This window comes from Lathamus discolor, chromosome 5, assembly GCF_037157495.1.
Source record: "Lathamus discolor isolate bLatDis1 chromosome 5, bLatDis1.hap1, whole genome shotgun sequence".
NCBI classification, from domain to species: Eukaryota; Metazoa; Chordata; class Aves; order Psittaciformes; family Psittacidae; genus Lathamus; species Lathamus discolor.
This window is the reverse complement of record NC_088888.1, coordinates 50,639,887-50,709,373: the sequence shown is the minus strand read 5'-3', so window position 1 is coordinate 50,709,373 and position 69,487 is coordinate 50,639,887. Positions and strand designations below refer to the sequence as shown.

At 41.7% G+C, this 69,487-nt stretch overlaps 1 protein-coding gene across 6 annotated transcripts; it reads left to right on the top strand.

Annotated features, from left to right (window-relative positions):
- The first annotated feature begins 35,644 nt into the window (after positions 1-35,644).
- Positions 35,645-63,704, top strand: MYB (MYB proto-oncogene, transcription factor). 6 transcript variants are annotated; one of them, XM_065680819.1, is made up of 16 exons: positions 35,645-35,932; positions 39,587-39,704; positions 41,298-41,369; positions 41,956-42,048; positions 42,456-42,676; positions 44,188-44,422; positions 45,234-45,314; positions 45,712-45,816; positions 47,150-47,407; positions 48,450-48,815; positions 50,402-50,544; positions 50,924-51,038; positions 51,124-51,249; positions 51,935-52,045; positions 52,658-52,765; positions 62,248-63,704. In XM_065680819.1, exons 1-16 carry the CDS (start codon positions 35,910-35,912, stop codon positions 62,362-62,364), a joined length of 2,292 nt encoding a protein of 763 aa, XP_065536891.1. In that variant the 5' UTR covers positions 35,645-35,909; the 3' UTR covers positions 62,365-63,704. The 6 variants fall into 6 exon arrangements, with proteins under 6 accessions (XP_065536891.1, XP_065536894.1, XP_065536893.1 ...); XM_065680817.1 differs by lacking the exon at positions 35,645-35,932 and adding an exon at positions 35,993-36,332; XM_065680818.1 differs by lacking the exon at positions 35,645-35,932 and adding an exon at positions 35,996-36,332 and having other exon boundaries at positions 48,660-48,815.
- The last annotated feature ends 5,783 nt before the right edge of the window (positions 63,705-69,487 follow it).

The following is a 69,487-nucleotide window of genomic DNA, read 5'->3' as shown; positions in this document are numbered from 1 at the left end:
AATCAAAAAAAAAGTATAAATCAGCTATATGCAAGAACCCTTTTTTTTTCATTGTTTGATTCATGGACGTGAGAATTCACGTAGCAATATTTCTCAAAGAGTGTCCCCATTCATTAGTGTGAATTTGTTCTACTGAGCACCCAGTGGTTGATTGTGCAATTTTAGTGTGACAATTCCTGGGGGATTTGTACATCATCAACAATAAGGGCTCTGTGCTCATCAAATACATGGCCTGTAGATGATCAGAGAATATGTTTCAGCCCTCACCTCAGACTATCTTGCTAAACTTGTCTGGGCTGAGGAAACTTGTTTTTGCTCTTCCCTATGGGGCCCCCCACTAAGAAACAAAAATGAGATTATTTCAGTATTTCCATCTCTGCTCTCACAACCCACCTAATTCTGAAAAAGCAAAATGTGTGTCCTCAAAAAATCACAAAATGAAAAACAGTGATCTCCACAAAAGCAGGAAAACAGCAACAAAAATATTAATGAAACCTCTGGTCTGTGTGCAAAAGACAAAAAGTAATCTATCAAGAATATGTGTGATTTGTTTAACTAAGAATGCCACACTTCATTATGCTTTATTCAACAGCCACTGAAGTCTGTGAGGCTTTTCCTGGTAATGCCAATGAGAGCTGGAAGACAATACTTTGGATTCATTTGTGACCCACACACAGGTTCCTGCTGATTTTCTACTTAGCTCCCACACTGGGTATAAATGGAAGTACCTTTAACCTTGAGGCAGCTATCATCTTCAAGCAAATTAAACTTTCCTGTACATGGTTACTCTGCAAGTTTGCTTTTCCTTTCTGACAAACTTTCTTTTCTGTCTTGTCCAGGAATACTGATCATTTTACGGATTATAAATCAAGAAGAGGTTAATGTTACCACATAATCTGGCCTCCTACATAAGATACCTGAATCGGTTCCCATTTGAATTGTTGCATAGTTTTTAGATGTATTGTTTTATCCTGATCTCATGGGTGAATGCTTCAAAGCCAGAAATTAAAAAAGTTGGGATCTGCATCCAAATGTTGCTGACCACTCTGTTCTGCCCCCCTTTCTGCAACAGGTCTTTTGAACTACATTTATATTCTGAAGTAAAACAGACTGGAGACTGTGCTTTGGCCCAGAAAACACGACACAGCTTGAAACTAGGTCAAAAAGTCCCCACCTCCCATCCCAAATAGATTAATTTTATCCAGATCTCCTAGTGGGAAAGCTTTATGTAACATGCTGACCATGACATATTTTCTAGGGTAGTAGTACTAATGGGCAAGAATCAAAGTAATGCTTGGAAGTGTGCTAAAACTGTAGAAGTATCAGCATCTGCAGAAGGGTGCATGAGTATGAGCTCTGACCCTGTTGTATTTGCAAGTGTAAGAAAAGCTCAGTGACCTTTATCTATGCTTGCAGTCATTCTGTTAGGTTTCTCCATCTGCAATTTACTTCCATGTCATTTATGCAGCACTGCCTGTGTACGTACTCCACTCCTTCTATTTGTCTACTATGTGTCTAATGAACTTATCTAGTACACCCCAGTGTAGTCTGGGGGCCACAGGATCTCCGAGATGTATGGTCTTGCAGTTTCAACCTGCATCCCAGTTCTCACATGGTTTGTTTCCCGTTTGTTTCCCCAAATATGTGATGTGGTAGCTATCCTACAGCTAGCTGAGCCGACAGTATGTGCTGAGGAAACGGTCAGGTGTTGTCCACCCTGATTGATGGTAGGTTGGTTTTACTCCAAATGAAAACAATGTGTGAGGGAAGAGGAACAGCTTTGGTGCCTACAATTGTGAGATTGTGGAAAATGTAACAACATGACAAAGTAGCATTTTGAGAATTGAAAATCCTGAGCATTTACAGGAAGGTGAATGATTCTCAAGGAGACAAACTGCTCACAATTCTATACAGTTGTCTTCTGAAGCTGCCTTTAAATAAAACTTATTTGTGAACTGTGGGGGGAGGAAATCAAGATTTACTATGAAGATGGCCTTTCAGTATGAACTTGAGTATAGTGTTAACTTTTATGACACTGAATTTTCTCCACAGGTTCAGGTGGGCAGAGGGCACCATCCACCATTCTCATTCATGCTGGGGGCATATTAGAAAGTGTTGAAGTATTTATTTTGCCATCAGAGCTTCTTTTCATTTTTCTCAATATTTCTCATGGTTTAGGGGTCTTTTTGGCAGTACCTTTCTTTCAAAAAGCATCATATCCTCTAGTAAAAAGCAGTGATGTGAGAAGTTCTAACCATTCAAGCTGAGGTATTTGAACATTGAGAGACACCTACTGATACCATCCTAGTTTTATTGATACCATCCTAGTTCTATTTTTTTTTAACAGAAGGAGTGAGTTCCTGGCTGTTGCTGCCTAACTGTAATTCTGTCATGATAGTGGTGAGTTTTATTTTTAAGTAGGCAGGAGATGTCGCTTTCTTCTTCGCTAATCACTCTGAAGGCAGGAATGAAGTCTTAGGAAAGAAGCTATTCACAGTAGTTGAATGAGGGGCAGCTCCAAGCAAAACGACCTTCTGTGGATACAGCTGCTGCAGGGATCCCACAGTAGCATGGGAACGTGGTGCAGAATTTGGGGCTGTAGTTTTTGGCATGTAAGGATATGTCTAGGACCTCAAATTACCTTAATGCAGGTAATTGACTTCAGTGCTTAAAATGTATTCCTTTTTGCTATCTAGTGACTAACTTCTTTAAAGCCAGATAATTTTCTTTTCAAGGTGCTACACTGGACCTCTGACACTCACACAAAGTCAGACATGATTCACATTATGTTTGAGACTACTTCAAACATAGATGCAGGTGGCATCATGATAGTCACCCTCTGCAAGATGTGCCTTTCTCAAAACCACAGTCTGCCTTTGTGGTTGTTGTTTTAGAAGAAGTCCTTCAGCTGGTATTATCACATGATGACACAAAGTGTGGGAAATGAGACAGTCAACAGGTGCTAAAAGACCTTCAATACTAGAAGCAAGAAAAAAGAAAAAAAAGAAACACCAAAGTTAAGCCAAGGAAATACAAAAGCACCCAAAGTTTTCAAAATTATTTTAAAGGAAAAAAGAACCCAAGCCAACAGAATTATAGGTCATTCTGGCTAGACCAGAGGAAACCCTATGCAAGAACAATGTATTTATATCCCATATCTTCATGTGGTTGTAAGATTTCCCTACTCTAGTACATCAGGCTTTTTCTTGAACTAAGTAGAAAAAAACCTTTATTTACTGCTCTTTACTTGGAACGCTCTGTTTGCCTTGCAAGCCATGCTGCACTTTGTCGTTTCAGTTGTTGCTTTTTCAGTGAAAATTTAGCTTCAAGACATGGGTTCCAGGGCAACCATAGGGTCTGGGGCAAACTCAGTCCCAGAGTTGTTGAAAAGTTAGGGTAGATAAGTGTCATGGTTTAAGTCATATGTCAAATGTCATAAATTTTCTCTTTATTTTTTACCTTGATTTCCTAAGGAAAGGAGGATTTGATTGAGCTATCTGTCCAGAGGTCTGTCTGTCTCTTCTCTTCTGTGTCTCCTGCCCCATGCCTTCTGATTTCACTGGCCAGTTTGTATAAATTTCAAAGTGTGGCAAGTATCTCAATGATAATCATGATTCTAAGTGTTTCTTGCAATTCAGCTCCTAGGTGGAATACCATCCCACATTAATACTGTAGTACAGTAAAAGGAAGGAGTTAGAAAAAATACATGCTTTATTGGCCAGTGAACCTGCGCATAGCATCTGGCCACCAAGCACATCAAGATCTCCAGGTCAACCATGTTATCAACACCTCCTTCACCTGAAAATGTTGAAGGAATTATTGTTGAGCAGGGGCTATTGTGATGGAAATGGTTGAGGGACAAAGGATTCAAATCTGTGGAGCCAGCAATTTTTGTGCTTATGGAAGCACCTGTTCATTACACATACAAAAGCACTCTGCAATCAGAAATATTCAGCATGCAGTAGGCTATTCAATAAGCATATGCATGAAGAAGTACCCCAAATGCATTTTTAAATGCAATTAATTATGTGTACAAAAATAGCTAAGGAATATGTTGATATGTTTATGCATCAATTCTAAACATTCAAATACTTACTTGCATATACAAATACAATGTACAATTACAGGACTTGTAATATAAGCACCCAGAAAATTCAATTATCCTTTCGGTTTGATTAGCATTATCAATTTTCTCCAGACTACTGACAAAAATCTCAAGTCCAGTTAAAAAAGAATAACTGTCTTAGAAATATTTTAATACATGGTATGTATGTATATATATTTACTAAAGTAAGACTTTCAAAGTTAGTTAAAGACCAAAATTGAACATAATTAATTGTAAGAATATATGTTTCAAAGCAAAGACTGATAATGAAAGGTATCTTCTGAAGCAAAGGCTGAAACAAAATTTCAGTCCAAGACATTGTTTTTTCATTGCTATCACCAGTGGGGCACATGGTCCATTGTGGCTTCTCTGCCAGCTCTTTTTTGTATGAGTCAGCAGGATCAAGTCTGTCAAACGAGAGAAAAGAGATAACACATCCGTCGACCACACAGTTTCATACATGCCTCCACAGCCTGATTCTTACATGTCAGAAGAGGAGAATCAAAATGACTGCTTCCTCATGTCCAGCCACATGCCACTCTGTGCAAGCCTTGGTGAGTCACACAAAAGATTAGCATTAACAAGGGCAGTGGCAAGTCAACTTGGTCACTACTGCAGATTATCCCCTGCTCCTGGATGCTCTACCCAGCAGAGACATTGTAGTGCCCCAGGAGCTGTTCCCCAAGATGTACGTATTCCACCTACAGCAAACCTTGGATTTCACTTCAAGAATGGCAGGAGGGTGAAGTGTGGGGGCACTGCAATGCAAAACTGCATTACAGCTTTAATCTTACTGATTTTACATTGAACCTGCATAAAGGATCAGGCTGTCTGCGTCGAAGACCATATTGTACTGGTGGTGAATATGTCTCCTCAGATCAACAAATCAGAAATGAATTACTCTAAAATCATAGAATCATAGAATCAACTCGGTTGGAAAAGACCCTTAAGATCAAGTCCAGCCATTACTCCAGGACTGCCAAATCTATCACTAAACCATATCACTGAAGGCCTCATCTGCAGTTTTTGAACATTTCCAGGGACAGTGATTCCACCACTTGTCACTACCTTAAAACTAACCAGTAATTAATTGCTTTAAAAATACCTACAGCAACTTTTAAAAAAATGCTCTTTTAATATATTTTAATTTCCGGAAAAAATGTTCAAAGAAACTCTCTGTCCCTTTTGTTATATATGTTCACATCTTCCAGATGTGACTGCAGGTATAAGGAATAGTCTTGGCAGAGTACATTTATAAGGTGCAATTCTTCACTAATAGTTAAAATAATGAAAAATTCAAAAGATAAGCATGTCATGTACACTACAGAAAAGGAGAAGATTAGAAACCAAACCAAATGGAAAATCATCTTTAAAATCAGCAGTGAGACTCTTCACCAGATACTGAGTACAGTCAAAATAAAAATATCTACCAAATAATTAACAGGTGTTACTGAAAATGGGGTGGAGTGGTGTTAGGCTTATATCCTGAAGGAAGTAGCATGGTACCACGCTAAATCATGCATTACAGGAAAATGAAATCCTACCCACCTAGCTGCTGTTGAACCTCTAAGAACTGCCACTGCAGTGTGGTTAATAAGGAGAAGCTAAGAAGGAAGTCTGGAGCACAACTGCATCCTTCTACTTAAAAGAACTTTAGCATTGCTCCAGCAGACAGCCAAAACCATCCTAGCAATGTTACAGGTGGTAATATCAACAAATAATATTGCTGCTACACTCTACATGAGAATCCAGATATAAAGCTCAGTGAAATCAAATGTGAGTGGCCTTCAGTAGGCACTGGATTACATTCAGGTTGCATAAGGCAGAGAAGCTGCACTCAGGGCCTGGAAAGTGAAGAAGCCTGCACAACCCATCCTATAGTGATCAGCCTGAGAGTGCTTCTTGTGTACCTACATACAGATTTTTCTTTCAGAACACTGTTATTCAAAGGTGTGTTCAGCTCTCTTTGTTTTACCTAATCAAAGTGTGTAATGGCTGAACTGAAAGGGGTATGGAACATAGTGCTGCATGGTCAGCTAGTCTGACAGGCTGAAACGTATGTACTTATAGTATGGACTATAGTATACTTATAGTATGGACTGCTGTAAAAGACTAAATACAAAGTAATATCCTGAATAACTGAAAATAAAAAGAAACACCATAAGGTATTCTTTGAGAAAAATACCTGCTTGACATATGAAAACTCTGACCACAGTCTGAGTCACTGCAAGTGACTTCAGATGATTCACTGCCATTTTTTAAACCTGTGATAACAATTTCTAGTTGTTTCCAAAAACTTTTTTTTCTTGCCTTTTTTTTTTTTTTTTTTTTCAAACAAATAACTTGGGCAGCTTTTCATATCAAAAGCCTGCAATCTAGTTTCTTTCTAAGCCTCTAAACAGCTGTATTAGTGGGCTGTAGCAGGTTAAGATTGCTTACATTTCTTGCTCCTCACATCTTGGAAGGCCATTTCTAATGCAGAGCATCAAGATCTTTACTCCTTCTCAGACTGTAAATTACTTGTAATTCTGGTGGTGGTCATCTCCCAGGAGCTGGACAACGAGAACAGAGCTCATGCTAGTAGACCACTGGAATGCCACATCTCTTGGTTACTCACATGGCCTCTGAGTAGTGACTCTTGCCTCTTGCCATTATGCAGGAATGATTAGTCACTTGCTTCTACCAGTATCATTGCTCAGATAAAAATAGTTCAGGGGACATTCTGTCAAGTATGAGAACGTTCCTCCCAGTCAAGCATGAATCCCTTTCCAAATGACAATGTAAACTGAAAAAAAAAGTTTTTTTCCATATCAGAAAGAGACAGTTGTGGGTTATTTGAGTCTAACAAAATCAAAGTAATTTGACACATTCAGCAGTGCCCATGTGGACAGAGTTTAGTGGTTGTAAGACCTGGCTCTATAATTACTAGTCCTCTTTGACAGTTCCCACGGTCTTTTGTCCTAAGCCTTTTCTTTCCTCACTTCATCTGAATTTAGGCATAGTAAAAAAATGTCCTAGCAGTCTCAAGGTATCCAGACAAATTTTGCAGGAAACACCTTTGAAAACTGATGTTATACAGTTTTAGAAAAGCTTTAAATAGTTTTAGAAAGTCATTCAAGTTTAATCTGCTTTGCAGATAAATTATTTGAATAAAATAAATTATACACTTCCTAGTGTAGACCACAGGAAGAATTTCTTCAGTCTGTTCATTCTGCATCTTATTACACATAGGTAATATGAAAATTTTGGATGGGAAACACCCAATAGTCGGGTAATTCTTCAGTAATTCTGCTCTGAATTTTTATTCTGCTCCAAGGCATACATCAGTGATTGCAACCACATGGGGGGAAAAAAAAAAAAAAAAGAAAAAGCTGGTCTTGAGTTATTTGTTGCTTGTATCATTGTAGATATTGAGAACATTCCTAGTCCATTTTCAGTGCAATATCGAAAACACTAACTACTAACTAAACTACTCTGAGCCTTGTTTGAGCTAATCCATTTGACTTCACAAAGGAAAGCCAAGAAGGCCAACAGCATCCTGGCCTGTATCATAAATAGTGTGGCCAGCAGGACCAGAGAAGTGATCATCCACCTGTACTCAGCAGTGCTGAGGCTGCACCTTGAATACCATGTTCAGTTTTGGGCCCCTCACTACGAGAGAGATACTGAGTTGCTGGAGTGGGCCCAGAGAAGGATGGTTTAGTCTGGAGAAGAGAAGGCTCAGGGGGGACCTTATTGCTTTCTACAGCTACCTGAAAGGAGGATAGAACAAGGAGGTGGTTGGTCTGTTCTCCCAAGTAATGAGTGATAGGACAAGAGGAAATGCCTCAAACTGCACCAGGGGAGGTTTAGACTGGATATTAGGGAAAAATTTTTCACTGAAACGGTGATCAGGCATTGGAACAGGCTGCACAGACAAGTGGTGGGATCACTGTCCCTGGAAGTGGTCAAAGGATGTGTAGATGAGGCCCTTAGTGGTATGGTTTAGTGGTGCACTTGGCAGTGCTGGCATAACGGTTGGGCTTGATGATCCTAAAGGTCATTTCCAACCTAGTTAATTCTATGATTCTGTGATATTTTGTTACCAAGTCTCAGCTGGAAATCACAGCTAAGAGTAAATTTTTCTGAAGTTATTTGTTAGAAAAATGTGTCATAAATACAAACAGGCCATACAAATACAGGAGTAGACTGTAAAAGTATTCATATTGGGTCAGGTTTAAGACTGATCTAGCTCAGTATTTGGTATCTGCATTGACCACTAGCAAAAATGCTAAGGCACAGACTTAAAGAACAAGGCCAGGTGCCGAGTGATGCTGGTATGTATCAGCAGTTTAGGGGGTCTCTCAATCTGAAACCTCCTGATGGACCCTTCCTATCTTGATTTGAATGATCTCTTTGAATTAATCTGTATTTTGATCTTATTATTATCCTATGGCACTGGTTTTGCCACACTACACTTGGGCATCACATGGAAAAACCATTCTCCTTCTCTTAAGCCTGCCATCTAGTCATGTTACGGAGTGACTCAACTCCTTATGTTGTAAGAAGCAGAAGACAAGAAAAGCTTTTACTAAATGTAGAACTAGTTTATTATGTCCTATTTAATGCATTAGGAATTGTTGACTTATAAATCAGTGTAACTCTGCAAGTCCTTACTGAATTTTCCATTTGTTTTTAATGCATGTAAACATGTCAGTTTATGCCATTTCGGTTATAGTACACAGATCAACGCTCTTCTGATTCTTATGGGGACATCTGTTCATTAGCACACAGGGTGGCCAATATCGCTTTAGGTAAAGATCAGCTAGTTCCTCTGTTCTACACACTTGGGAAGAATAGCATTGCTTATAAAATGTAACAAATGTTTCCTGGACTCTAGCCAATGTATTTTTGATCCTTTTTTGATCTTCATTTTCACTAATCCTTTTCTTTTTGTATTCTTGCCTTTTGCTGACATGCCAAAATTCTGTCAGCCTTGTTTCCCCTTTTAAAAATGTATTTTTGTTAAGTTGAATTAAGCATTCTACCCTGTTGCCAAGAGCAAATTAAGTTCCCCACACACTGAAATCAAATTTCATAAAGTGTCCGGGCAATTAGCTCTAATACGTGGTTGCTGTAACTCTTAATTTTCCCTTTTCAAGGGTTTTATTTTTTTTCTGTCTTTGTTTCTGAACAGAAGATGTGAGATTTCTTCTCTTCCTCTGGTTGTGGCCTTTTAGTTCCCCAGCATCCAGAAACCATCCACTGATACTTAGCCAAACCTCACTTTTAATCCATAACCCAAAGGTATCTGAAGTAACAAATTGTTCATTCTTCAGAAAGCTGATCTGGTGGACCAGCCTGCTGGAACTGGAATAAAACTTGAAGAACAGACTTCTGAAGAGCTCTCCTAATCACCACATTTAAGCGTATCATACGCACACTAAGAGATTTCCCATGACGACTGAAAACTGGCACAGCTCACCCACATAACTCAATAATAGAAGTCTTTTAGAGCAGAAGTTATCTTCTGTGTATTTTCTGCCAGGGGTTTGATTCCAACAGGTTCAATAGGACAAAATATAAGAACAAAATTAATCCTAAGTAGATGAGAAAGGAAAGGCCTAATTTCAGAAAAATTGTGACAAAACCCTGCCTGATGTTGCATGGTGGAATAGCCCAGCCGTAGCTTAGCTTTCAAGCGATGCTTTAACATTCTCACATCTACATCAGTCTACTCTAGCCTTTCCTCTCCAGGCTGCCTTCAACAAAGAAATTTTTCTTATCTTCTTCCCCAAACCCTTTGTATTGGTGCACAGACAGGATGCGTAAGTCAAGGAATCAGACTTCTCTCTGCTAGCCATACCAAGCACTCTGTGGTGAGGAAGGATGTAATCAGAGCCAGGGAAGCAGTTGTCTCAGTTCCAATAAAAAGTCATCTTATATAAAAACAAAAAAAAAAAAAAAGAAACCAAAAAAACCCAAAACAAACAAAGAAAGAAAACAACCAAAAAAAACAACCAAGCCAAACAAACCAAAACTGGACGGTTTCCCAATGTCAACTAGATTAGGATCAGCTAATTTGTTCGTAAGGAATTTGACAGTTTGAACATTACTCAGTCAGCCACCGTCCCTCTCTTTCCTTTACATCCCCATTTATTTTGGCAGCTTTAAGTGGTGCACATGATAAAGCTGTGTTACAGTAACAGCCTTTGTTCTATTTCAAACATAACACTTGAAGTTTGTGAAAAGCTCCAGAGGATATCTATATATATCTACAAATTGACCAGTCACACTGCACATGCTCTAATGAAGCAGCAATTGATTTTAACATGAAATCTACAATTTCATGGAATACCCTTTTGTTTAAAAAAACTACTTTCATCCACAGATGCATACAGAAGTGTTTTCTATTGCTGACTATCAATCCCTACTCCTTTAAACCCAAGATGTGGGTAAGTTTTGCTGTTCCTGTCCTGCCCCTTTCTATTCCTACTCACCCCTGCAATACTCCTTAGTCTTCCTCTTCCCCAGTTACATTTTCTAGCTCAGGTCTAGCTAGAGTCAGGTATCTAGTTCTCACCGACATGCACTAGAGACTAGGCACTAACTGCCCTTCAGTGTTTTAAAAATTTCCTCATGAATAGTAAAATGCTAATAACACTATTTTGAGTTAGTGTGGCCACGTCAGCATCCAGAAATTCATAACTAGACTTTGACCTGGCTTGTATGATACCTGTCTATTACAACCAATTGTCCTGCTCCTTCAGGCCATGTAAAATAATCTGCATGTGGCCAAGGGCAAGAAGCTCAGTACCTATGTCCAGAGAACAGGCAGAGGGATCCTGGGGGAGTATGTGGAGACAGGTGGGAGGTGAAGCATTTTTACTTTCAGCTGTCCCACTGCTGCCCCATGGAATGGGCGGGAAAGCGCTTGGAGGTAGGTCGTGAGACAGCCCACATCTGAACCTCCTCTCCTTTTTACTCTAGGCATCCTGGAGTACTTAGCAATTCAAACCCCAGCACAGACTCCGAGCATGTGATCTCACCATAGCAGCCACATGTGGCTGCTCCCAATTTCATGCAGTACAGTAATAACATTAGCCACCTTTCTCTATTGCAATCAGTACCAGAACTACACTACATATAGTGCCTCTAAGAAAAGGCTGGGATGTTTGAAGACAAATCTGGTAGCTCTTGAATTCCTACAAAGCCTGAAGTTTCACAGTAACACCCTGCTCCTTAATTTCATCCTCTTCCTCTATTTCATGACCATCCCTTACTCCTCTCCCTTCATCTTTTCATTTTCCATCTGGCAGACCTGATTCGTACGCTGTTCTATCTCACATGCTTCAGCTTCTTAATCCTCCTTGATCCTCACCCCTGATAAGACTGACTTCTTCATTATTATTATTATTATCAAAAGGATGAGTTAAAATTAATGTAAGACATGTAATACAGCTGCATTGTTGAAGTGAGAAGTCAAGCCAGTCAAAACAGCAAATGAAATATGCTCAAAGGCATATCACAGCAGCTTTTAAAAGAAAACACAGCCTCTTTAGAAAAGCCTAGACTTCTAAACAGAAGACAGAAAGATTCATGATCATAAAAGGGACAATAAGTATTCATGGAAGCAATTTGTGAAGTACATGATACTTTTCAAATATTTCAGGTCAGTTACGTGATCAGCACAACTCACATCAAGATAGAGCTACATTATTCCTATGTTGACATAGGAATAGAAAAAACTTTCTATTTTATATGTAATTCTATGCAGGAAAAAAATAATACATAGAAAAAGTAGCTTTTCTATTGAAAAAATAATATGTTTTAATATTGTAATCTTAACATTATTTTCCTAATAACATCAGTCACTATTTTTTATATGATTTCCTTATATTAAAACTCAAAGGCTAAAAATAGGAGTATTTTATCCAATATCTCTGAGTTAGTTTATAATGACATATAACATACAGCTACTGGTTTTCAGCTTTGAGTGAGATGAAGAGGTCAGTTTATTTTTGAACAATGATTGCAGTTGGTTTCCATTCGCTTTAATCCTCACTGCTTTTGAAACTTTATTTTGTAAGTAAGTTAGGTAGTGCTTAAACTTGTATTTCCGGCCCTTTAGGTTAGGATTTCCACTGCTACACTCTTGAAAGGCATATTATTTTATAAACTTTATTTTCAAGCATGACCGAGTGGTGAAAAATCAGAAAACCTCAGGTGGAAAATAGATTTAAATAATCATGAGGCATAAAAGCAAGAAAAAAGTAGCTATGAATGTATTAGGAAGAGGAAAACCATTTATAGATCTATTGCATAGTGGAGGAAACAAGCAAGCATGGCTTCACACACACACAAACATGAAAGATAAATTGTAGTCAACCACTTGGAAGAAAATATATTTTAACAAGGACAGAAGAGTACCAGATAAAGCACAGAAAAAGCAGGTTAAATAACATATTTAGCTAAGTGAGTGATGTTCTAGCTGGCAGAGCTACATGAAAATTACTCTAGACAAAACTAGCAAAATTTAGAAAGAGCCAAACTAGCTGATTTTTGGAACTAATCAAGATATTTTCCCAAATATTAGTGATAGCCTGTGGGAACCTAGGGAGGACAAAGGAGGCTTCAGAAAACAAGAAAAGGCGGAAGCCTTATAAAGAAGGAGAAAGGAAGATGTAAAGATGCCGAGTGTCATAAACTAATCAGTCTATAAAAAATGCTGGAACAAATTACTGAACAATCCATGTCAAGTGCCTATAAGATAATAAAGTGATAAAAGCAAGCAACAAGGGTGTGTCGAGAACAGCTCACTTCAAACTAATTTATTTCTTTGATAGGTAATAGACGTAGCACAGAAGGAAGAAACAGAAGATAAGTATGTAACTGCAGTAAAGCTTTGTCATTGTCCAAATGGAGTTTTCAGAAGGAAACAGAACCTTGATATATTCACCATCAGGTAGGTAAGGTTGGTTGAAAAAAATGGTTTCAAACCTACTTACCCATGATTCTCCACCCAACAAAGAAAGTATCTCAAGTGGATGTGATGATGGCCTCCCTGTCTGTGCTGATACTATGGGCCCCCAAAAGTATCTTAGTCACATCCACGTTGCATACTAGTTGTACTCTGCTTCTCAACCCTCTTGCAAACCCTGGAAGTCATCCTGGTTCTCCTGTTAAATAAGAGGTTGAAGGATATTGCTTGTGCTGTGGAGTTTTAAAGATGCGTATTGTACAGTGAAGTCAATAAATGGATCTATGGATCTGACTGAAAGACTAAGTTAATACAAGTGATAACGGTATGCAGATGGGTAAAGTCAGATTCTGGAAGTCTTTACTCACTTCCCTAGCAGAGTGACTGAAGTATTTAAAGAACAAGTTGGACAATAATCTGACAATTATATTTGTTACTACTTCAGTGGTGATAGTCTTTTGGGGATGGCTTCACACTTCCATCATTAATTGACACTCAAGTAATTTAAAAACAGTAGTCCAGATGCTCAGTGAGGGAAAACTGGCTATAGCTCTGCTTGGAAAAAGTAAATTTGCCTGATATATATGAGGTTGTAAATCTGGTCCCAACCATTCAAATGTTATTATGTCAGTCTGTGTTATGTGAATGGATTGATCCTGTTTTATTTGGGAGTATTTTTTAGATTTATAGCACTCTTAAAAAAATATATATACATTTCTGGTTTACATGGCATCTTTTATTAAAAAAAAAAAAAAAAAGAAAGAAAGAAAAACCCCAAACCCCCAAAACAACAAACCAAAAACAACAGAAAAACCCAAACAAACCTACAATTATTAATCTAGAATTATGTTTATTTTTGTTTTACCTTTTTACCAAACATTGGTACACATCACATACTTAGGCCTTTGATATCATAGGTCAACAGCCACTGAAGTCAAGCTTAGAGGCAGGACTTCCTTTAGTCAATATATTTTTTGTTAGCTTCAGAGTCAAGTCACCTTTAGCTGTCTATCTCTTTATTTTGCTGTCACAGACTACATAGAGAAAGGACTAGGCTTATTCACAGGCACCAAGGCACAAGAAGGTTTGATCAAACATAGAGAACTAAAATGGCAAGCACAAAGTTTCAGTATCAAAGACTCAAAAGCCTGCTCAGGCAAAACCTCAAAACCTCTAAGCTGAATACAAGAGGTTCCTAAACAGCAGGATACTGGCTTCAAGTACAAGGGCAGATCAACTGAATCACGTTATTTGGCCTAAAGCCTGGACAACTGAACAAAATAAGGGAACCTGCATTAACCTTCAGGTTAGCTGACTGGGTGTTGTGGGGACTCTGCCTCTGTGGACACCACTTCATAAAATGTCATTTTTTTTCATAGCAACCACAGCCGGTAGGTGCAAGAACAGGATAAAAGGGAGGAAAAAGAAAGCAGTATTTACAGTTGATCTTTTTTTCACTTAGCTCTTACACACAGGAGTGATTCATTTTTACCAATAGGGAAAGTAAGGGCATCCCTTTCATGAATCAGATTCATTTTTTCTTGTGGATTTCTGTTTTCAGTGTTTTGTTCCTTGATTTTGCTTTTCATTCCCTGTGACAGTTGTAAGCTTAGCAATAAAAAGGTGACCACCAAATGTGCTTTCTTCTCATCCTGTCTTCCTTAGTATTTTTGAACTAAGTTTCAATTCAGAACTTTTTTGAAGTGAGCAGTTCAGGTCAGTCTTAAGTGCCTAAAGTTATGGAAGCTGAAAAATATGCATAATATTCATCTTTGGTCAGGAGATACAAAACATCATCAAAGCAGGCTGTATTTAATGGACAGATAGGCAAGTAGATTAAGGACTAACCTTTAGTCCTTACAGTTTGAATATCATGAGCAGTTTCTCTGAAAAAAAACAACCAACCAAACAAAAAACCAAACAAGAAAACCAAAACAAACCCACAAAACAAACTACAAACCAAACCAAAGCAGAACAAAGCAACCTTAACAAATGTTATAGACAAAAGCTTAAATTTCACAATTTAGCCTTGATTTAACTCATCTGGGCCTCACAAATCACACCAGAACTTAATCAGCCATACAGAGGTAAGGCTGAAAGGGCTCAAAAGTATTCACTGACTTTGCATGCCTCTGTTTACGGTTGTCTGGCTTTAAACACTTACCAGCAGGTGTCTAAATTAGGCTGTCTATAAAAAGAAAAACCCAAATGTGTGGGACTTTTTAGAAAAGATTTCCCCAAGTGCCTTGTTCAAGGATTTTGAATGTGCGAATGCTCAATTCAGAAACGGCAAACAAGGGCCTGATCCAAAATTAACTGAAGGACACGCTCGACTTGTATGACTCTCATGTCTTTGGAAATGGCAATCACAACATACACTAGATTGGGTAGTATGATGCATACGTTACAGGGTTCTGAGGCAGAGAGGTGGTCATTTTCATATTGAAACTATATATTGCTTTTCTATGCACCTGGCTAGATACTTGCTATACAGGCCTTATGTTCTCTAAAAAGGAGAAGGGAAAAACAATATAAGTGAGGGCTGGTTTAATCCAGTTCATTCATGAAACCCAGAATAAAACAATCTTTAAGCTTTCTCAGCTAGTCAAAGAGTGCCCAAGGAACCTATTATAATAGTTTTGACTCATATTTAGAAAGCGTACCTAGCTTTCTGGAGTTTTCTTGGACTTTCTGAAGCTAAAAACAAATCTGAAAAGTCAGTGTCACTCAGATACCAGCCATTCAGGTATTCGCATTCTACCTCAGTTTTCATCATGCTCAAAGACTTATTGCATAAGATTCAAAAACCCAAAACATCTTAACTTTTTTATATTTACAGCTCTGTTAAAATCCTTAGCTCCCCCTCACTGTTTAATAGGGCTTAAAAACTCCAGTTGTCTTTATGTTCCTCAAGATTTTATCTAAGATTAATTAATATGGCTTGAAATGCATCCTTTTCTTAATAAAAGAAAGGCTGTGTTTGTTTTGGGTTTGTTGTTTGTTTCTTTGTTTTTTAAAATTATCACCAGGAGAGTCAGGATATGAAAATAAAAGATTTTAACAATACAAACAGAAAGACAGTTTTGGAGAAGTTTGACTAACCACATGACAGTGGCAGAATGCAGACAGAGATGAGAAAGTCAAATGTAGTTAAATACACCTGTGAGAAAGTAGGTGTGGAGAAGAGCTCACTTAAATAACAGGGAAAGATGAGCATCTGTAAGACACCGAAAAGAGATTGTTGAACTCCCATTGCTCCCCAGCTATCTTGTTGGAAAAAAACAAGACAGTTTTGGGCTAACATTTATCTTTGTAGGAGAAAATTTTCCTTTATTTATTTTTTTAAATGAAATTTTTACTCAAGCAAGATAATAGCTGACTTAACAACCACAGGGTGAAATCCGGTAACTACGCATAGGATGGGTAGAAGAGCACTGACATCCTTGTTTCTGGGTGGGGACCAGAGCTACAGAGCAATTGAAGATTAGGTACAAAAGGGACACAGTTGGGCATCTCCATGCTGAATTCCCACTGTTTCTACATTAGCAAGTAGACTAGCTCAACAGGCATGGATTTGCTGCATCATACTGTTGATGTTGAAGACCCCGTGTCCTCCTGCTGGGCATTTCAGGAGGTTTTAATTGTGAGTAGCTGTAGCCTGGCACCAGGTACTGAAAGCTGATTAGCACAGGAGGGCACCAAGTGTGTTCCTGCCATCCATTCCCAGCTTACTTCCATGAGAGAGACCATCCAGTCTGCGCACTACCCAGCTACCCTTCAACACTGACTGGAGCAGAACAAGTGGGGCAGAATGATCAGGGGGTTCACTTCAAAGGTGAGACCATAATCTACGGTGAACACACTGATTACTGCCTCACCTGGGACCTGGCTGGCTGGGCTGGCAGCAGCTGAGCCTGCCAGCCGGGTCTCATCCCTGGCAGGAGGCAGGTGAAGAAATGCCAAGGCTTTTTGGCCAGGCAAGCTCAGGCACTGAGCTGTTCGGTCATGTCCACACTGAAGCATTTCTTACACAGAGAGACAGAAAGGCTTAGGGGCCTGATGAATTTCAGGCTATGACCAGCAGTGGCTCCAGGACTGTGTTTTTTAAAGTATTATTTTGCTGCCTAAGTAACATTTTACTGACTTGCATAGCACTTTTAAGTAATTTGCCTAAAGCCACCACAGCCATTTGTGGCAGAGCAGGGAAAAGCACCTTCATCCCCAGAGGCTCTGGCTAACACCATAACCACACCAGCGTCCTTCCTCTTTTCTCCTTCCTCCTGACTGGTCAGAATCAGCTTAAATTCACATAACAGGAACGTATTCAGATCACAGAGATAGAGCCTTGGGAGGCATTGCAGTAAGACAGCTCTTTATGAAAGGGAAACACTTGATTACAAAAGAAAAGTCCATGTGGTATGTAACAAGCTGCACAGAGCCAACAGTGGTCTATCAAGTATGAAATGGCTGTGGCAACATGAAATGAGAGATGGTTGTGGTGATGCAATAGGAAAGTAGGTGATGAGGTAAAAGGAAAAGCTAAGAAAGATACATGTTTATTCAGAAGAGAATAAAGTTCCTAGCTATCATCCTGTTTCACTCAACAGCAAAATTGCCACTGACTTCAGCAAGACAAGTCACTCTAAAGACAGTGGCTGACAAGTCATGCTAAAGAAAGTGTTGTGCCACTGATGTGCAACTGCCACTCCCTGTGAGTCTCTGAGATGCCAACATCTTGTCTGATCCCAACCAGCAGGAAAATTCAAATATTAAAGATTTTTTTTTCAAATGGAAATATGCTGTATTTGTTTTGATTAAATCACAACATTCATATTAGGCCTTGATGTTTTAGTTAATGCTATGTTAGAAAAAGCAACAGTAATAAGTATAGAATGTCCTCCATATTTAGTACATCAATATATAGCATACAAAATTTGACATGATAGACTATTTTGGTAATTTCTTGCAAAAGTATTACAAAAATCAGTACATTCGTATGATTTTTTGCATGTGAAAACTATCCTCCTTTGATGAGGCCTTGAGCGACCTTGTCTAGTGGAAGGTGTCCCTCCCCGTGGCAGGGGACTTGGAACTAGATGATCTTTAAGATCCCTTCCAACCCAAATAATTCTGTGATTCTATTTTTTTTTTATTTAATTAAACAATTGCTTCCACCCAGCTTTCTGTTCATTACTTTTTAAAGTATTTGCATAAATAGGAATTTTAATCTCAAAACATAATACTTGACTTTTCAAAACAGAGGCAAGTTACAGTGCTCAAAATCTTGCGGCTCCTGATGGAGGAGCCTTGCCAATTACTTTTAATGAAACTGCAATAGCACTTATTACCTTTCACAATCTTTGGATCAGGCCTTTGGTGAGAAAATCTATAATTATGTCTTTCATCACAGTAAAAATCTAAAGAGATGGAAATTAATCAAATATAATTAATAGATTTTTTCTCAAAGCTTGTTCTAACTTGTTTAGTTCATTTTAGTCAAATATTTTACTTGTAATTATTTATTGGGTGTAAAAAACAGTGAAAAACAATAATGATTAAAAATACATTAAAATTAATGGAATATTTCTCTCTGTATTCATAATAAGCTCTTCAACAATTCACAAGGGTGTCAAAGGCATATGATGTCTGTTTTCAATACACATGCAGAAATAGTAATATATATGTGAATTGCTACCAAATAGTCTAATGTATACATTTTCTTGTGGTATGTTTGCAAAATTAATACAAGATCTCATTGAATTATTCATCTCCCACTCTGTCCTATATACTAATAAATCATGGGTGAAAAAAAAAAGTATCTTACAAAAATTATACGGAGTAAGATGTGATCCTATTTTTTTCCCAAATATCTGGGGTTTTTTATCAGGCTTACAGGGTCTGAGCTCCTAGAGGAAGGGAAAAATGTCTCAGCCTTAGTCCAGGTGGTTGGATGGGTGCACAGGGAAGAAGACTAGTGTTGGTTTATGGGAATAGCAGGATAAGACGAATGAAAATGAGACAAGAAGAATGTCTGATCTCATATGCACCTCATGAAAACTGAGAAGAGAACGGTGCTGATTATCAGCTTCATGCCAGATTAAGAAGAAATTGCATTCCCAAATTTGGGGTAAAGCATAAAAATATTTAGATTTGCTTTATAAAATGAATTCCAAAATGTTTCTGGAGAAACATGAAAACTATATCAAAACACCAAATATTGGAATGTCAGTTTAGCAATGCAAAGTGTTATTATCCTTTCTAACGTTAAACACAATACAGACATCATATTAGCACTAATGTAAAGATTTCAAAAAAATGAAAATATGAATCAAATAAAAAATAGCACAAGAAAGCCGAAATAACATATACAAGCTGATGTTGCCAGTAATATTCAGGCTATTTAAAAAATAAATAAAATATTGTAAAATATTTGTATTTTGACTGCAGAGTAGCATTTCCTGATAATTTTCCAATATTTTGAAGGAATCTGATAATGAAGATTGTAAGGGAATTTACATTTGGGTTGTGTTTGTCTTTTTTTTTTTTTTTTTGGCATTTTGGACAATAAAATGTGCAACTGGGATATGAGTATTAATTAGATAATTAGTTCTCTTAGTGTAATGGAGACAGGATATGACAGGATATGGTTTTAAAGACCTTTTTCCCTGTGAATCATGTTTATTGTGAAACAAAATAAAACAAATGCCCATCCCACTTACAGTCAGCACTTCCCTACTGTAACATGGTACATGATACCCTGTAACATGGTTCTTACTTTAAATCAAGTTTTCTTGAGAAGTATGGGAGAAAGTATTCAGAGGAAGACTAAGCCACTGCAAGCAGCTTAAGCTGGCCCCTGCTCTGCTAAATGTTTCCTCACACAGGGCTGCTGATGTCCCTTCAGAACCCCACTGCCAGTGATGCTGTGCAAGCTGATACGGTTTCATCCATGTGCTGCGACCTGCAGGGACTTAATTCCCATTGCCTCACTGTGGCTTGAAAAGCAGAAGAAAAGGACACCGAGTAGGAAGTTGCTTTCAATCATTCTGCTACATTTTATGAGATTAAATGAGGGGATTTCCCATCAAGGTGAAGGAGAAAGCACACCTGTAAAGACTGAACATCAGCAATAATTTGGCATAGCCTCCTTCCTGCTCTGAAACCTGCTGGAACGCTTTTCACTTTTTTCAATCTCTCTTTTGTGTTATAGCTGAAAAACAACATACAGTTTCAAAGCTGCGAAGCTGTACTTTCCCACCTGCTCATGTCTTAACATGACCAGACTATTTTTGGTTTAGAAAAACTGAAGAACTGCCTTTATACCTCTCCATGTCTTTACCTTCCAGTCTTACTCTATGATTTATTTTCCCTCTCTCCGTCTTTCTCTCTCATGTGTTTTGTGTTGAGGCTCTTTAAAAACCGGCACACCCTCTGTACTTTACCACTGGGACAGCCTGGGCTTTTCTCATGTTTGGATCACTCACTTGGATGTCATTCTGCTGATAGAAGCCCAGAGTGCAGAAGTGAGATAAACCCCATTTCTCCTATAAGAAATAACGGTTGGACAAGAGCTGACCAAAATACGTTCTGAAAGGGTCTGATCTAATATCCCGTGCAATCAATGGAAGGCCTTTAACTGACTTCAGCAGGTCTCAGATAAGGACCTGCATTAATATTATTACCATTATCATTTGTAACGGAGGCTTTGAGCATTGCTGCATAGTATGTTTTGTAACAGGAAACAAATATGGGATGGTATGTTTCTCTCTGCTGTTTTAAAAGAACACCAATTTCATAAAAAATTTTGCTTGCTTTGTTTCTTTGCTGCTCTTATATATCAGATGTTCCCTTGTTAGAGGTCTCCATGCATTTTGAGATCTCTCAAGCCTCAACAGAAAGATAAGAATATTAAAAATCAGCAAGGAAGTTTTTCTCACAAATAGTTTTGGCATTTCCGGTGATTGAGTTTTAAATAAAAAGGACTTTGGAATAATTCAGATGAAAGAAGAAGTACCACCTTATTTAATCGGGCTCATTTGTATAGGTGACATTGATACCATTATCCTTTGTGTTGCATTGTGTTCCAGGAAGAAAGAGACCCAAATATCTGATACAAAAACCCAAGCTGAACTTTCTCAGGCTGGAGATGTTTAAAGCTTAACAAAAGGCATAAATACAGCTCCCTTTTTAGAAAATTGACTAAATAGTATGTAGTAAAAGTCTGTAGAGATCAGAAAAATCAATAAGGCTGTCTCTGCCCCTCTTGACCTCTACTGTGTGGAAAGAAGGAAGTGGAGCACGAGAAACTGTTCTAAAAGAAAAGATATCTCTCAGAGAGATTTTTGCTTCAGTAACTTTCCTTCTGATTTATATCATGATAGTTTCAGTGACTCTTATGAACTGGATTAACTTTTGCAATGTCTTCTAAGGAACGGAAATATTATTACCCCTTGTAACAATCCTTAAGCAGTTATAGCTAGATGATATGCTTTGGGCCATGCAACAGATCAATGGCAGCAGTCAGCCCTCTTCTCCAAAGCTCTTAGTCTGACAAGTGAGCTCAGCTACTCCAAGATCACGCTTGAGCACTTGAGGAAGCTGTACCTGCGTGATTTGCTGTTGGCTGTTGCTCTTGAAGTCACTACATTCAGGACTGAGCTTCATGTGTTATGTTCTGGACTTTGTCTTACCCTCATTTAGGTAGGTAGAAAATCATTTTGACTATGCTATAAGTAGAAGCAGGTATACAACATCATCCAAGGAGCCTGTTCAAGAGCCAACAACTAAATTCAGTGCTGCATCTGAGTCTGAACTCTAAGCTGACATATACTTACATATACACATACGTACACACTTTTTTATGTCAGTATCTAACAACTTGTTTCTTACACCACTTTTTTATCTGCTCTCCCTGATTTGTTACATACCCTCACCCACGATCTCTGTCACTCTAAAGTGTAAGAGAGTTTTTAAAATTGTAGTTTTTATGCCCAAACCTCGGTACAGGAAAGAAGCAATCAATCAATCAACCCTTAAGACAGTCACTTCTTACCTCTAAGAAGCATCTAGTAACTTCTCCAAGTACTTTGCCTTGTAGGTTTTACTAGCTCAGTACATTGAGAAGTGTATATAACTAGGGAGTTTAAGTGAATGCAAAAAGTATTTATATACCACCAGTGAGGTTTGTCTGTATTAAAAGTAACATACTTTTAAAATCATACTTTCGGTTAATCGCATGAAGTAAAATAGATTCAGATGTGTGTTTCTTATAAATTTTATCCCAAATGATAATTAAAGCTAAATTGAGTCAGGCTGAACAAAAAAAAAATCATTTATACCATGTTTTGCACTGTTTTGCACTAACTTTCTTTCCAGTGGGATTTCAAGCTAAACAATTTTAACTTTGGTAAACAGAAGAACTTAAGTCTGGCCTTAATACTCTGAAACACTAAAATGCTGAACAGCCAGAATGCAAGGAGTTCTCACAGGTAGCTACAGAGTTTTAGTGCAAAGACTCCTAAAGGCAGAGGAGAGATACCTCAATTGTCAATAGGGTAAACATTGGTTTCCTAATCACAGCTTTCCTAATCACAGAGGAAAATAAAAATAAAAAATTAAAGCCTTGAAAGCCTCGGGAAACTTAAGTATAATTTTATGTCCAAATAAAGCTGGTAATACCACCAAAGGGAGACTGAAGAGTCCTTGCCAAGATGTAACTCTATGAGAATAACTCATTTGAGACAACCTGGTAGTTACGATTTCTGAAAAGGATTGATGAATGGTTTTCTAGTCCTATATCACTGGCTCTCTAAAGAACACCAAGACGACCCTAAGAAATAAAAAGTCAGCCATCTAACAAAGTATTTGAGACAGTTATTATGGAAGTATTTCCAGCTAATAAGAGGACACAGAAAAGCATAGCAAGCGTAAGCGGTCGAAACAGTAAGACAGGGCTTACAGACTGATCTTGATCACAGATGTGCTAGAAATGCAAAATGTAGGGAATGCCAGAGGAAGGGTCATTTTTCAGTCATGTGCTGAACAAAAGGCACCCAGGAGGAGCATGCAGAGCCATTCTTCTCAGGCTCTATTACTTGTGTCGGTAAGTCTCATGAACCCTGGAAAGTGGATTTCCTACTTCATGGTAAGCATACAAGCTTTAAAACAGGCCTGGTGTTTCTGTTGTCAGAGCTAGTATACAACAATCTTCATTACCAGTCCAAACTAAAATAAACTGGTGTTGCCCTTGGTAGGCCAGTGGGAGAACTGGACTTAAAAGGGCAGTTTACAGAGGAGACAACACACTGTGGCTGTTTGTCAAGACTCAGCATACAGAAAGGATATAGGTTAGCAGTCTGCTGAGCTGTAGTGTCGTATCAGTGCAGCTGATACAGGAGTTCAAAGGGAGCATCTGAAGAATGTGGGTCTCTTGAAATGTGAGGCAAGGATGAAAAGCTGGAGGGGCAATTCCCTTGTAGCAGTGATGCAGAACATCAGATCCAGTTTCTCAACAAGGTCTGGGAGATCTGGCCAAGCTATCCAAGTGCCCCAGCAACAGATCCTGCAGGACAAGACACAGCATATGTCTAGACCAAAACCAAACCAACAAAATCTTGGTAGGACAACAATGTGTTTTGGTAACTGCTCTCCCAAAGCTATCAGGCAAGCAGGTATGTTTCCACAAGATATGGTATTTCACTTGGACTTGGGCAGAGCTTCCTTTTTGCAAATAGTGCTTATTTTCAGATTTCTCCATTTGGCCAATGCTTTTAATTTTAAAATTAATCTTTTGCTACTGGCAATATTTCTCCCCTTCCAATGCAAGAGGCTAATTGAGGAAGGCTTGAGCCTTTCATACTTGTGTACTCAGAACACTCAATCAAAAAGGAGGACAAGAAGGTTTGCGTATTTCCTTAAGGTTCATAAGTGCACAAGTGTTTCCCTGAATCAGGGCCTACGTCACCATTACTAATTCAGAGAACACAGGAGATAGATAACTGCTAGTGGAGAGCATCTTCCTCATGCAAAGGGAAGTAAATAGTGTGTTTTGTGCTGTTCTCCTGTGAAATCACACCAGTGGAAGACACTTATTCTACAAATGAATCTTCTGTGAGTTTCACTGTTGTCTACAGTAGCACTGAGGTCATTCTCTGCAGACAGCTTATCTGTATCAGAAAGGAAAAGAACACAGAATGACAGGGCCTTTCCAACACCCATGAAGAAAAAGTGTAGTGTGCCAAATTGTCTAAACATGTTTCTTGTAAAACGAGGAATATTCTTGGTATTGCAATTTTCCATGTAAGCATAAAACAGTCCTCTTTCTTTCTTCTGATACAAAAAAAGTGAAGCTTTTAAGACTAGTTCCTTATACAATATTTCTGTTAATAGAGTAATGGGGTAAATTACTCCAAAGCCAGGAATGACTGTCCTACAGAAAGTTTTGATAACAGTGGATATCCCAACTTGTCATGTAGTTGCAGAAGCAAAGATCTCAATATATTTATCCAGTGGGAGAAAGGCCAGACACCACAGGGTTAGGGAAACCTACAGGTCACCACTCTTTGGGACAGTTAAAACCAGCAAAACTGCATTTGCCTGACCAGAACCTTACAGAGTAAATAGTCACAAAATATCCCCTGCCTTTTCAAACAATAGTGAATCACTAGCTACAAGTGAAAAAAAAAAGCATATTCTTTCATAGGTTTAGGGTAATCCCTAAAACCTGTAGAGGAAGCTGAAAATAGAAGACAGGATGGCCCTAAGGCTTTTAAAAACTGCTGAAAAAAACCCTCGCTATTTCTGGAGTAGCCTACAGCATGTAAAAGACAGAGCATCTCTGAATTCTGACACTTTAGTAAGGCCGTAAAAAAAAGGGGGGTGATTTTCTGATAATACCAGCTTTGTCTGAGGAAGACTAGAAGAGTGGATATCAATCTTTGTGCACTAGAGGGAGAGAAATAGCCAGCTGTGTTAGAATATTAGCCAAAATACTTACAAACTGTGTGGTTGCCAAGTACAACTAAAATGTCACTGGGAAGGTTAAGAATATGTTTTCTTACTGGGGAATTCCAGAGGAACTATTATTGGGGACGGGGGTGGAAAATGGACCATGGTTTATAGGGCAAGGTTTCAAAGCTTTTTTGGCAAGATACAATTTTTATCACATTATCACCAGCTCTCAGTATCCTCAAGCAAAGGCAGAGACTGGGAGAAATGTGCAGACAAGATGATCCTTCCTTGGCACTGTTACATACAGATCAGCTCCTGTTATGTCAGCTTAATAAAACAGACTTCACAGCGAAGCACTTGCCATCTCAGTGACTGATGCTAGAAAAACTCTATCTACCTATCTACTTACCTATTTACAGAAGGCAGAGGTGTACAGACTATATTATGACAATGCCCAGTTGTCTCTGAAGCATTTAGGTTTAGATGTGAACGTAAGTGAGGAGCAAACATGAACACTACAAAATCACAGGAAAATTTGTGTCAGCAAAATCATGTGAGTACTTTTCTATGAAAAATGCTGAAATATTAGCAGGAGTACCTAAAACTGTGCATCTAAACAGAAACAGCAACGTTGTCACTATTGCTTGCAAAGCTGAGAAGTAGAGAGGTATCTGAGGTTAAAAAATCACATGATTTGCAACAGACACAACTTCTGGTAGTGTGAAAATAGGTTTAATACATATTTGCTTCAGCTGAATGTTTTTATCCCCTTGTAAAGTATGAACTGTTTCAGGATCTATGCCTCTGTTTAAAGTGGCCTGAAGAAGGAGCTCCTCTATTCAGCTCATGGCATTCATTTGGCTAAGTCTGGAAAATAGAGGTGGACCATTTAGACATTACCATTGACTACTTCATCATTTATATTAGAAACATTAAAAATGTTTCAGCTCTGTCCAAACTCCTCAAGAATTACTTTTCTTCGAACACAGAGTAAATGCCTTCAGCTTCATTCCTGACCTCTAGAAGGCACTGGCACCTCAGCAGAGAGAATTTGTTCTTGTGATTGTGTGTGCGTGTTTGTGTGTGTGAGCTTACTCCATTGAGATTTAGGGCATCTGAGGTTAATTTTAATACCCCTTCCAGTGTAATCAGATAACTCCTATATGTCTGTCAAGATGTCATTTGTCACAGCTCCATAATGGCACTTAGCTGGTGTAATCACCCCTGTTGACTTCTAGTACCTCACCCGAAGAGCTGAATCCTGCTCTCCAGTTACATTTGGGCAGAGAGTGGGGGTATAAGCAGATATTGGTCTCCTCATCAAATTAAAACAACATCTGACAAGTGACAGATCAGTAAGGATGGATGCTTTACTTATTCATAAGCACCCACCAGCAATTTTGCTGGTTCCCTAATTGTCTTGTTTAAGAAAAGTGAGTTGCCTCTACTTGTCTTATATTTCTACCCACAAAGCACTAAGGATCCACCTCATTTTATCATTCTGAGAGCTACTAAAGGTACCTTTACCTACTTTCTTTTTCCTGTTCTTTACACAACTATCACACCCAGTGCAAGACTGCCTCTCCAATACTGACCAATTTAAGGACTCTGATACTCAAGAAGATGGAATTGTTCTATGACTTTGCTTGTGGAAAATAGGTGTATTTAAAAAAAATCACTCCCTAGAGGAACTACCGTATTTCTAATTGAGAAAGCACATATCCCTGAAAATTGCAATTTACCTAAAACTGGAATAATAATAAAAAAAAAATTCCTTGTGGAAATATAGAGACAAGGTACTAAGAAATAGCACGCTTGTATAAATGATTGCAAGTAAACAAACAAACAAATGAAAGAACAGAGCATAATAAAGTCATTATACTCATGCATTATTCTTAATGAACCGAGTAGTAAATATTTTATTAGGGACCTAAGACTAATACATGACTAAGTGAAGGAAATTTTTTTTCTAGTAATGATGTTGCATGACAAGTCCTTCAACCAGCTTTCACAGGAAGGAGAGGAAGAATATCCAGCTTTTATCTAAAAGCACAGACCAGAAAAACTGTCTTTGGCTGCCTCTGATTCTAATCTAACAAAAGTATCCCTATCAAACCAAAGTCCAAACAGTTGCCCCTACAGCAAGTTCGCCACTGACAAGAAGTTAGGCACTCTCAGTGCTCATTTTCTGTAGCATCTCCAAAAATAACTGAGGAATCAGAAACCAGCTGCTGACCTGGTGGTATAACAGACAGATGATGGGCCAGCTCCCTTAGCACAGATCTTTGTGTTTTACAGTGCTGACAGTACTAGAGCTTGTTTTCATCAGTACACTATCCAGATATGACTCAGAAGACATACGGAGAATAGATGTGTGCTACCAAGATTCAGTATTTAAAGTCACTTTTCTGTTCATAACCACACTGCAAAATAAAAAAATAAAAAAAAAAAAAAAAAGCCAAAGAACAAGCCAGCAACCACCATACAACAAAAAATGTGTTAAACTGACAAAGACTGTCACTAATAGTCGCCTAAATCATTAGCTGATCATCTCCTGCCCTCTAACTTCAGTGAGGATGGGAGAGGGGAGAGGTGCTTGATGTATAACTGTGAAAAACATTAACGTGGGGAAAACTCTTAGATTAACAAAGCGGAATGATATCTGTTTTGCAAAACTAAAAACTGTAAGTTTATGGCAGCTGAACACATGGCCCAAATATATTGGTTACTATTCGAAAGAAGGGAAAAAAAAAAAAAGAAAGAAGATTTCAGTTTGCTATGGAGACTTATGCATCACAATATGCCTGCAAAACACTAAATGCCTATTAACAGGAGAGTAGGCACTTGTGAAGTCCACCTTTGGATCTATATGCATAATACGGCCATTTGCTGGGCAATCTGTAATCCATACTAGAAAGCAACAGTAGATGGCCTACTTTTCACAAAAAGTGAGAGCTAGAGAAAACCGCATTGTGCCATAGGGAGGGGAAGCACAGGCATAGCCTTCATTATTAATTGGCATACACAGAAAGAGCAAGCAGAAACAAGACTAGTAAAAGAAAGAAGGGAATTCTCCCCGGAAACATATGGGAAGCACAAAACAGAAGTAATAAAACATTAAAGAATAAGGATACAAACACCAGCATGTCCAGAAAGTGCAATCATTTGTAATGAACACAATGAAAGCGCTAGAAGTGTGAATGCAAAAGTTAATGGCTTCTTTTACACATGTGAGAGAGTACACGGCAAAAGACCAGGGTATCTAAATAAGAAATGTATGAAAGAGTCCTTCAAGTATCATTTTCTATATAACTCACCAGCCTTCACTAAAGGGAGAAGTAAAGGAAAGCACAAAAAATTCCACTTTGACACCTGTCTCTTGAAACTGTTTTCATTTTCACAATGCAGCTTTGTAGCTCCTGCGCAGCACAACTCCCAAAGCCAAGCACTGTCAGGAAGCCATGCTGGCTGCAGACCTGGTTCTCTGTTCACTCAGGTCACCAGTCCACTGGACAAACTTCTTTTTATAATTAACCCCCAAGCCTAGTTTTCAGGCTGGCCTTAGCATATAAACCCAATACAGACTTGAATCCCTGAAGAAAACTGAGCACTCAGCCACTGCTAAGGTGCCCTCTGCTCAGGAAACTGAGCATAAGTCTTTTCAATACTTTTGACTATCCTTTTCCTATCGGATTGAGCTCTCAAACCACAAGTGCCCAAATGCTGTCAATTAACATTTACAAGGTACCTCAGGAAGTATTTCTGCAAGTTTCTGATATATTTCCAACCCTGGAAAACCAGTGTGTGTAAATGAATATAATGTCGCATGCAATTTTGAAAGTTATTGCTAAAAAAACACTTGGTGAGTACATTTCAAACAGGATGCCTGAAGTTTTTTGGACACATTTATTCAGTAATGACATAGTGATTGCTTCAGAGTTGTATAAGTGATGGCCATCATCTAGCTAACCACTTAGTCTTGCTTCTACTTAGGACCCAGCAAACTTCTTTCACAGAATCACAGAATAGCTAGTTAGGGTTGGAAAAGACCTTAAGATCATCTAGTTTCACACCCCCCTGCCATAGGCAGGGTTACCTTAACCTAGACCATGTCACCTCAAGGCTCTGTCCAACCTGCCCTTGAACACTGCCAGGGAGGGAGCATTTGCCACTTCTTTAGGCAGCCTGTTCCAGTGCCTCGCAGCCCTCACAGTAAAGAACTTCATCCTTATATCTAAGCTGAACTTCCCCTGTTTAATTTTGAACTCATTACCCCTTGTCCTTATCACTACAGTCACTGATGAAGAGTCCCTCTCCAGCATCCTTGTAGGCAAAACTAATGGTGTGATGTAGGAGTAGCTTAATTGAATTAAATGGCAGCACTTATGGGCACAAAGAAGACAGGAAGGAGCACTGTCTGCACTGTCTTATTTGTATACACAGCATTAACTGCAAACATAATCTGAGTAGCTCTTGAACAGCAGTGGTAACAAGGGTTGCAAGGTATAAAAATGGAGGTGATTAGTTTTGTCTTGGCCTGAAAAAATTACTTTTCTTGCCAATCTTTTGGCACCTCCTACTGACTAATACAGAAAGGAGTGACATAGCACCTGAGGATGTAAAACAAATATAGTGAGAAATTAAAAGCTTTACCACCTAGCCTACATTAGGCTACCACATCATGAAGCAAAGTGGAAAAAGAAGGGAGGGATTGATTCCACTTCACAATATTCAGTTAGTTTGATGCTGGGAGAAGGTTTGACAGGGGGTAAGATCTTAGTAAGATGATAATGAACTACATGGGAAATAGGGATTTGTGTGTGAAGTGTCCATGACAGGTCTACCTTATGGGATTAATATCGAGTTAACCTGTAACAGGAAACATGCAAGAAAAGATTGCAACCAGTGAGTTAGAACCACAGAAGGAGACATACCTCCTTTACATATCTTCCAGTACAAGGAGAAATTACTGAATTTTACAGACAATGGGCTTGACAAGAGGAGAGTCTGCCCACCCTTTTGTTTAAACCAGTGTAAATCAAATGTATTTCTTTCCAGTGTACCAAGTCAGTAGAACAAGAGGGAGGAAAGACTACTGTAAGGGCTAACTAGGCCTCCCCAGTGGTGTGATAGTGAAAAAAGAGTAAACATAAGCATCTGGCATCTGTCAGACATTGCTATGTTCTGCACCGCACAAGAAAGTGGCTAAACTAATTTACACATGTTTACCTTCAACTACACTACTACGGTTTATAGATTAAGCTCTGCTTTCACGTATAGCCACATGCATCTATAGTAGTAACTCAAGAAACATCACTGGAGTTGCTTTGCATTTACAAGAGCAAAAATGGGAGAGAAGCAGACGGCTGACTTCTCTGTTAAACCAGTGCAAAGGTGCACCTCCCTCAGAGGACACTTTTAAAAGCAGCTACAGAACAAAAGCCTCTCTGCTGGGCATCCATTATAGTAACCACACCCTTCTAGGTAAACAGGTATGTAGAGCAAATGATTTCTTTTGTGAATAGGGTTTACTTTATCATTTTGAAAGGCATAGTGCTATTTCTTGACATATTAAGTATGCTTAAACGAATCACTTAAGAAAATAAACTTATTTGCCTATGTTTACATTCATTTGTCCTCTCCACTGCTATTCATCAAATTTGTCTAATATTTTTATCACAAACAGCATTTTAAATAAATAAATAAACACCACAATTGCCTTTGAAATGCTTGTTGCTAGCAATAGAATAAAGGCAAGAAATTACATAGTCTCCCATGTGATGAGAGTAGGTGTAAAAGACGTATTGCTCCAGATATACTCATAACATACAATGTCAATACCCCAACATACTGCCAATTTTCTATTGCTTTGAATGTCAGTGCCCTGATACAGGTTTAAAAGATGGAGCTGCATATACAGCAAATGCTTCTTATTGTTAGTACTATGCTTTAAAAAAAGAAAAAAATACTAAATCACTCTGTGTGATGATAGAAGTTCTTACATAGAAAGGGTCTGGGGCAGCTGACTTGCTGTGAGGTTCTACTGGTGTTGAAGGAACTGGTGCCACTTGCTACTCATTTTGCACCTACTATACCATGCTATTTGAGAACAAATAACAGCTTTTGTACAACATATGTTCAGTTCCTGTACTACGCTATTTTTGCAGTTGGAAGGCCTCAGGCATTACTCTTCTTCCAAGCCATACACAAACAAAGAGGGTTTACCACAGAAAAGAGCCTCTGCTGAAGAGTATAAGGTTTACCTCTGCTCCCTCATTCAAGATCCTTACTCCATCAAGTTACACGTCTTTTCATTCTACATTACATAGCTATAACTTAAAGTTTTCCCCCAGCAGCAGCACAGGTCTCTCTTGATTTTTCCCTGTCTTTCAAGCCATCATGATCATCCAGGACTTTGTATCAGAAAAATCTAGATGTTACACCAGAAAGGAAATAAATCTCTTATCCCCTTAGCGATCTCTTTCACATAAAATTTCAATAGATTCAGTCGAAGCTTATCACTGAGTTCTTATTGCTATCTGACCTGGGCCAAGGCCAACTATACTTTAAAAATAAATAAACAAAAATAAATAATTCAGTCAACTGGTAAGCCTGAATTGTTGTTGTTTTATTCCAGTTCCATACCTGAACACACTGCGGATTTTCAGTGTAGGTGCTCTGGTATAATCACCGGGTAACAGTGGTCTAGTGAGGTCTAAAACTATGTGTGCTGAAACCAGATGTGCAGACCTGAAGATCTAGGCTATGCCATCTATACAGGTGGACTAGGAGCCAGCAGAGCACTTCCTCATTTCTCTAAGCACATGGATGTATAGTCTTAGGGGGGGAATTTGTTTCCAGCCACTGAAACAGTTTCCTCCCAGCTCACTTAACGCTTCCTCTGGCTTTTCAGCCAGCTACAAGAAAACGTGGGTATGATGGTGTAGAGGTAGCACAATTTATATTTGCTGGTAGGGGAATCTAGCTGAATATGTGACTGTAAGTGACTTGGTATCTGATACTAGCAGCATTAAACACCAGTCTCTGGCCTCCTCAGAGTTTCTAATCAACCTTCTTATCTACTTTTATGAGGAACTTAGGTTAGAAAGTCTACACCAAAGTATTGCAAATATTTCTGGCAAAAAATATATTTAAAAAAATATCTGATTTACAGTGATAAAAATACCACAACTGCATTTGAAACTTTACAGTATCTACAGTATAAAAGTGAAACTAAAAAAGTGAAAGTTGCATGGTTTTTTGCTGCACTAGCTGAAAGAAATGTAGAAAGTAAACAAAAAATCACATATTAACATGCATTTAGCAAAGTACTTCTCACATTCTAAGATGCCTTTGGTCCAGAGGGAAAGCAGGGTGATGATTTGTAACACTTGTGATTGATAGAAAAAAAGTATGTGAGTGATCAGGTAAGTAGTTAGACACAGATTTCACAGTATTTCTTGCAGATTCTGTAACAAATTCAGAATTAGGAATAACACAAAGGTAGAGACTGCTGCTGGGATTTTTCCAAAGCCTGTAAAGAATTCGTATCCCCTATCCATTTAGAAAATCCTGGTGTACAGGCTTACTCTTCTTCTCCCAGCTTCTTTCACTACTCCTTTTCTATTTGGTTATGCCTAGTTAACTACTGTTGGCAATGCTCAGCCCAAGTCACGCCAGCTAAGCAGCAGATCACAACAGGAAAACATTAAGGATGAAGGCAGTAGGTCTTAGATTTGATGTTTAACTAGGATTCTTAAAACTTTCTCCACAGGCTTTTAACTCCATTTTGAGGTTTGTGTTTGTAGTGGAGGTGCGGGAAATCAAGTAATTCCACGTGTATTTACCATTTATATAATTACTTTTTATTACCTTACTTATATAATTTGTGTAAGTAAAAGATCACCAGAACATGCAGTTACACTGTTTACAATTGCTCTGGCAGTTGATGCAATTACTATAAATAGGCTGAGAGACATCACTAATTAATGAAGTTGGAAGGGTAATGTAAGAAGTCTGCTACTGCACATCTAAGGCATATGATCTCTTAAGCTCAGGCAGAGAAGCGTGATTTCTTTAGGGCTTTGGCATGGATGTGTTATAAAGAACCCCCACAGCCCAAATTGCTTCAAGCTAAAGATGCTCAGGAAAGAAAACCAAATAGTGGAGTTGTGGCTCATTTTTAGCTGCATTTTGAATATTACAAATGAAGGAACACGGGTGAAGTCCACGCACACAGCTTATGGATTTTAGTGGGGTCTACACATGCAGAGTTGGGCAACACTGGTCTTTAAACCTGGATCGGAGGTGTCATTTCCCTGTTTGGTTTGAACACAGTAAATCTATGGGTTTTTTGCAGTATTAAGGATTATTATAAACCAAATATGGATTTTTATTTTTTTTTCCAATCTGGGAAGAAAAAATATATTTATTCAGTCACTGGAGAAGAAATGCAGTCTCACAAAAACCCTTCAGAAGAAAATTAACAGTGCATATTCAGTGCATATTAACAGCTCTCTTGAGAGCAATAATAGACATTCTTTGCATTTATTCAGAAAATTTACATCCAAATTGGGAAGATATTGGATTTGTCTCAGTTAACACTGAAATACAGGCAAAAAAAATCAACAAGGAAAAAAGCTTCCTGCAGAAGCAGGAAGAGACAACCTTACAGTTTCGCTTGTACCTCTGTGGAAAAACTATAGGCAACGCGACCACACCGTGCCAGTGGACGGTATGTTTTCTGTTGCAGGGTAAGTAGTACCGTACTTACAGTACTTAGCAGCAGATCCAGTGAATACTGTTGAAGCCTTACAGCTGCATTGACTACAGGCCCCGGTTCAGGCCTCCCACAATGCTTGCTAGCAGAGCAGCACTCTAAAGTCTTTCTTATTTTCAAATAACTGATTACATTCTGACAGAGCTATATAAGTATTGTTCCTGTCATAAGTAATCTCAACACCACCACCACCCCCGGAAAAAATATGTGTTCTTGTGGATTATTATCAGCTTTTGATTCTGCAAGAGCAACATCCCCAACACCTGGCTAGCTACAGTGTGGACACTAAGGCGTCTTCCTACATTTTCTCTGGCCTTCTGATGTCTTTCAAATACATCTTTACCAAAAAAAAGAAAAAAAAAAAGAAAGCCTCAAAAATCTGATGGATCTGAGTAGCCTTGCTCTGTGCTGATGTCAATACATAATTTATATAGATATGAAGTCCGTTTATATATATATATATGTATGAAGTTCACAGAACAGAGGTGAATTAGTCTTTGGTTTTCCAGTTCTGCCGCTGCCAGTAGCATTAGAGCCCTGCGTTCCTAGCAGAGACATGCTTTGCAAGGAGGTGAAGATGTCACTGTGTAACGTCCCTCCACCCGGCACTAATGCTGGTCCCAGCTGCAGCAGACACGTTTTACAAGTAGGCAAATGGAAGCTGGTAAGGATGGCAGCGCCTGTTGGAGGCGTAGGTAGGGAAAAGCAGGAAGGACGTGGACCCTCCAGGTACTCTGGGACAAGGTGTGAACCCAGGAAGCAATGCATCCGCAGAGCTCGAGGGGACAGTCCCGGCTGCCCGTCCAGCCCCGCGCTGCCTGCGCCGGTGAATCCCGTTACGCACTGTGGGAAGTGAGAGCCGACGGGGCAGTGGCGGGGGCTCTTCCCGGCGCCGCGGGACGCTCGGACTCGGCAGGACCATCAGCTCCAGCCAGCCCCGGAGCTCCGGGCGCGGCGCCGCCGGCTCAGGAGCGGCCCCGCCCCGGCCCGGCCCAGCTCCCCCCGTCGGCGGCTCATTGATGAGCCGCGGGCCTTTGAGGAAAGGGCGAGTGCGCCGAAACCGCTGCAGAGCCCCGATTTTTCAAGCAGCCGCGCAGCCTGGGAACTTTGCATGTTTCGCCATTTTTCACATCCTGACTCATCTCTGTATCAAAGAACGTGCTCTCTGGAGCTCATCGGACACCCACCGCCCCTCCCGCCTCCCCGGCGGCGGCACCATCCACCGCCTGGCAGCAGCAAGGGGAACTATCGCAAAAATCCCCCGCGGCTCTGCAGCCGCAGCCAGGCGCCGGGCAGCTCCCGGCCCCCTTCCTCCCCGAGTCCCCCGAGATCCCACTGCGCACCTCCCGTCCCCGCCACCACCCCGAGTCCCCCGGGACCCCACGGCGTCCTTTCTATTTGATATTTCGCGCGAGGGGTTGCTCGCCCCCGAGGGCTGCTGCCGCTGCATCCCGCACGCCCCGCAGGGAGCGGAGCAGGTGCAACCGCGAAGGGCCACCCGCCCTGCAGCGGGAGGCACCGACGTGGCCCGGTGGCGGTCGCTGAGACCCCCGGGGGCGGCCGCACTGTCGCACGGCCGGACTCCCGTTCCCCACCCGCCGTGCACAATGTATATGGGGGGGGGCGGGGTGAAGGAGGGCAAGAGCTGCCTCCTCCCCGACGGCGTCCTCGATGAACGCCTCGCCCAGCGGGGATGGGCGCTGCAGCCGCGCCGTCGAGGGGCCGCGTCTTGGGGGCGGGGCGGCGCTAGCGCGGGGGGAGTCCCGCCAGGGCGGGGCGGGGCGCGGCGCGGCGGCAGGACCCCGCCGGGCGCGCGGCCCCGGTCCGCCCGCCCCGCGCCCCGCCGCCGCGGCACGGTCCCGCCGAGCGGCGCCAGGCGCCTGCGCACTGCAGGGGCGCCAGATTTGGCGGGAGGGGGAGTGTCCACGGGCCCTTTGTTTGATGGCATCTCTGTTTACAGAGTTTATTCTTTAATCTCAACCTGTTTCCTCCTCCTCCTCCCGCGGCTCCTCGGCACTCCCGTGCGCGGCGGCGGAGCGCCTGGGCGCAGCCCGGCAGCAGGACGCAGCGGCGGGCGCGGGCTCCCCCGTCCTCCTCCCCCAGCGGCCGGTGCGAGGATGGCTCGGAGACCCCGGCACAGGTAAACCCGCTGTCTGCGGGAGGGGGCGGCCGGTCCCGCTCCGCTCTGCGCCTGTCAGACGGGGCGCGGGAGGGGGAAGGCAGCAGCGGGAGAAGGGCTTCCCCGGCGGGCGGGCGGACGGCCAGTACCCCGTCCTCCGCTCACCTGGGCTACTCCGCCTCCGGCCCCGAAGCGGAACGCGAAGCTCCCCCTCCTCCGAGCCGCCGGGGTTGCGGCAGCCAAGGGGGATGAGCCGCAGACCCACCACTTGACGGGGCTCCCGGGCCAGGCGCCGCACGCCCGCCGGACATCGCGGCGGGGCAGGGGCTCGCTGCCCGCGGGGGCCAGCTCGGAGCCCGGCGGAGCTGCGCTCCCCGCAACTGCACGGCAGGACAATGTCGGGCTGGCCCGGCAGCGGCAGGTAGAGCGTCCCGTTTCATTCATTCATTCATCCATTCATTTAATCCAGGCGGGGTGGGATGGCAGGTGGGCGGTGAGGGCTGGGCTCGCTCCCTCGTCTGCCTTTTCACCTTAACCGATCCTTGCAGCGGCGGCCCGTTCGCCCTTGGGAGCGGGGCTCTCCCCGGCGGGGTAGTTGCACCCGGCGCGGCTCGGCTTTGCACCGCGCACGCTGTTCGGCACATGCCGGAGCGAGGCGGCCTGGGCGGGCAGCGGCGGGGGACTGCGGGCTCGACGGGGCGCTCGGCCGGAGCTGTCACCCGTGCCCGCCCGCCCGCCGCGCTCCCTGGCGAGGGCGATCCCCGCCGCGCTCTGTTGCTCCGCGCCAGGGGCCGGGGCCGGAACGGGACGGAAGGCAGGACTGGACGGGACCGCGCGGCAGTGCCGCGTGGCCGCGTCCTTGCTGCCGCTGCCGGGCGGTACGCACTGAGCGGGGTTGTTGTCTAATTAGCTGGGGACGGCGAGTCGGACACGTGGAGGCTTTTTTCTCTTTCTCTTTGCAGCCCAGCACCCTGCCCTCTTCCCCTCCCCTTTCCCTGGGCTGTGACAGAGGAGAAGGCGGCAGCCCTGCCTTTCCCTCCCAGTCTGCCGGCGCCGTCCGGCGGGACTGGGGACTCTCGGGGACTCACTTTTAAGGAAGAGGGGCTCGCGGTGCGGGAGGAGGCGGCGGGTCACTGGGCGAGCGCCGGGCTCTACTTGCAGTGTCATAGCGGGGCCGTCGCCGCGTCTGTCGGTGAATCACCCGCTCCGTCTCTCCCGAGGCAGAGAGGGACGAGAGCGGTACAGCCGCCGCCTGCCGCGCGGCCCGCCGGGACGCGGCGCTCCCCGCCCGGGGCTCGGCCGGCAGCCCTGCCGCGGCGGGTGTCCAACCGCCCTGCGGGGACGGCGCGGAGAGCGGCCGTCCCGGCGGGGATGGTGCCCGAATTCCTCAATCACGGCAGCAGCAGAAGCAGCAGCGAGTCATTTCCTCTCCACCCCATTTTTTCCCCTTCCCTCTCTCTTCTATTTCTTTCCTTTCTCGGTGTATCGTTGCACAAGCCGGTTGCCCGGGCGAACGCTCAAAGCTGCTGCCGGGGCAGCTCTGAAGCGGCTCCAGAAGGGCGGGCGGAGGGCTGCAGCTCACTGCCCCGGCCGTGCCGTGCCGAGCCGAGCCGTGCTGGCTGTGGGGAGGCTGCGGGGCTGCTGTGTAAAATAATAAAAACTTCTGGAGCAGCGCTGAAGGCCCGGTTGGCTAAAGCAGCCACCGAAACCCCAGGGCCCTTTTCTCCTGCTGGAGGGCACCGGTAATACAGCGGGGGTTTTGCTCAGTTGTGCCGTGCCAGCGAGGCCCCGGTTGTTTAAATAAACCGGTTACATGGCTAGCGCCGCACTACAGTCATTTTAACCTGTTCGGCGCTGAGGCCCGGCTGCCGTTGCGGGGCGGCGTTTCGTCGCAGCGCCTGCAACGCGCGGCCGCGCAGTGCACCGCTGGATGCATACCTGGTGTTTACTCTCTGCGAAACTCATTTTCAAAGTGATACTTGGAAATCGAGCCACAAAACTTCCTTTGGCATGTGGGCAGTCGCACAGCTGTCTCTGCGTATCACTTAGAAAAGTGAATCTCCTCCCGGCGGCGGCGGCGGCGGCGGCAGGGGAGGGAGCCGACTCCCTGGCAGCTGGAACGTGCGAGCTTTGGAAGGCTCCCGCTGCAGGCGAGGGGTGCGCGCTCTCCCTGGTGTACTCAGTTGGAGCTTCACCTGGTGCTTCCCCTAAAGGGAGATGTGGGACGGGGGTTAGGGAGTGAGCCGTGGGACCTGGCAGGCTGTGGGGCTAGGGCAGCGTGGGGCAAGCAGAGGGCGAGTAGGTGGGTGAGTCTCGGGGTCCACCCATCAGAGGCTTGGGGAAGGCCACATGTGTTACGGCAGGCTGTGGAAAGCTTCTTGCATGTAGCAGTTTTCATGGCACGTGCCACAGGCCAGAGAACGGGGTTGAAGATGTGTGGTGTGATTGCCCTGGCATACTTAAAAAAGCATGTGTGTTTAACAGCTTGCATTCTGGAGGTGTGTGTGTCTTGACAAACAGTCAGCCACACTGCAGCTTAATTTAAAAAGTGATCTCCTGAAAACAAGCGAACGGCATAAACCTGGTTATTACAAAATAACTTTATTTTAATGTCTTAGTCACGCCTTGCCATACCACAGCATACCATACCATCAGATATAGCACAGTTTTTAGTCTCGTAGCATGACATTGTCTCCTTTCTAGCACTTGTGGTTATCGTCTCTTAGCTGAAGGGTCAGAACTGCTGCTCATATCTTAAAAGCTGGAAATGAAATACTGCCCACCAGTGTTACAAAACACTCTCTTTTAGTTTTAATGAACTGGGTAGAGCAAGCCAGGTTTGTGAAAGGAGTAGTAAGAGACCTTTCTACCCATAGATAGCCTCTGGGGAAATCCCTTAGTCATGAATTAGGTGAGAAGCAGTGTTTCAAAAACAGCGTGAGGGACTTAGGAATGGAATAGAGGCAATAAAGTATGAAGTTAGAGAAATGGAGAGTATAGAAGGGTTCAATCATTCATTTTTTTGGTTGCAGGATATTAAATATACTTGTCCTCAGCCCTTGTCTGTACAGACTCATAAATGGGAGGCACATTTTATGTTAGAGCTTACTGCACTTAATGACTTAATTATAGAAACTTTTGTCTTTACCTATAGGGTCCATAGACACATTCTCAAACAAGGTTTTTGTTGGTTAACTTTTTTTATTTAAACACGATGTGTTTTATTCAGGAATGATACAGCTATCTGCTCTATTAAACATACAAAAACATTAATAGTTTTCAGAATGCATGGCACGAGTTAAAGGTTTTGAACATGCGCTTGTGTAATGGACACAGCCTCTAGTTCTCTTTATTGACCAAACATTGTATTTTAATTTGAAACCTTCATTGGTTGAAAGTTTGCCAAGTGTGTAACTCACCACTGATCTAACATTCAGAGCAGGTCTAAACATGCACAGTAATACGAAGGTTGCCAGCCCTTTGCTTGTATCTGTGGATACCAAAAACAGCAGAACCAGTTCAGAATACTAGAACAACAGAATGCAGAACAAAATCTTGTTGTGCAAGTTTTAAAACTTTTATCTGTGTAACCTTTGTAAGGATTGTAGTGGGGTTTTTTGTGCTTTGTAGTTAAGTAGCTCTAGTCCTCATGTTCCACTGTGTTTCCTTCTGCAGTATATATAGTAGCGATGACGATGATGAAGATGTTGAGATGTATGATCACGATTACGATGGTCTGCTTCCTAAGACTGGAAAACGTCACTTAGGAAAAACCAGGTGGACCCGCGAAGAGGTAAATCCAAGTTCAGTCATCACCTGCATGTGAAAAGATGGAGAGCGCATGCATCACGTTCTTCTCCGAGTTGCTTACCTGCAAACTAACTTCAGTGACAGACCCATGTGTAAGAATGAGGACAATGTTTTTGGCCCATTAGCTGCGTTCAGTGTTTTGTTTAATTTTGAGGATCATTCTTTAATAAAATGTGTAAGTGCCATTTTTTTTTATGTCCACCAAGGTCTGTGTCACAGGTGTGCGAGTCTGTGTAATCCCTGTTAGAGAAACAGATTCAGGGTCACCTGCAGCAGTGCTTGATTGTTACTGCTGCCTCTTTTTGTTTGAAAACGGTTGCTATGTGAGAACTGACGTACGTTCACTGTCCCGCAGCAGCAAACAACTGTGGCAGAAACTGCTGCAGTCCTTTTGTGCCATTTGAAATTTACACTTTAATTGTGGCATTATGATTTGGATTGGAACTAAATTAAAAGCTGGAAGAAAGAAATCTAGCAGTACCAAAATTGAACATTCAAGATATATTTTGCTTTTGAAGGTCAGAATGTGCTTTAGTTATGATACCCTTGTGCTGACTTTCCGTGTAAATTGTGGTATCAACCTTCTTTGCCAGGTAGATATCCTGTGGCCATTTAACTGGTTCAAGTTTATTGTGAAACACATTAATACAGTTCTTGAGTTCTGTTTTGACTTTCTCCTCTCTAACAATGTATATTGATATGTAAACAGTGGCAGGTGACCTCTCGCAAGGATTTTTTGGTTTGTTTTTTTTTTAAATCATAATCTGCTCTTGGAGAGGTGGATGTGGTTGTGATGTGGCCTGGGAGGAAGGGATAGCCATGGAGCCCAATGGCCACTGTCCTGTCACATGAACTGGGTATGCGGGGCCTGTGATCGGGGAAGGGGGGGATTGCTCCTCTCCTCTTGTCTCATGGGACAGTTCTTGCTTGTTTTATACTGTATCAGTCTTTCCCAGCACAAGATTAGTTTTGTCTTTAGAGTCTGTATTTCTGGACTTGTCATTAAAAATTGCTATTGCAGGTGCACACAACTCTCACAGTGATCAGGAGCAAAAAAATACCATTAGTTTTATTGTGCATTCATTATACACAGATAAGCAATGAACTAATTACTGGAACTCCTATTACTTTCAAGACATATAAAGCTTAGGTCTGTGATTTTCAGAGGTCTCAGACAGCTAGGTGCCCAAGTGTAACTGAATTTAATTGTAATTCTGATGCCTGGCATCTAAACGTCCATGCCCTCCTGTAAATCCAGTACAAGAGTAACAGTTACATTGCTTTGAGCAGTAAAATAGACATGTAGAAATGCGAGTCGTGGAAGAGCCCAGAAGTCAGTCTTTCTCCTGCAGCACAGGAAAGAACCTACCAAAATCCACAGTTGTAGAAAAGAAATCTTGATTTATGCAATTCAAAGTATGAGAAGACTACAGACCATGTCCCCTTACACTCAGGAATCAGAAATAGATGCGAAAATATCTAGAAGGACAAAATTATTTTTTTTAAAAAGTATTTAATTTGCAGTATGAAAGATTGCAATATTAATTATATCCGGGTTTTATTTTTGATGATTCAGGATGAGAAACTGAAGAAGCTGGTGGAGCAGAATGGCACAGGAGACTGGAAAGTCATTGCCAATTTCCTTCCTGTAAGTGGGTATTGCTTTCTGTTTCTAGTTCTAGTGACAACACTTTATCAGAGGTTTCCAAGTAAGGGAAAGAGGAGTGGTAGCTCTATAGTTACAGTTTAGCGGGAGATATAAAACCTCCACAGATGGATAGCTCAGACGTTTAGTTAGAATGTTGTGGAAGCCCTGAACTTCAATTTCCTTTCACTTCTCAGAAAAGGTTGGAAAAAATCAAACAAGCAAAAGTAGGGGGTGACAGAGTGTTTCACAGTAGAAGCTTAATGTAACACTGAAACAAAATGTCTCAGCACAGAGAAATAAATTGCTTTGGTGAATTGCAAGTATGCTTTAGAAGATAATTGCTTTGTGAACACTTTGACTGTTGTAGAAATACTGCATGCGAAAGCACGATAGCTATTGTACAGAGGGCAAAGATTCAGTATTGATAGTTGAGCACCTTTTCACACCTGTATCACTCCATGTGTTTTAGTAGTCATAGGTGGCAGTGAAATACGTCAGGAACAAGTGTACCTAGGTGGGAGTGTTATCACTCTGTGTTCATCTTGTCTAAAGAATGGTCTACTTTGCATATTTTACATTTCTGTAGAATCGGACAGATGTTCAGTGCCAGCACCGATGGCAGAAGGTGCTAAACCCGGAACTTATTAAAGGCCCATGGACTAAAGAGGAGGATCAAAGGGTAATCAGTTTTCCTTTCTGTCTGATTATGGCTCACTAGTGGATTTTATGTGTTGGGGCAAACTTCTAGAGGCTTTGGTGGTCTCAACACTAATATGGCCAGAGGGAGACCAATCCTATCAATATCAATGTTTACTATTTCTGTAGTGCTAAGTTTTCCACACAAATTAATTAATGCTGCTTTACAGCACTGTAATGTAGGGTTGCAGTTCAGAAATGCCTCAACTATTACCAGATTTTTCCTTTCGGGTAAAAGTGTGAATGGGAAGTGGGGAACCTTAATTGTGTGTTAGTTTTACTGTGGCAATTTTGGGAAATGTTGTTGAAAATATTGCTCCGCCACAGAAAAAAGTCATTGATTCATCTTGCATCGTTAAATACCAGCAGTTTTTATGTCCTTCTCTGAAGGTAATAGAACTCGTGCAGAAATACGGTCCAAAGCGCTGGTCTGTCATTGCTAAGCATTTGAAGGGAAGGATTGGAAAACAGTGCAGGGAGAGGTGGCACAACCATTTGAATCCAGAAGTGAAGAAAACCTCCTGGACAGAAGAGGAAGATAGAATTATTTACCAGGCACACAAGAGGCTGGGAAACAGATGGGCAGAAATCGCAAAGTTGCTGCCTGGACGGTAATGACATACACCTTTAGCTCTTAAAGCGTTAAAAAGGAAAAAGCTGCAGGTCTGAGCAGTCCATTTCCGTTGCCTCAGGCTGCACTTTATAAGTCAGAAAATTGTGGAATCAAAACCTGGAAAGCCAGTGATATTGGTGCGGTTTTTCTCAGTGGGGAACTATGCTGTTTGGTCAGTACATAGAACAGTACACACGCATGCTTTTAATGTTTGTGATAGGTAAAAATAGAGCTAGTAAGTAGAGCAAGACCATAAGAATTTCTTAAATGGCTGTGTGTCTTATTTGTGCTTGCAGTAACTGTCAAAATTTAGATTGATTTAACAGGCTAGGATCAGGCTCTGGTGGTGGAATGTAATTTACATTCGGCTAAAGGTATACCTTTAACATGAAATCCAGGCTGTTTATTTAAGAGAAGGCTGCTTCAACATTTGCAATTACTCCTGAATCATCCACATGATTTTCGCCTTTTCAAAATCCATGGGTAAAACAGGAGAATCTGACTTCCTCAGACTTTGGTCCTGGAAGTATTCATCTTATTGAAAGCTTATGCACAGCTTGCATATAATTTCAGAGAGTCAGTGTCTTATTCACTCTGTAGTAAAAGTGACTCAACATAAAGTGTAGTCAAGCAAATAATGTAAGCAAGGGAGAGGTTTCCTTTCCCATTTTTATTCCTACTATTTGGTGAAACATCGTCAAGGCCTAAATATAATGCTGAGATCGCGATAGTCTTTTAAGCTGGCGTTCCCTAGGCTGCTTTCACCTTCTAGAAGAAAACAAGAAAGGAATTACCCTTTGGAAGGTTTCTTTGTAGCTTCCGCATATCACAGATACCACTTTCAATGATACTGTGTGGCGATGATGTTTTTCAAATAGCTGTTTCCAAGCTCACTCTTAAAATCTCATAGACTTGATAAGATTGCTTTTTCTGACTCATGTATATGAGAATTCAAATCTCAGTTTTTCTGAAGCTAAGAAAAATCCCAACAGCTTTGTTTACTGAATTTGTGTGTATAGCACAATGTTGTCATTGTCTAGGTGACCAGTTGGAAAGTTGCTTGGAAGTTAGTCTTTGCACAGCTGTTCTCCACATTCTTTTTTTTCCAGTAATGAGATAGAATAAAACTCCACTCTTAATATTAACGCTTAGGAACATGATGTTGGCAGTCCTTTAGGGGTAGCCTCAAAAGGATGTTAGCCTTTGCTGTCACCTTACCTCATGGGAATGAGGTGAAGCTGGAGTTATTAATTTCTTACAGTTTGAGGACCTAAGGCTTAGGGATTGTTTTGAAAAGTACATAAACAAACATAGCCCATTTGTCTTTTCCCCTGCCTTTTATACTGAGCATCTTTGAGAAGTCCTGAGTAGCATTTGTAAAGGTAGGGGAAGGAAGAAGGTCAAAGGCCAGCTCAAGGTTTAAACAGAAATGCCAACAGGAGCTTCCTGCCTATTAATTTGTTAGAATTGCAAATACTCGTTTTTAAAACACATGAATTTCTGTTGCAGAACTGATAATGCTATCAAGAACCACTGGAATTCCACCATGCGCCGCAAGGTTGAGCAGGAGGGCTACCTGCAAGAGTCCTCCAAAGCCTGTCACTCCTCGGCAGCCACTGGCTTTCAGAAGAACAACCACTTGATGGCCTTTGCTCACAACCCACCTTCTGCACAGCTGCCAGTTGCTGGCCAGCCAGCGCTGAGCAGTGACTACCCCTACTACCACATTTCTGAGCCACAAAATGTAAGCTCCTGAAAATGTGTATATCTGTGGGGATTATTTTGCTTTGTTCAATTTACCCATACCTGTTTTCAGGAAGCATGGAGGGTTTTCTCCCAGTTTTGGTGGACTTGTATGTGTTTGATGTCAGCTGAGGTCTTTGACTTCATTCAGTGATAAAGATACGTACATTTCAAATTGATTGGAGGCATTCAGGTGATGAATCAGGTTCAGCTTTTTTAACGTCTCATAGGCAGTGAAAATGTTCCCACTACTGTTTCTTGTACTGCTGAATATTACATTTCTTGAAAATCAGTTGGATCTGGTTAATTTTGTGTTCTGTCTCAAAAGCTCCCATGTTTCCTTAAGTAGTATTCAGTTTGTGGGTTGCCTGTTGGAACCAAGTAAACAACTATTGTTTTTAATCTGATTCCTTTTCTATTAATGATTAATAATGAAACAGGCTGCTGCTTCAGACAGCTCCATTGAAGACTTTTAGATGATATAAATTGCATCTTTTGCATTTTCACTTCAATTTAGAAAAATCTTACAAGTGTATCTATAAATTACTCATCTTTTCTCTTTCAGGAAGGGTAGATATTTCATATATGAATTTTCTTTCTTCCTCTGCAATGCTCACTGTCATACTCCAAAAAACCTGTTTACTTTTCTTGTAAACATTTTTTGGGGTGGGGGGCTTTTATTTGCTATTTCATTTCCATAGATTATAAATATTAAGTACCTAAAACCAAAGTATGTTTAACACAAATTCATAATGCTGGGAGGCAGTATGATAGAAATAATAACTTTTAGTGTCTTTTGCTTTTCGGCCTAGGTCCCTGGTCAGATCCCATATCCAGTAGCACTGCACGTAAATATTGTCAATGTTCCTCAGCCAGCTGCTGCAGCTATTCAGGTAGATAACTTGTACCTCACTTCACAAGTCAATTCATTAAACTTTTGCTAAGTCAAAATGCAGACATTGTACATTAAGGAGACATTTTAATGTAACAAGTGTGATGAAAGAAAATGGGGAAGGTGGGGGAGTTCTAACATGGCTAATAATTGCTTCTTCTGAAGTGGATTTAAAACACAGTAGTTGACATCTGGTGTGAATGCTTTCACTTTCTCCATTTCAAATGTCTATACTGAAATTCAGCAGGGACTTTGGTAGTGGAAAGCACAACTGAAGTTTGTTTCATCTTTGAGTCTAATTTGGCTATTATAACTACAGGACGGCAAGCCATAAGCATTTTAGTTTCTACATCCTATCAGACCTTTATCTTTTCTTTTCCCTTAACTCTTAATTTCAGAGACACTATAATGATGAAGACCCTGAGAAAGAAAAACGAATAAAGGAATTAGAGTTGCTACTAATGTCGACTGAGAATGAACTGAAAGGGCAGCAGGCATTACCAGTAAGATTGTCACTGTGTGCTTGGATGGAGGGATAGCAGCATTACCCCAGTGCTTGTCTTTTTAACTTTGTACTCCCCATCTGCCTTCAATACTAATCAAGGCTCTATATTTCAGTTTTAAAAGGATGAAACATAGCACATATAATCTATATTTGCTTTGTAAATTCTTTAACTGGAAAAAACCCCAAACAATTCACAGGTGTTTTGCTTTACGAAGTGGGTGCAGGGCTGGGCTCTGTAATGTGGTGTGGTATTGGAAACATGAAGATTGTACAAAAATAAAAGATCCCACAGATCTGAAATCAATGGGATCTGCATTTCAGAATGTGTGCAATGGTTCATGCAATGAAAATGTAGTGCCTGTACATTAGATTTTCCTTCTCTGTTGTACTCTTTCCTTCAGCTGTGTTTTATACACTTTGTAAGCTTCAGACTTGGTGCATGTTTGACAGTTTGTTTTACTTCTCCCAGTAATGTTAGATACTTCATAACTGCATGTGTGGAGCAAATGCTGGCTATTACTGAAGTCTCACACTTTGTTGTATATGCTATTGGATGTTAACTTGTGAAAACCCGTACGTAATGACTTAACACCATCACCAAAGCCAAGAATCCCAAAATTGTTTTCGAAGATAGGTGATAGCCAGCAGATTCTTTCTTTTTTTTTTTTTTTTTTTTGGGTAATATTTAAATTAAAAGTAAAAAAAAAAAAATGCATGCATGATACATTAGCTCAGCCACTTTTTAACTTTAGTTAATGTTTTGCAATTTCTTCTGTTGCATGATCACACTGGAAAGAAACTTCTGTTAATTTGTTCTTCTGCTTTCCTAACCACGTTGATTTGACAGCCTCTTCATTGCATTGGTGTAAGCTGTAGCATTAGACAGGGATAGAAGAAGAAAAGGAGATAAGCAAACAAAAGCAACTCTAACTCTCAAACCTTTTAGCCTTCTACAGTGCTGAGCGCTCAGTAGGGAAATCCTGCCATTTCTTGCTTCTCACAGAAAATGACTTGCAGACACTTTGAGCTTTTGGAGTAATACAGAATGAGTCGATTATGTGTTAGTAATGAGATACGCTTATAATCCTGGAAGTAAATTATGAGGTAACTTTGGGATAACAAATACAATGCTGATATTACTTAAAACGAGATCTTGCACTGATGAAAGGAAACATCTTGACAATTGTTTCATAGGCATAAGCTTTTAGATGATGATGCAACTACTTTTATCTTTCCTCCAGTGGCATCTGACACCTTGTGCAATTTCATTGCTAAGTTCCTTCTGCCTTCCCCCCCCCACTTTTCTTTTTTGTTTCTCCTTCTTCCTTTAGACACAGAACCACACATCAAACTACCCCGGCTGGCACAGCACCACAATTGCTGACAGTACCAGGAGCAGTGGTGACAATGCACCTGTTTCCTGTCTTGGGGAACATCACCACTGTACTCCATCTCCACCAGTGGATCATGGTTGCCTACCTGAGGAAAGTGCATCCCCTGCACGGTGCATGATTGTTCACCAGAGCAACATCCTGGATAATGTTAAGAATCTCTTAGAATTTGCAGAAACACTCCAGTTAATAGACTCCGTAAGTAGACTTGCTGCCTCAGGTGTATTTGTGTGTGGTCAAGGAGTAAGGGGAGAGGAACTGGGACCATCCTAAATGTGTTTCGTTTTTTTTTTGAGTAGCTTCTAATTGCTACAGGATCTGAAGCTTAGCTTCTGACATAACAAAATGTAGCTGCTCATAAATGAAGCCCTCAAGTGTGGTTGCCTATGCTTTTTGTGGGTGTCTCCCTTTCCTGCTATATCTTGGTATGGGAATGTGATTTTTAGCAAAGTGCACAATAGGAGCTTGAAACAATCTCTCGATATTGAGTCTCCTTAAAATGAAATTAGAGACACCATGAGAAAACTTAAACAATTAAATAATACTTACAGTTGAAATGACATATGCCATAGATTTATGTGTGTGGTTGCTCGTGTCCACACCATTTTCTAGAAGTTTTTGTTGTAGCTTCAATGGCTGCTTCTCAGAGTTTGAGCAGCTTGCCCTGGCATATATGAAGGACTGGAAACATGGATTTTAAGTGCCAAGTAGCTGACTAACATTGACATAGGCATTTTATCATGGTGGTCTTTGGGATGCTAGATGCAACAGAAGTGGCACGCTGAAATGTTTGTCGGTGGCACCCTCCTTCAGCAGAAGCAGAGGTATCATCTGCTTTATGCAGCATCACATCCCAGTTAGCACACTCAGAGCAAGCGTGTGGTCTGGGAGGAGACCGGTCTTGGTTTAGAGCTCAAGGTATACATTTTTTGGTAGCAAAAGGCTAGCAAGCAGAAAACCCTGCTCAAGCAGATAGTAAGGACATCATTTGACTCATTGTTTCTTTAGTGACTCAGTTGCCAGCAACACTGCTAGGCTGTTTGACAGTTTGATGTGATCAGAGTATATATTGAAAACACAAATAGGCCTTCACAGTGTTACTACTCAAATAAACAGGGTCAAGCTGAACCGAACTGGGAAAGACTTTGTTGTTGTTGGTTACGGCATATCCTAGCACTGTATTTTCATGAGGTGGCACTATACACTGTCTTATAGCTCCGTGCCTCCCACGTTGTTTCAGGATCCTTCATCATGGGGTGATCTCAGCAGTTTTGAATTCTTTGAAGACACAGACACTTCGGCTAGCAAAGCTCCCTCAGGCAAAGTTGCGCAGCTTCAGCAAAGAGGGGCCAGTGCTTGTAGACCTCAAGGACACCCCATCACAAACTTGAGCAAAATCATGCCGAGTCAGGGCTCTCCTGGCTCACCAAAGTCCTTATCTGCCTCACAGGGCAGTGCGGCTCCATGGGTCCTTCTTCGCAAAAGGAGAGGGCACTCCGGCCCCTTAGCCAGTGGGCACAGTAGCACCTTGGTCCTAGCTGACGTCAGCAGCTCAACTCCTCCTAAGCGCTCCCCTGTCAAAAGCCTGCCCTTCTCTCCCTCGCAGGTAGATCAAGACTTCTGCACAGATGTTACTAATTCTCAAAAGTCACCCCAGCCTTAACAATTTAGAAACTAATCCTTTGGAACAAATGACTAATTACTGTTGCACTTGTTGATTTCACTCCATGTTTGAATCTGCTCACTGCTCTTAGTCCTCACTGCTGACGTTAGATCATCAGCAAGCTAACTGTTGATTCTCTTTTAATTTAGTCTGTGGAGCTTGGGTTGTTTTGGGGTTTTGGGTTGTTTGGGTTTTATTTGGATCATTTTTGTAGGGGAATGTGATTTGCGTGCTTTGCTCTTGCTGTTAACTCCTTCACCTACTAGAGTTTAACGTTTCTGATCATTTGTAATACTTTCCATCTTTGTCCACTTACAGTATGATTCATTGACCTAGAAAACCCCAAACTGCATTTAAATAGCATTCAGGTTGTGAGACAAACTGACAACAACCAGATAATTCAAATCATGGCTCGCCGTCCTCAACCCAGGCCACATGGGGTGGAATAAAATAGGGATGAGGAGGAAAATGGCCTGTTAAAATCTCCTGGCATGCACTTCCAAATTCCTGTGGATGGTTGCTTTGTTTCACAGCTGTAGCACTATTTGAAAGTGTTTGGGTTTTTTTGTTTGTCTGTTTGTGGTGGTTTTGCCTTGGTTTGGCTTTAGTCCTTGCAGTCAGAGAAACACTATTTCATAAAGGATAGTAAAAGATTGCATTGTAATTATCTCCCACTGCATCTCTCCTTACCTATGAGGTATTTTAGTCATATATCATTTATCCAGTGAAGTCCGTATTTTCTTACATATTTTTTACAAAGTGTTTTTTAATCCAGTGCAAGTTGGGTCTAGAAGGGAATACTGTGTATTGTTGTCATAATAAAGGATACCACTACACTCACAGATTTTTAAACACTAGAAATGGAAAAATTGTTTTAGGCTACTGAATAGAACATATACAAAAGCAATTTTCTCCAGACTAATAATGCCACCTTCTTTTCAGTCTGTTGTTCCATTCCAGAGCAATCCATGCAGCCATCACAGGTGGCATTTTTCATTTTATGCTGTGAAAATGGAGGACTTTGTTTTGATAGAGATGATAGGAGATTTTTTTTCCTGTCATAAACACTTTATTTACTGCCTTAAAAACATGTAGATTCCCCCTCCCCTATGAATTTTTGTAGAATTTAGACATAGTTCCTGTGGGTTTATTCCCGAAACATCCCTTACTCATTTTCACCCAGTTCATACTTGGGCTCACTGCTCTTAATAGTAATTAATATTTATGTGTAGAAAATCCAAATCAGGCTGTTAAGATTTGGCTCTTAAAGTGGTGGAGAGTGTTTCTCTTTGGCCTTTTTGGCCATTTTCTTTGTAACTACCCTGTCCAGAAGTGCTTGTTTCTGCTTCCTGAGTGCTCCAGCCGAACTGTTGAGTATTGTTTTGCCATGTAGCCAGGTACCCCCCATCACTAATGTCAACCATAAGGAAATAGTTTCTTTTTCTTTTGTTCAGTAACATCAATGTAAGACGTCAAGTCAACCCTGTAATCTGAATGTTCCTGTTGATTTTTACTTTCCCTGCCTACAGTTCTTAAACACCTCATCCAACCACGAAAACGTGAACCTGGACAACCCTGCACTAACATCCACGCCAGTGTGTAGCCATAAGATGGCTGTCACCACACCGTTCCAGAGGGACCAGACTTTCAAAGCTCAGAAGGAAAATCATGTGTAAGTCTGTTATCACATTGTCTTGTCGGATTCACGAGGGTTCGTTTCTTCAGGTTTGCACACAACCAGAGTTGTGTATGCTTCCTGCAGAGCTGTTTGCTGACACATGCTGATTTTTCTAAATTTGGAGAAAAACTTCCACTTTACGACTGTGGAGGTAGGTTATTAATACAGAACGACTGTGCACTCAGCAGTTCTTTAAATAAAGCCATTTCACCTTACCACAGTTAAATAAATCTTCTGCTGGAAAAGGAAAATGAGGTTGCAGGAAAACATTTGTCCAAGTCTTAAAGCAGCCACTGTGTGTATGCACGTATTTCTGTAAAGAGGTAATATTTTCAAGCATGTTCCTTTAAAGTTTTTCTCCCTCTTTTTAAAGTTTCAGAACTCCAGCAATCAAGAGGTCGATATTAGAGAGCTCTCCAAGAACACCCACTCCATTCAAAAATGCACTTGCAGCTCAGGAAATCAAATATGGTCCTTTGAAGATGCTGGTAAGAAGGAAACAATGATAAAAGTTGCTTTGATATTAGTGTAGAGGGATGTTCTGGAACTTGGTATAACGTTTCTTCCTTTCAGCCTCAAACTCCGACTCATCTTGTAGAAGATCTGCAGGACGTTATCAAGCAGGAGTCAGAGGAATCTGCAATAGTGGCTGGGCTACATGAAAGCGGACCCCCTTTGCTGAAGAAAATCAAACAAGAGGTAAATCTCAAACTACCTGAGGCAATTTAATTCATCACTCTTTACTGAGAAACTTATACCAATACCTTTTCTGTTAAATAGCTGTGTCTGTTTTTCTTTCATGTGAGCCCCAAGATCTTAGTGTCGGTTCTATATAGTGTACTAGGCATGCCTAATTCATCCCCCATTGATTTCCATAGAAGTCTTTTTTGCTGTTTCCAGCAGGGGTTTGCTTGGGCAGTTCTAACATAGTTTTCATTTGAAACTTAAAAAGAAAAAAGAAATTAGATAGGAATTTGGACTGAATCTTTCTAATATTGGTGAAAACTATAGAAGAACCCTATGGGGACTAAGCTCCATGGAGTGACTTAGAAACCTGAACATTTGAGGGCATTGCATTATATTACTTTGTCACTAAAGTTCTAAAAATACATATATTCTCAACCCTTTCCAGGGGATTAAACTCCTGAATACTGACAGAGCACTGAGTGCAAGTATTCAAAGTTTTATTTGGTGGGGATTCTTTTGAGAACCTTGAACTTTTTTCTTCTGTGAAGAGCAATGGTGCTTTCAAAGACAGTACTGTAAACATGTATTATTCAGGGATGTGAAGAATATTTATTCAATTTATTAAGCAACTGACAGATAAATCACCTTCTGGTCAGTTGGGTACTGTTTTTTATCACGGTGCTTTTCCTGATTTCAGGTGGAGTCTCCAACAGATAAAGCGGGAAATTTTTTCTGCTCTAATCACTGGGAAGGAGAAAATCTGAACACTCAGCTCTTCACACATGCATCCACTATGGAAGATGTGCCTGTAAGTGCAAGTTTTCACACCACCAAATGATTTTTCTGTTTTACATCCCTGCTCCGTTCCTAAATGCAAAAGAGAAAATATTTTGTATGGAATTCCTCACAGGTCAGCATTGTTGATTATTCCTGTATCATTTTCCTGTATTAATCACAAAAAGCAAAATCCTGTGCACTGATCATTATCACTGTAATGCCTATAGAAGGCAGAAGAAGTTGCAGTCATCATGCAGCCCACAGTCTTTGTAAAGAGTCTCCGTTTGGAGGATGCCTGCACCTGTGTATAGAAATGAGTAGGTCACAGGGATAGAACTGGTGAAAGAAAGAAAGTCTGTTTTGTTTTGTGCAAATGAGACCTTGTGTGAGCACAGTCCCTTTGCTTAATCAGGGCTGTTCAGTCTTACTGTTACTCTTGCAGTTGGGCTTTTTGCTGGATGAAAAACCTTTGCACTTGGCAATGCTCCTGCAAAGCCAAGTCTTAGGGACACTCAGCTGAGGTCTGCCCGCAGTGCTGCACCCTCTGCAGTCAGGCTCAGTTTGCTTTTAATATGTTCAAACCCAGGTAGTTCTCCTGAGTGACTGAAAAATGTTTCTGTTTCTTTCTTATTTTCCTGTTCAGAATCTTCTTACCAGCTCCATTTTAAAGATGCCTGTGGCTGAAGAGGATGGTAGTTTTCACAAGACAGTTGCAGTACCTAGGAACAGACCACTAACTAGTCCTCTGCAGGTAACCATTCTTTGATAAATAATCCCTTTGTATATCAATATTGCTTTTTCACAGACTGATTCTAAGTGTTGAGTGTGGAAGAATGATATGTTTAGATGATGGTGGCTGAGGATCTCACTGTACCTGTGGAGTGTGAGGACGCAAAGGCTACAGCTCTGCCAAGGACCTGAACTAGGCAAACCCCAAGCATGGAGCATGGTAACTCAGCTGGCTCCAGAGCTAAATTGGTAGGACTGAACATTAACGTGGGCCAGAGGCTTTTTCCTATAGACTTGTTGTAGGTAGTCCTGCTGTTCTAGAGAGCAGGAGAGTTGAGTGGCGTGGTGGTGGCCAGAGGTTGTCACTGGCCTTGGGGCAAAAGGAGAGACTCTGGCACTGCCTGGCTGGCCAGCACAGATGTGGCCTGTATTGCCCATCCAGCCAAGCACCAGGATGGCCTTTCCCTGAGTGTTGCCTAGGTCGCACCAGAAATGTGGTTTTAACTGTAGTCTGAAGGGGTCTCATAATCCTTACAGCCAGTTGCACATTTTGGAATCTCTGAAATGAAATAAACAGGCAAATGTTGTAATGTAAGCCAGATGTGAGGCTGGGTTTTACATATTTATGCTTTTCTCAAGTGTTAACAAACGTATAAATTTGCTGTACTTTAAAATATGGCTGTTATAGAGAGCCTGATCCAAAGCCCACCAAAGTCACTAGCGGCCTATTTGTTGACTCTTGTGGACTTTAGATTGGGCTCATAGAAAGTCATTCAGAAAACGAAAAACAATGTAGATAGTGATTAATTATCCTTCCACCACAACCAGTGTTTTTGAGGTAGATGAATAAGTGATTGTATAGCCTTTCCCGAGCTGCAAAAATTGAGCTGAAGTGTTTCATTCCCCAGGGCGAGTCATTGTCAAAAAGGAAATTATAACTCCATAGCTCCTGACTTTCAGACAGGTAGTTCACATAGGTAATCCTTTCTTTCCTTCCTCTTTCCAGAAGTTACATTAGGAATTTATTTGCAGTAGGCAGGGATGAATAAAACCTGGTTTTGATTAAGCATCTCTAGCCAGGTGTTACAAAGTGAGATATTAACATTTCACACATCCCCATTTGGCACAGTTTGCCATGGAGTAGGTTGGTATTGTGCACTCCAAAATCATTGATGAAAAGCAGTTTTAGAGGGCAGGGACTGTCTCCCATCTGCACGGGGGTGCCCATAGGGGCCAAAGACTCACACGCTCTTCTGCTCATTTGCTCTTTCTCGTGAACCGTATTTCTTAGCTGCCCCACAACTGATGGCTGAGCAGAGGGTTTGAAGATCCACTGCCCCTGGGTTAGGGCAGTTGATTAGGGACTGAATTCAGATCACCTCATAGCAGAGGAGCCCAGGGCTCCAGTTTTGTAGTGGGCTGCTGGAGCTGGCATCATGGGATGAGGCTTTTGGTCCCCATGTGTTTAGCCCCACTGACTTGCCAGCGCTCCAACACCTGGCCATGTCCCCCACCTAAATGCCAGGCTTCCCTGTGGGTTTAGGTCAACATCTTAAGGTAGCTAAACAGAGCATGTTGTACATTGGCCTGTTAGTGGTAGTTGCCCGCACTCTGCCTGTAATAAAAATGAAGCATCTGAGGTGCCTGTAAAATAGGATCTTTTGATCTTTGGCATAACAGTGTTATGTTTCCTGCTATCTAAAAATAATTTCTTTACAAGCTGCTGTAAATGAAAGGGCTTGTTTAACCTTCTCTCCTCACTCACGCTGGTTTTGTTCAGGAAGTTTACATGAGTCAATTTGTGGGATCCCATTCTTCAGTCTTTGCTAAGGAAAAGCATGTTAAAAGTCAGGTACTTTCATTGTTCGGATAAAGAGGACTTATCCTTAAGTAGTAACTGAGTTAAAAAGGACTTCCCAACTCACCTCAGTGTTTAATAAAACATGTTGAACTGAAAGAAGCAGTTGTAAAGAGCTCCCAAAATGAATACTTAGTATGTAGCTTCTCAGTGTACCAGTATGAAGAAGGTAAAATTATTCTTTCTGCCGATGAACCATTGAGTGTTTTAGCTGAAATGTCATTTTAAATGAAGAATGAGCCTAGGGGTTTTTGTGATGGTGGCACAGACAGGTTTTTCAGAATGAAATACAGACTTTATAACAATGCTGTACTGTCTGGCAATCGCTGTGCTCTCTGATTTGGGCTCAGTGTCAGGGTTAAAAGGGAGAATCTGCTTCATCCCTGGTAAGACTGCTTGGCGTCCTACCAGAGGGGAGTTTGGCCCTGTGCAGCTCAGAAAGGACAAGCAGTCTGGTTCTGTTTCACTGTTTCTGCTCTGCCCCTAATACTTCTCCCCTTCCATCCCAGTGGAGATCGATGTGTGTGAGAGGACAGAGCCTGTCTAAAGGATGCAAATCAACTGGAAATGTTAGTGTTTGTGCTTGATTTTGACTGGTAGCATTTTGTATGTGACCAGTTTTTAGCATGTTCTTGTTCTATGCATTCTACACTTTCTAGTTTGGTGTATCGCCCTTGTACATGTACACGTGTGCTGACACACACATGAGCACTGGACTAAATCCACTGATGCCATGCAGGTAGACATTAAACATGAGGTAACTCATCTGGGTAAAATTAATTGTGCCTGCATATGTTTACATTGCTGCTGTTAATATTTTGGGCCTGATCCAAATGTTCTTACTTACACAAATTCTCATTAACTTCAGTCCAAGTAAGAATTATAGCACTCTGCACCTTTGGATGTGTGTATGGAGAGGAAGGAAAAAGAGCACTAAACTTTCTTTTTTTATATGCTTGGTTCTTCAAGTTCCATTTTCTCTTAAATTTGAACTTGCGTAAGAGGGAGGTAGTATGTTTACCAGCCCACAGTATTTTTCATCGCTTTAATAATTTGCACAGCATTTACGTAAAGAAAAAGGTACTTGGCTAGTAATCCACTCACAAAACGCCTGATTACTTATTGCATTTTGGATACAGGACTGATCATAAGCAACTTGGTAAATAAGAGCTGATGAACATATTAGATAGCGTGATATGAATCACCATCCCTTAGGAGGAACAGCATGTTGCATCACCTGGCATGTGAGGTCAGGGCTTCATCCTCATTTGATTCCCTGTGTAAGTCTCTATAAAGTGTCAGATGTAAAGGCAGCTGTCTGTAGCATCTTTCTGGTAAGGTGTGGAGGTTCAGCCAGCTTTTTTGTCCTGCATGGCAAATCTCAAGAGTTGTGCACTCGGGTATTCTCTTGCTGGTAGGAATAGGAGATGTCTCACCAAACCTATGTGTTACCTTGGGGTGGAATTACTCTTACAGTCCACTGCATAGATCCCAAATACTTCTGCTTTATATTTGTGGAGTTAGTTACAACCTGTGCTTTGTTTGCTTGTTACTTAAGCAATACTCAGTTGCAGAGCAGGGGGATTTTGGCCTCACTAGCAGCTTTTCCAAGAGTTAAGATTCTGGGAGAGCATATTCCCTTACCAAGACAAACTGATGATCTGTACTGAGCATTTGCTTGAATAGTGCCTTGTAAGAGGTTATGTAAAAAACCTTGTTTCTGGATCTTCCTATGTAAAAGTTATGTTTTGTTTCACATTGTGTTCTGGAGCGGTAGGAGTACCTACCATAGCCAGAAAAGTAGGCTAAATCAGACCATCCACCTAACCCTGCAGGCTATCAAAAGACACCATGAAATGGAACCTTTCAAGAAAATAGTGCTGCTTTGATATCTTCTTCCCCCAGTAACAAAGGAAACAACACAGGGTAGAAGCCCTGCAAGCTGAAGAGAGTGTTCTTCAACCTCTAGCTCCTGTCACTTGCCATTTTTTAACCACAGACTGACACGTTTCAGCTCAAATTTCCTGACTTTCAGCGGTTTATGTAACCATTTTCTTTAAAGAGTAGGTCTAAAGGATTTTAAAACAGTTACTTGGTTAACCTTTTCAAGGCTGTGAGCTGTCATTAAGCTTAATTTTCTCTGTTTAAAAAAGTGAAGTGTGGAATTTCATTTGCAGCTGGTTGTAAGACAAAAAGTATAGGTGAGGCAGCATGCTCTCCTGCAGCAGCAAACTTTCCTCTAGTTTTTCTGGGGCAAGAAGATCCCAAAGTCTCATACTCTTCCATGTTTAATCAAGGGACAGGGGGAAGCACACTATGCTCAAGCCCTGGGAGGTTTAAGATCTGCACAACAAGTGCCTTCACTTTAGCCCTGTTGGTTTCCCTCTCCTGTGTTGTCTCTTCTCTCGCCAGTGGCTGATGTGTGCAGGAGTTGTGCTTGGCACAGCTGAGGGAGCAAAAGGAATTTGGAAGTTACAGGTCAGTCCTCGCATGTTTTCCTCCCAGGGCAGCAGAATTTGGGTTGCAAACAAGTCAGGATTTACAGCTGCCCTAAGCAAGCAGAAAGAAGAAAAGCAACAGCTTAACTATCAGCCATTTGCAGCTATGCCTTCTGATCAGTGAATTAAAATAAAGTTATTTATAGACAGAATTAGAAAGGGACTGAACATCCTAATGTGAGTTGCAGGCGCTTACCCATTTCTGTATCTCTTCTATTACTCTTACTTGGAAAGCTCATACATCTCAAACAGGAGTTTTGTCTGAGTAAGGGCTTCAGGGTTAAGCTCCTGAAAGTGCTGCCAAATAGCTCTTTGCATCTCTGGTATGAGGCGTAGAATAAAAGCTGAAAAGTTGGACCATCTTACTCTCTCACATTTAGCAAGCTGTATTTCTGAGCAATGTGTTTAGGAGAAGGCTGTCCCATGTCCCAGAGGAGAACTAGCGACATGAGCAGAAATAGTGCTCTGCCTTTAGCAAATGAAATAGAAATCATTTATCGTCACTTGACTTTTTAATTAGTCTTTACTGTCTGGTCTTAATAAGTACAAAGATTTATCTTAATTCTTCATCCTGATAGAATAGAAAGACATACTGTTCTACATGATATGCACTGTATTCTGCTAGGAACTTGCTTTGTTTAGGGTGTTAGTTGTTTCACTGTTTCGGAAGTACTGCATTTTCTGTTGTAAGCCTTCTCATTGGCATGTTCTGTAAATTTTCTATGCCATGTAATCTAAGGGAAAACTGGCAAGAAATCCAGCTTTTTCCAATAGAGAAACATGGTAAGATACCTTCTAATAGTTTAAGCCCTCTAAATTTTTTGCTCATTTGTCTTTTTTTGGTTTTAAATGCCAACACACCTTGCTAAATTAATGTACGTAACACCAGTAACTTTGCTGAAGTTGCTGAAGATACCTGCCAGAGTAGCACTGTGTCTTCTAGCACAGTTCTTTGCCCAAAGATTTTTACTACACTTCCATCAGTTTGAGAGCTCGGCACTGCAGGACTGCAGCAGTGTTTGGTTTTGGCGTTCACCTGTTAACAACTCAAGGTGTCACAAGGCAGGAGCTTTCTTAAGGTATGCAGACAGCACATGAAAAGGCAGCCCAGGCTTCCAGAGCAGAAGGACGAGTTGTGTTAGAAAAGCACCTTTCCACAGTCTTCTCTTACTCCGTTCTGTTTTCTCTAGATGGTCCAAGTTTTATTTAAAGTGCTTTAACTGGATATCCCGGTTACAGCTTTGACAGTTTGTTTACAGTTTGCATCTGCCTGAGGGCAGTTGAAGGCACATTATAGCAAAGTGAGGTAGTTTTACTGCCAGGAGAAGGATGTGCTTGTAGGATTACTGAGGTGAAAAAAAAATGAGCCATGGAGAATGACATAGCTGGAATTGTACCATGGGTCTGTAATTTTATCCTATGGGAACTCATAGTACTATACTTTCTTCTCCCAGCCACTCCCTGTTTCAACCTAAAGAGAGAAAACTGCTGTGTGTGAAAAAGAAAAATACAGGTGGAACTGCTGGCTGAAAAGGCTTAATTTCTTTTAATTGACAGCAAAACTAAAAGTAGTCTCCTGCTCTTTGTGGCAATTAAAAAAATTATATACGGAATGAATCCTGTTGCGGAAATCCCATTCTTTCCCCACTGGCTAAGGATTTAGGTGCCAAAACAAACACCTCACTCTTAGGTGGCTGAATTTAAGTAGGGAGAATCCACTGAATCAATTAGAACATGCCCATCAATTTTGGTGGTGTTTGGGCCAGGCCTTTTGGATTCTAGTTGCAAAGTTTTTATGTTTCTATAAACATAATGGACCTTTAAATGCGACAGGAGAGATGCAGTGAACGTTCTGCAAAAGGAGTGGTCTGACGTGGGTTTCTGCGCTGTTTTCCTTCATGCCTCTAGCTTTCTGCTGGGGTCTTTTCCCTTTTGGTACATTTGTTAAGTGCTGCTCTCTGCAGGGCTCTGCTGCTGTCCTGTGACAGAGCCCTGTCGATACTTGCTGCAGTGCTGGCATGGTAGGAGGTGTTGTGCTTTGTTTTTTTTACCAAGGGATCACATGGCTGTGTGAGCCCAGACCTGGCAAGGTGCTCTGCCTGGGTCATGAGACCCAGCATTCCCTGCCAAGGAGGGAAGTAAAGCCTCTCGCATAGGGATGACTTTCACAGGTGCCTCGTCAGGCGGGCAAGGCAAAGGCATTGTGCTTTGTTTCGTGTTGGCTGCCGAGAACCAAGGCTTCAGACAGAAAATGGTTAATAAAAATACCCAATTAAATGTTACCTGACTTCCCCAGGATAGCATTAGAAGCTCTTAGTAAATACACTACTTCAGAAAATACACTACTTTACTTTGGGTCCAATTCTGCCTTGTTTACTAGAGCAAAGCTGTCACCACTGTCAGTGAGACTGCATAGTTAGTCCCTTTTTATAAATTTGTCACAAGAGGAAAAATGGTGTAATGTATTTCTGTGGAAATAATACAAGGGTCAGAACTCTGCAGGGAGATTCTCTTGTGCTGTCTCTGTGGCAAAACTTGGGTAAGTTGTTTCGTGCAGGCTCAAGTCTTGGAGTTGAGCTGATCGTCTCATCATTTGCTGTGTCTGCTGCCCTGTGCTCCCTGGGGCACTGAGGCGGCTGACCCGGAGGGAGGGCAGGGGGTTACTGCCTACCTGAGAGGCTTCTGCTGCACTGACACAGGTTAAACGAAGACCAGGCTTTCAGTGGAATGAGTGACATGCAGCAGCTTGCTGAGATGTTGGAGATAATCAGCATATAGATTTATTTTTTTTCCCTTTCTAAGCACATGGCTGTTAATAAAAACAGCTCAGTGTAGATACTAATGACTAAACCTGATTTATGAGATAGGGACACTCCTTGCCTGGAATTACTTCTATTTTTCGAAAATTGACATCTTGTGACAGATGGACTTTCCCTTACATACTCTCAGTTATTTAAGGGACTGCTGATCTCTCATTTCTAGACCAGTACATTGAAGCTTTGGGGGAACGCAGGGAAATACCATTTGGACATGGTTTTGTCCTTTGAAATGATGGATATTCTGGAACTACTAACTGCTTTTGAGGTGTAGAGACCTAATCTGGCTTCTAAAACTGATGGCATTGTACCAGGCATAATTTGGTCCCTGATGCAAATACCTCTAAAGTAATAGGGTAAAATACTCACAGGTGACAGAGTCCCACTGAGGATCAATAGGAGCTGTAGGTTCCCAGCTGATGTAGGTGCCTTTGAAAAAGCTACTCTGGAAGCTGTTTAACCAAAACATGAAAGAAGCTGCGGCATGCAGAAAGTATGTCACACCTGCATTTTGGCTGTGGCATGTGCCCTAGGCAGAGTCACAGCACAAGGTATACAGCCAGCCTGGGTTGAACCACTCTGGCAAAGAGGTGTATGGTGTGTTTTTTCACTTCACAGATGTGCTGTCCCACAAAAAGCTGCAAAAACTTAATGATTCGAGGCCTGACCTGGTTCTCCTTCACTCAGGGAACTCCCAGTGAAGCTCAGCAGAGTTCTGCCTGCAAAAAAGCATCAACAGCAGAGACAACATTTGGAACTTGTCTACAGAGAACAGAAAGCCGTGTCTAGGGAAGCCCACCAGAAGTTTACAGGGAACTAACGTGTGCCCCTGTCTTGGCTAAGCTGCTTGCTTATTCATTGGGTTTATTCATTTTAGGCTGTAAGCCCTCCAAGGCAGGGAACCTCGGTCACTGTGTTTGTACCAGTGCCCTGATTAGGGCAGGTTATGAGAAATTATCTGTATTTCATATGTTGCCCAGCCTTTTACTATCTATTTACTATATGCCTCAGATAACACTGTTTACAGTCAGAAGAGCATTCTGTAAACATTCAGCCTGGAGAATAATGTAAGGATCATTTTGCAAAGTTAGCAACTAGAAGGAGCAGCATAAAGAGCAATGGGCTCACCAGGACAGTTCTGCTCTTAGCAGATGGTTTTCAGTCCATTAATTATGCTTCCTCCAGTGTCCTGGATGTTGGGAAGGCTTTGGCTATCTTGTTGAGCAATGTAGATCTTGACTCACAAAGATGATCCTTGTTGAAAGCAGAGGAAAATAGAGAAGGGTTTCTCTTGGATCTTGAGCATAGACCTCATCAATATTCAGCAGTACTGGGTTCTCCTCCTTACTGGTAGGCAGCTTTCCATGGAGCACCTTTCTGGAATGCAGGGTGTTCATACGGTAGCTCTATATAATGATAAGAGTTTTTATTCAGGGCTTAGGGAATATGTCAATGTGTAAAGGCAGACACACTTGAATAAGTAAAGAAGTTCAATAGAAAAAAAAAAGCATGTGTAAATGTGTATGTTACTGGTAAATTCCAGGAGCTTTGAAATTTCATTACTGTTTATGGCTCAAGGCAATGAGAAACATCTCACATGTGTAGTGAGTAAATAAATACAGAGTGCACAGCCCTCCGCAGATATGTTTATCTCACTTTAACATTATACTAAATGGTGTCTGTAGCCTCCATAAATACCACAAGAAGTGAAATGGCTTACATGATAATTAAAAAAGCTGTTTCTGCTGTGAGCCATGTTCCCCCCTTCTCCTTTGCCAGAGGAGCTCTGCCAATGGGCACGTGCTAATCGCTGCTCACAGGTGAAAGCAGCTTCGAGCATGGGACTTTTTGCTAGCTGTGGGCAGGCTGTCAATGTTGTCCGGTTGATCCAGGGAACACAGGAGCAGAGCAGCTGTATTTCTAGACTGGAGGTTTGGCAGGAATTTCTGTGTGGTCATAGCACTGAATATTGTAACTGTGGGCTTTAGAGTGTCTGTGCTGTTGACCGTAAAGTCCACCTGAAAGGCAGGGCTGTAGATAGAGACTTGTAGAGCAGCCGCTGCTTAAGAGGAAAGTGGGGAGGTTTGGATCCTGGCTCCTGTGGTGTACGGCTCTGCAGGTCATCAGGTCTGCCCACCCCTCTGGTCACTAACTGAGAAGTGGGGGTGCTATTTTTTTCCTGTTGGGTTGAGAATTCAGTTTCTCTGGAGATGGGACAACATTGTGTCCTGTTCATGTAATATTTAATCATGAGCCGGCACGGTGTCAGCTAAGGCTATGAATAAATCACATGGTGTTCACCCCAAACCTCTCTGCCTGCTTTCTCATTCAGCATCTGAACAACGCCTGGGAGTCAGCATCCTGTGGGAAGATCGAGGATCAGATGGCCCTGACGGATCAGGCACGCAAGTACATGACCTCCTTCCCCACCCGGACTCTGGTGATGTGAACGGGTCGACGGACAGAGAAGCATTATGGTTTTGAGAACACTTCACCTCCAATGGGAAATTCCTGTTCCTCTGCATGAAAACTTTTCATGAATGGGAGAAGAGCCTATCTTTGTTGTGGTACAACAGTTGGGAGCAGCACAAAGTGCATTTAGTCACTCAGCATGTATATTCTTGTTGGATTTCACCCAACTTAAGAGGATTGTTTTGTTGTGATTTTTTTTTTTTTAATGATACTTGCCTAAATTATTAGGTATTGAGTTTGAATCAGTAATTAATGATCTTAAGTGCAGACTTATAATAATGATATTTTTTCTTGTACTTTTGAAGATCGAGCAGACCTAACACACCAGTATTGTTATTTCAGTGATGTGCTAGCCAGGGGTGGGGGTTTGGTTGTTTCTTTTTTAATTTTTTATGATAAAAGAGCAGGTACTCAAACAGATGTATTTTAAATCACTGAACAAAATGCATTGGTATAAAAGTACTGAAGTGAAAAGCATTACTACAAACGCTAGTCTGTGCAAAGGGGGAAGACTGATCAAGATCATGAATGCTCAAACATCCATGCCTCTTGAAATTCTCTTTTCTGTTATGGTTCTAGACCATTATTCATTGTGTGTTTCTGTCTGGGGGGGGTAATTAGCTTGCTTGAAAAAACATTACTGTATGAAACATAGATTTATGAGAAAAATTATATTTTTTATTCAGTAATTTAATTTTGTAAATGCCAAATGAATACTGTGTTTTGCTGCTACAGACCCTAGCGTGTAGACATGCTGCTAGTGTAAAAGGAGTAGAGCTTTATATGGAAAGAAGACAAATGTTGATGTTAGCTAATTGACTATGCACTAGCATTTCAGATCTTTTTATTTTAAATTTTTTTACATCATTTATATATTTTTTCCCCTTTTGTTTTTTTTTATAAGCAATAATTTTGAACACTGTTCCTGGGAGATTTCTTTTCTTTTTTGTCTAGATGTGCTGTTTTGTTTCCCATTGGTTTGTAACAGCATGCATTGCACCTTCATACGTTTGGGAGATCGCTGTTGTGTTCATGTTGTCTGTTTTGTTCTATGTCTAGCTAATTGTTCCCTAGCTTGGGTCTTGTATACTGAATCAGGTTCTTAGAAATACATGGTTCTATGTACTGCCATACCAAATCTTTACCAATATGGCAAAACACTGATTTTATTTTATTTTTTTATTGTTTGGGTTTTTTTATAATAGCCTCTGGCTTTGCTGCCTTAAAAGCATTCGGTGCGGCTTCACCTGCACTTAATTTTTTATACGAAAATGTACTGCCTTGTAGATAAATAAAGTGTGTTCTTTTTTACTTAAACCCACATGGTCTTCGAATCTTGTTTGCCTGTAGTGTTTCAGCAGTGGTGTTACAGGCAGCAATCAAGACAAGTTTTTTCCAGCACACTTAGATAAGTAAGGAATAGTTTTTCACACCATAGGTAGCCTCAACATCCCCAGTTCTCACTGATCATTAAGGAAGTGGAAGGAGCACAGCACAAAACAGGAAGTACTGAGAATGTTGTGGACTTGAGGCACATCTCCAGTGACACTGAAGTCCAGGTCAGCTGCAGCCGGTGGGAGGCTGTGCAAAACAGAGGGCTAATTTATTTCTTCACCTGAGATCACCAGATGAAGAATCCTTGGAATAAGAGCAAATATTCTGGAGTTCCGATACTGTAGAATAGAGTATTTTGCACTTAAGAAACCAGAGGTAGGAATAAAATTGAAACCCCAGTGCATTACAGTGCACTGCAAATAATTGGGTAGATCTGTAGAGCCTCACACAGTGTAAATGCTGAGAACATTCAGCAGTGGGAAATCTGGAGAGTAAAAGGAATTACCAACTCCCTCTCCTCCCCCCACTTCCCCACAAGAAAATAAAAGGTGCGACCTGGTGGGAAAAAAATTGCATTTTATTTCATAGCTTGAAAATAAATCATTAGCTGAAATTTAAGTTGAAGCAATCAGACTGATACTTTTGAGAGCAGACTTCAGCTCCCTGAAGGAAGTAATGGCTATTTCCAAGTGTGCGTGTGTGTGTGTGCATAGCCACGTATGGGCTGAGAGCCCCCAGAGGTGCCTTACAGTCCTTTTTCGCTCATTCCCCAGCAAGTTGCCTAGTCCTCCTAGCTGAAGCCTCTTGCTGGCCTGCATACGATGCAGCGCACAGAAAAGGAGGGGCAAAATGGCCTTTTCCACCCTGTGCAAGGTCCCTTCTTGTGCACTTTTGATTTTCAGCCTGGGAAGGGACTGGTGCTTGCAGCAGCCCCCTCTAAGTTTTGCCTGTTTCTCATCTATCCCCCATGTGGTTTGAGCTGTCACCAAATGCTGAGGGTGAACCAGCCCCGAGGAAGTTTTGCAGCATTTCCCGCATGCAGGACCCCTGTGCTGGGTATGGATTACAGAGAAGGGGAAGTCTGTGGGAGCACTTGCCTGTGCAAACGCTGCGGGCTCACCCCATAAGAACACTTGTGCAAGATGTGAGGGAGGACTGCCGGACTTCATGGTGTGCAGCTTGGGAAGAGGGAAAGGTCTGCATGTGAGGCACGCCACAGCTTAAGCAACGCGTTGCAGTTTGAAAGAAGTAAAAAGAAAAGGAAAAAGAAACACCCAGCTCACAACAGGTCTTCAAGGCAAAGCTCTTGCCTTGCAGGGCTCCAGCTGTAACTGCAGCAAGCGTGACTGAGTTTAAACAGATCATAATCTAGCACCCAGTGAGGAGCAGTGCCGGGAAACATGGAAGCTCACCCTGCAGGTGCCCAGCGTAAGGGCTGGGGTTTTTTCCTTACACTTTCCATTACTTTAAAACCCATTTTTAACAAGCAAACCCACTGCAGTAGTTGTCTTGTTGATGGGTACTCTTAGAGCTAACACAGAGGAAAAGGCTTCTTTTTCCCTCCTCATTTCATTCAGAATGCAAAACACTCAGTAGATTAAAGCTGATTTGCATATGTTTCTACATGCATGTGGTGCTCAGCATGAGCAAAGGAAGAGGCTTTGTTTGAATGCTGTAGCCCAGGAACCTCATTATTTTTTCCCCACCAACTCTTTAAGTTCCCTTTGCAACAAAGTGCCACCTCCTACATACCCTTCTCACAATATTCACACTTGACCATGCGCTGCTTACTCCCCGAAATACACATCTTTCTTTCAGAGATCCAAGAGAAGTTCTACCTGTCAAATTCTAGTTTGAGCATAGATCAGGCAAGATCTATCTCAAGACAGGTCCATATAGATGGTCTTGGTGATGGCCATTTAGCCTTTCAGTGGACCTCCGCACAGGTGTATAGCCATGCCGGACCCATTTAAACCTAGAGTAACCTACCAAAATGAAGGGAAAACAGGTTCAGTCAAGTTCTCGTTTAATGGAGAGTAGATATTTGGCTCAAATCCCTATTAACCTTTTTCTTTGCTGTAATTATAACTTAATAATGTTGTCAGTGGGAATTCTTTTGATTTCTGAAAAGAATTTCAATTATCATTTCAGCATGTGCCACTAATTAAAAATGAAGAGCAAAGGAGCCAGCGCAAAAATAAAGGAAAATACCAGAGTGCGAGGTGTTTCCCAGCTATACCCTGCAATTCTCCAGCTCTCTATGCAGTCCCTGATGTTCAACTCCCCCAGGTCTGACATATATGACAGCAATAAGCTTAAACTAAAAATGTGCCAGAGCTTGGCCTGGCAGTTTGGGAAAAATCATTATAGCTGAAGGAAAGAGCCAGACTTTGTAGCTGGGAGCCAAAATGAAAAGTCTGCTGAGGGTAAAGAACAGAGCAGAGCTCTGAATATTCTGTAGCACAGTGATCCTTAAGTAAAAAAAACCCAGGTGCTTTTTTCACAGTATTTGCAATCTTGATCCTTATCCAGGCCAGCTAAGTCAATGACAATCAGCTCTCCCTCAAGCCCACACAGTCAGTCACGTAAGCAAAGGGTGCTTCTGTGGGGTAGTGACTGGAGCATCAGAATTATCACCTCCTCTTACTCCTGCTGCATTTGACTGTATTTCTAGCTCAGCCTTGATTTGGTATAGGGGTGATGCAAAGGACAGAAGAAAAAACTCTTTATCCTCGAAATCTATTTTAAATGTTGGAGGGGTTTTTTGTTTGTTTTTTTGGTTTTTTTTTTTTTTTTTAAAGCATGCAAAAAATACTTTGGTTCAGAAAAGAATGTCTTTGAGGCACTGGTCCGCGTCTTGCTTGTCAGCTTGTTCCGCAGCACAGGTGGGGTCAGTCGACGGCCCAGTCTTTGCTCAGGAGCAATGGTGGCATTTTGCCTAGGTGGCCAAGGAAAGACACTGGCCACATCCTTCATCACCAGCCTGATGTCTTAATTCAAAAAGTTGTTATTTCCTGTTATTTCCTGCTTGTTCCGTTTGCCTCTTTTCTCTAAACTTGACTTCAATGCCTCAGCAGTTTTCACTGAAGACCTTCCTACCGGCACAAACCTGTTGGTGACATTTTTCTCTCAGCGACTGATGCAAGTATGGTAATGAAGATAAACCACAGAGGTCCAAATTCTGCTTTCAGTCATGTTTGCAAGCTGGCATTAGCTATACAGCTCATTGTTAAGGGCTGTAAAATGTATTTGCTCTGCTATTATTTTTCCATAAATTATTTGTGATCAGGTTGTCATTGTTTTTATTACAATTCCACTTGATTCATGACATTTCTTCAAGGTATTTTTCCAATCCATTTGAGCATCAGAACAATCGCTGATTTTTATTTTTTTTACAAAGCCTCTGCTTCTCAGGCTGCACAGATCCACACTTACAGCCTAGCTAGACTTACCCCCAAGGAAATTTCATTTCATGGGCAAATAACTTTTACTACTTGATTAAATCACTACTCATCGCTACAGCTCCAAGACACGCTCCACGTGCACATCTGTCAGAGAAGTCCTCGCAAACAGCGAAGAAGGTTTCAGGAAGCTCTCCCCAAACAGGTTTCTACACTAACCATAGAGACCACCTCTGCATCTCCCAGTTCCTGCCGGCCCAGCTGCAAGCCTGCCATGGCCCTCCCGATAAAGTCAGCCCTGAGAGAGTCTTGAAAGGGTGCCTGCAGGTGTGCTTTCCTGCCTGCGCCTCTCTGCCTGCTGCCTCTAATGTTTCATTAACTCTCTCATCAGCGTACATCAGCATAGGAATTATCTGAAGGTGAAGGGAGGCCCTGACTATTTAAGCGATGGGGTTTTGGTATCTGTGCTCCTAGGAGCTCAAGGCGGAGACCTCAGAGGCGCCGGCTCAGCCTTCCTGTGAAGATAAAGGCGCTGCTATTCTATCCTGTGATGCCAGCAGGGAAATGAAAATCTGCACGGGGTTATAGCTCCTGCCTGCCCAGCCAAGCCTTGCTGCACCTAAGGATTCAATAGAGAAACAGCCATGTTTTGCTGGCCAAAGGCCTAAAAGATGTTTCTGTGAAATAATATAGGAAAGAGATTATACTCAGCTTTTCTTTTCTGCTCTGCTCATCCTCCTGGCTGTCCCTTCTGCCCTTGTAGCTCTTTCTGGCAGGCTCAGCTCCATTTCACCAAGGCACACAGCCCTTATGGGGCATGGCTCAAACCCCGCTGAAAACTGATTGAAAGAAGTTGCTGGTCTCCATAACATCAGTGAGCCCAAGCCAAAGCATTGTCAGGGCTAAGAACGTGGATCGTTTCCCTGCCCATGACTGATGGGCCCCTGCTACTCCCACTCAAGACAGTGCTCCTGTTACCCGCAGATAGAGCATCAACTCCACCGAAAAGTAACCTCTGTATCTCAAGTTAACATCCTCTAGTGAAGCCCCATTTGTGCACAAAGGCCTTTCACTGGAGGTGGTTTGCCCCAGGCTGGGAGACCCACTAGGTATGGACAGGACAGGCCATGTTACATTCAGCTTTGGAACCCTCTCAGCACCTGCCTGCTTGCCCGGGACAGGGATGACTTCTCCTGCTGCCCCATGAAGGTCCTACGGTGGCACCCCAGGAGCAGTAACTCATGGGGAGAACTCCTGAGCTAGCATCAATGCAGACACACACTTAACTTTCTCTAATCAAAGAGGTTAGAGTAGTCCTTTCCTCACCAACCTCTGATTTGTAGCCACATCCTCTAGCAGAAAACCCATAACAAATACAAAGGCAGTTTGTACGGTGATAAGCTACGAAACTGATGCGATAGTCACTCTTCCATCAGCTCTCTGAAAACCATCTCTTCCTAGCACAGACTTTCATTGCATCCACTTAACATAGCTGCTGTTTGGATCTCAAAACAAGCCCCACTGCCACAAAAGATGAATAAACCTGACATACACCTGCCCCGTGATTTTGCCACAGGCATCACAAGGCAGCAAACTTGCTTACATGGTAATTAAATTTAACTCCTGGATTTTTTCCTCCCCTAGTGTTAAATTGCCACTTATGTGGTTTGCTATGCTGTCTGTCTGATATCCAAAAAATATCTGTTACCATCCTCTCTGGCAATTGATCAATGGAGCAAGTAGAATTTTATGTGACATCTTGAATGGATTGAATGTGAAATTTTGAATGATACCTTGGTTTGCCTTCCTGTCAGAGTGGTACACGCTCCTCTTTCTTCTTTAACATCCATAACCAACTTTCATTCAAAGGATTTCAAATAACAGAAACCTGGTTTTCTCTAGAGCACAGGAAGTTGTCCAGAAGGCTTAATGATCCTGTACTGTCTTGAAACTGATGCTGAGGCTGCTACAGTTTCAGCCTTGCTATGTAAAAGCAGGTTTCCATATCCTAATCCAAATGTCCCAGTAGAACCAGGCTTTGTGGAAGAAGGAAACCCCAACTGCTATATGGATAAGTCTGGACTTAACAGATAGATAGCTATTGTCTGTGCACACAGGCTGGCAAAGGTCACCCGGGTTCTGGAGCAGTGTTCAGGCATTACAGTGATGAGGAAATTATGAGTAGTCGCAGGTAGAATAATACACCTGAGCAACACAGTGTGTTGCCCTTACTGTTTCTAAGTCCTTGAATCTCCTGAGGAAGTTTGCATTCATTAGTGAGCTGCTGCAAGTCAGCAAAAGAGAAGCACTGACTTCCTGGGAAGTGGTGATTTTCCTTTACGTTTACTTATGATAAGTAAGAGC

Coding starts and splice junctions, on each gene's coding strand:
- MYB (XM_065680817.1), top strand. CDS start 36,307: ATGTCGGGCTGGCCCGGCAGCGGCAG. Junction 41,370..41,955: donor TCATTGCCAATTTCCTTCCT/GTAAGTGGGTAT, acceptor ACATTTCTGTAG/AATCGGACAGATGTTCAGTG. Junction 52,046..52,657: donor CCACTATGGAAGATGTGCCT/GTAAGTGCAAGT, acceptor TTTCCTGTTCAG/AATCTTCTTACCAGCTCCAT.